The 70,708-nt window shown below is 36.4% G+C and overlaps 7 protein-coding genes and 1 long non-coding RNA gene across 9 annotated transcripts; 5 read left to right on the top strand and 3 right to left on the bottom strand.

Annotated features, from left to right (window-relative positions):
- Positions 1-11,853: 11,853 nt before the first annotated feature.
- On the bottom strand, positions 11,854-12,907 carry LOC139187800 (uncharacterized). The gene is made up of 2 exons (XM_070804396.1): positions 12,684-12,907; positions 11,854-12,547 (listed from the first exon to the last, which is right to left on the bottom strand). Exons 1-2 carry the CDS (start codon positions 12,905-12,907, stop codon positions 11,854-11,856), a joined length of 918 nt encoding a protein of 305 aa, XP_070660497.1.
- Positions 12,908-16,775: 3,868 nt separating this feature from the next.
- LOC114827004 (phospholipase D alpha 4-like) lies at positions 16,776-20,230 on the top strand. Its single transcript, XM_029108300.2, has 4 exons — positions 16,776-16,979; positions 17,294-17,854; positions 17,941-19,138; positions 19,497-20,230. Exons 1-4 carry the CDS (start codon positions 16,884-16,886, stop codon positions 19,940-19,942), a joined length of 2,301 nt encoding a protein of 766 aa, XP_028964133.2. The 5' UTR covers positions 16,776-16,883; the 3' UTR covers positions 19,943-20,230.
- A 4,173-nt stretch (positions 20,231-24,403) lies between these two features.
- On the top strand, positions 24,404-25,547 carry LOC139187799 (uncharacterized). The gene is made up of 2 exons (XM_070804395.1): positions 24,404-24,748; positions 25,044-25,547. Exons 1-2 carry the CDS (start codon positions 24,404-24,406, stop codon positions 25,545-25,547), a joined length of 849 nt encoding a protein of 282 aa, XP_070660496.1.
- Positions 25,548-39,872: 14,325 nt separating this feature from the next.
- Positions 39,873-42,439, top strand: LOC103453557 (calcineurin B-like protein 10). Of its 2 annotated transcripts, none has more exons than XM_017337138.3 (9): positions 39,873-40,000; positions 40,166-40,290; positions 40,457-40,535; positions 40,671-40,730; positions 41,094-41,202; positions 41,303-41,355; positions 41,485-41,565; positions 41,651-41,721; positions 41,869-42,439. In XM_017337138.3, the coding sequence occupies exons 1-9, from the start codon at positions 39,929-39,931 to the stop codon at positions 41,921-41,923; spliced, it is 705 nt and encodes a 234-aa protein (XP_017192627.1). In that variant the 5' UTR covers positions 39,873-39,928; the 3' UTR covers positions 41,924-42,439. The 2 variants fall into 2 exon arrangements, with proteins under 2 accessions (XP_017192627.1, XP_017192626.1); XM_017337137.3 differs by having other exon boundaries at positions 41,651-41,763.
- Positions 42,440-47,323: 4,884 nt separating this feature from the next.
- Positions 47,324-50,190, top strand: LOC114819150 (calcineurin B-like protein 10). The gene is made up of 10 exons (XM_008393096.4): positions 47,324-47,468; positions 47,587-47,758; positions 47,858-47,940; positions 48,265-48,324; positions 48,656-48,764; positions 48,853-48,905; positions 49,033-49,113; positions 49,199-49,311; positions 49,417-49,739; positions 49,861-50,190. The coding sequence occupies exons 1-9, from the start codon at positions 47,397-47,399 to the stop codon at positions 49,469-49,471; spliced, it is 798 nt and encodes a 265-aa protein (XP_008391318.1). The 5' UTR covers positions 47,324-47,396; the 3' UTR covers positions 49,472-49,739; positions 49,861-50,190.
- LOC103453556 (protein FLX-like 3) lies at positions 49,646-50,077 on the bottom strand. Its single transcript, XM_008393097.3, has one exon. It carries the CDS (start codon positions 50,075-50,077, stop codon positions 49,646-49,648), a length of 432 nt encoding a protein of 143 aa, XP_008391319.2.
- A 3,942-nt stretch (positions 50,191-54,132) lies between the features above and the next one.
- On the bottom strand, positions 54,133-62,383 carry LOC103453669 (3-epi-6-deoxocathasterone 23-monooxygenase CYP90D1). Its single transcript, XM_008393232.4, has 8 exons — positions 61,980-62,383; positions 61,268-61,592; positions 58,523-58,672; positions 58,062-58,316; positions 57,216-57,305; positions 56,931-57,116; positions 56,693-56,814; positions 54,133-54,493 (listed from the first exon to the last, which is right to left on the bottom strand). The coding sequence occupies exons 1-8, from the start codon at positions 62,267-62,269 to the stop codon at positions 54,394-54,396; spliced, it is 1,518 nt and encodes a 505-aa protein (XP_008391454.1). The 5' UTR covers positions 62,270-62,383; the 3' UTR covers positions 54,133-54,393.
- LOC139188117 (uncharacterized) lies at positions 59,516-60,275 on the top strand. Its single transcript, XR_011571296.1, has 2 exons — positions 59,516-59,773; positions 60,194-60,275. It is a non-coding gene; the product is annotated as an uncharacterized lncRNA (long non-coding RNA).
- Positions 62,384-70,708: the final 8,325 nt, after the last annotated feature.

The raw sequence follows: 70,708 nt of genomic DNA, 5'->3' as shown, positions 1-70,708 counted from the left end.
CCGGATTCTTCAAGCTTGCCTGAACGAGCAGCTTCATTCTTATCAGCAGACGAGTTGGTTGCAGAAGCGGAAGAAGCAGTTTTTGGCGCCACTTTAGCAGACAGGGGCACCTTATCACTCTTCATAGTAGCAAGCCTTTTCAAGGGTAAGCCAGGCTTAGCCTTAGACGGACGCTTCAGCACAAACTTCGGTACCAGAGGCACAGAGGAACTTTTACGCTGAGCAATTTTTTCAACAATCGAGCTAGCAGCCTTCAAAGCAATAGGTGTTACCGGCACAAATGTAGCAGTTCGTTCTTTCTCGCCCTTAGAGGAAGTCAAGTCAATCACAATCTTGGGAACAGCCGGAGAATCCCCACGAGCAGTCTTCGTTTTCTTTCCAGTGGGCATCTCTTGAGCAGGCGGGGAATGTTTCTTTTTCCCACCTTCATTGATAGTAGGCTCCATCACAGTGATAGGACGAGCCATCGCGTCTGCCTTGATCCGTTTTATTTCTTCTTTTGGAGGTAGCCTACCTTTTTCCCTACGAAGAGGACTAAGCAGCCAACGCCACTCACGATACTCGGAATGGATACCCAGAGCGACATGTACTTTTTTCATGTCCGGAGAAACCCTAGGAGTTGAGCCAAATTCCGAATCTAAAAAAAAAAACGACGGAAGACAATCAAAAAATTGAAGAATAATTTGGCACTAAAGCAAAGCAGTCGAAAAGACTAAGCAGTCTGCTTACCAGATATGAAGACCGTTGGTACACGCAGCTCGGGGGAAGAATCAGATTCCCATTCTCCACTTATCTCCAAAGTCTCTTTGGCCCAATCATGGTCTCCTTTGCTCGAATTATCAAAAATCTTATAACGAGTTCGCAGTTGCCCAACTCCATCAATGTGACCTATGTCAAAGAAATACCAAAATTCGTTGGTGGTTAGTCCCAAGTCAAAGAAGTGGTTCAAATTGTGGAACCCCACCATCACTCGGACCGCATTTGGGGAACATTGGGCAGGCGCACATTTCATGGAACAGAGCACTTCTTGGAAGAAACGCGGCATAGGGAAAGTAAACCCTTACACAAAATAATAAGGATGGAACTTGATAGCTCTCCGAGTTCCACTGCATGGTTCCCAGCTGCTACCATCCTTGACTCGCCTCACACACACTCCCGATGGAATGGCATGCCATACGCTTCAAGAAAATCTCTAAACAATTCAACAGAGCTAATCTTGAGGTGAGCAGCTTTGAAGTAAACAACCTTGCTCAAAGACCCGCCTTGACGATACAACGGGGGCACACCATCATCATTCTTGTGGCTCAAAGAAGACATGCTTGAAGATTCTACAAAAGTACAAGGAAGATTTGTTAGAGAGTGGTTTTCAAAAAAAAAAAAAAAAAAAAAAAACAAAGCCTAGCCGCAAAAACCCAAAAAGGGTATAAGACCCTTCATTTTTTTCCTAGGGCACGGGCCCAGTTCAGTTGACAAGGGGCAGGCGCCCCCACATTTTTTCCTTTCTCATAGCCCAGGCATGGCAACAGTGCCGCAACTTCCCTAGGTCCATTGTCAAATCTCCTCGACCCCCATCGAGCCAATTTCAAGTCCCAAGACTTCCAAGAAAATTATGAAGACAGAAAAATAAAATTTTTCTTACCTAGAAACAACGAGAAGACGAAGCACGCAACAAAAGACGATCTTTTACATAGGCAAGACGAAGCAGATTGCTAGAGGAGGGGGAACAAATATCCTCTAAGCTCTCTTTCTCTCTTGTAAGGTTGAATAAGTTTCTCTCTAAAAGTTGATTTAATAATCCACTTAAGGTGGACTTAAATAAACTTTGAGGAAATTTATTTCCTTTTCCTAGAAGAATTAAATTTCCTATTAAAAGAGAGAATCAACAACAAAATAGGAAGCAATTCAAAAGTTTCCTAAAGCGAAAAAATCTCTACACCTGTTGCCCTTTTCTGCAAGCAGCCCAACAGGTGTGGGGGCATTTGTGGAGCCAAAAATATTCACTAGGCGACACGTGGACTTTTGGACAAAAGAGGACAAAAATACCCTTGAGGCATACCAGGATTCCTACGCGCAAACAGCGGGCAATCATCTTTCAATCAAGTCAAAAGTGTCCAAAAAAGGTAACAATTAAAAACCTCTTTCATCAAATCCTTTCTATAAGGTATTTCCCAAAACCTAGTATTTTCTATTTCATTATTTAGCTAATCAATTAGCTAAATAATATATACATACCATATCTCCTAAAATCATCTTTAATAGTCAATAAAATCACATCGTCCAAGATCGAGGAGGAGAAAATTTGCATCCACAGCTACGACTCCCTAACACGAATATCGAAACGTCACGAACGATCGTCACCTAGAACAAATATTCAGTCACGTCTCAGAACTCTTATCAATAGAACACATAACTTACATAAAACACATCCCAAGGACATTCTAGAATGATTTGAGACCCATTGACCAACATCAACGGTCTGTCAAAGACCGACGGTATGGTCCACAACCCTACGTAACTCGATCCAGAAGATCCGCCCATTAGATTTCAGATTCGTAACTTCCTAAGGCCCTCATTATACTCATAGAACATCATACTAAAGTCTCACCACGATCCGACGGTCAGATCTTGGCCAATCACAATTTCCAGTGACGGTTAACGTTTTATTTTACAAACTTACAAATCCAATTTGGGAAGATCCGTACGTCGTATTCCCAATCCATAAGTTCCTATGACCCTAAAATATTACGTACTATAACATAATAAAGTTTGGTGACAATCCAAAGGTCGGATCGTCGATTCACTTAAGGTTCAAAGGGCGGTCTCTATCTAAACTATAGTCATACAATGAGATTCCGTCAATCGAACTTCAATTATGGAATCAGAGTATCTAAATTAGTCTAGAAAGGGCAGGTGGGGTCTCAGCCCACGCGCCGCCGCACATGGCGGTTGGCTGCCCCGACTCGCCTGAAAATTCAAGTATTTCCAAAAATTACCAAATTTTACATGAAAATAAATCTCAGTGAGTGGAGCAGGTTTCATACCTATGGCCAAGTCCAATTTGGCCAGGAAACACCTTAAATCGACCACGAACCGCCGGAACCCTAGAATTGGGTGTGCTCCGATTCGACCTCAAAATATGCTCCGACACCTCAACCACTTATTGGGCTTTGTTCCTGAGGTGGAGTGATATATTTTGGTGGTGATAATCGATGGAGTGAGCCTCGGAAATGGCAGATCACCGTCAAGACGCCATCGCACCCACCGATGCATTTCTTGCGAATCCAAGGCCAAATTACATGAATTTTGGGATGGAATTGGTAGATGGTAGGCTAGGAAGTTGTTTCCAAGTGGTGATTTGGCTCAATTTTCTGTGAAAAGCCATGAATGGCGTCAGGAAGCATGGCATGCCTCCAGTCAGGTCGAACCAAAATTGGTCGGGGATCCGATCCCGTGCATCCCCTCTCCCTCATTTCCCTATTTTCTTTCTTCCCTGATTCTCCTTCTTCCTCTCTCCTCCCCCGATTCGTCCTACCTCCCTCATTTCTCTCCCGGAACTCTTCTCTCCTCCTCTGATTGGGCAGCTCTGCCCAAACCTTCTCCTCTGTTTCTCCTCCTCCCCGATTCCATTATATTCCCCTCTCAGCCACACACATGTGGTATAATAATTTAGTAGTATAAAATAATATAATATAATTAAAATAGTGATTCCTTCAAAGTACTTTCGGGTTCGTAGCTTCGTGAAACTTTAACTGTAACTCCAAATTCGCTTCTGCTTGCGCTTACGCGTCTGTATTATCGAGTACTTTAGGAATACGCTAAAAGAATATTTCGCACATCTCACTACATGTTGGTCAATGAAAGTCAAAACCTTCACCTCTAGGGCATTTTTGTAAATTCACACTTTTAAAATTTATAAAATCATATAACTAGGGACGGGTTGTCACAAAAAGTATAAAATAGTTGCTAGTTTCGAGTAGAAAGAAATGCAGTTGTCTTTTTTGTTTTTTGTTCTTTTTGTGATAAAAAGATAGGTTTTTATCACAAATGGTCGTTGAGATTGATCAAACTCATCATTTTAGTCATTCACTTTCAAAATCAATCAGTGTCGTCCCTGACATACACTGCCACACATCAATTTGGTCATTCCGTTAAGAATCCGTCAACGTTACTGTTAGTTTGTATGTGGGACCTACAAATCTAATGAAATGGTGACACGTGGATTACACAAAATAAGACTTTTTATCGCAAATGGTCCTTGACATTGATCCAGCTCCTCATTTGGGTCCTCAGAAAAAAATTGATAAATTTGGTTCCTGACTTTCAATACCACATTTCAATTTAATTATTCTGTTAAAGTTTCGTCAATATTTTTTGTCCCAATAATCCAATCATATGACCCCACATGGATTAATTACAAGAAACTTTTTTTTTTTTTTAAGATTTAAAACTAAAAGTAAAATAATAAACTAGAAACCAAAATTAAAAGAAAAAAAGTCGTCATCGTCATCATCAGGGTATGCTTAAAAATAAAAGGAAGGCACCATGACACCACTAAAGTACTTGGCCTCCTAAACTCACTCATCATTCTCTTTAGTTGGTTATAATTCTGTCAAATTTGAATTGAATTTATATTGATTTTTTTCCCAATTGGGGTTGTGGGATGCGAGAAAAATGTCAACACGGGTTACTCATCTGATGGTTCACTCTTAAAAAAAAAGTTTCTTATAGTTAATCCACGTGGAGCCATATGATTGGATTAGTGGGACCACATCAACACACAAATGAAAAATATTAATGAAATTGTAGCGGAATGACTAAATTAATGTGCGGTAGTGAAAGTCAAGAACCAAATTTATCGATTTTTGAAACTCAGGGACCAAAATGAGGAGCTGGATCAATGTCAGGGCCATTCGCGATAAAAACTCTTACTTTGTGTAACCACGTGTCACTATTTCATTGGATTTGTGGGTCCCACATACCAACTAACGGAATAGGTGACGGAATCTTATCGGAATGACAAAATTGATGTGAGGTAGCGAATGTCAAGGATGACAATGATTGATTTTGAAAATGAGGAACCAAAATAATAAGTTTGATCTCTCAAGAATTATTTGTGATAATAACCCTATAAAAACTTAGCCACTTAATCCTACTGTCTATGGTTATGGTTTGCCGCACCAAAATGCCATACCTAATTGCTGAGTGGGCAACGTCTGGCCGATAAGGGAAATTTTTGGGTTTTGATTAGGTAGCTGCCCACCCTTGCCATATTGGCCCTGCTCCGGGGCTAATTGAGAAAGCCCCAAACTTCATGTGCAAAATTGATCATCTGCCCAATAAATAATGGATATATAATTGAAACAAAAATACGAAATGGAAAAAACAAAAGTATCAAAACACGGGATACTAAGATTTAACCGCATTTACTAATTAGGGTAAATCGCCAAAATGGTCCTTGAGATTTGCATAACTCATCACTTTGGTCCCTGAGATTCCAAATCGATAAAAGTGGTCCCTGAGGTTGTCCACCATCCATCATTTAGGTCCTTCCGTTAAAAACTCCGTTAAGTGTCCAGAGCTCTTGGCCGGAAGTTTGGGCAATTTTCAAAGCTTTGTAACTCAATCATTTCTTAACCAAATTCGACCCATAATATATCAAAATGAAGATAGGAAAGTGTAGAATAAGATTATACCTATTTCGAAGCCCAATGGTTGCCGGAAAATAGCCTCAAAGTTGACTGGTCCAAGTGAAAACTTGAAAACTCGCCAGAAACTGGGTAAAATTTAAACGTTCATAACTTCTTCAATACTTAACGAAATTAAGTGATTCAAAAATGAAAATCATACTTCTCAATGAGACAAAGAGAATGATACCTTTTTTCAGCGAAATCGCCGTGGTTTGGCCGGAAAACGACTCGAAAGTGGCTATCTTTGTCTCGAGTTAGCCACTTTCGAGCCGTTTTTCGGCCAAACCACGGTGAGTTAGCATCGATGTACCATTTTTCTTCGTCTAGTTGAGAAGAATGATTTTCATTTTTGAATCACTTAATTTCGTTGAGTATTGAAGAAATTATGAACGTTTAAAGTTTACCCAGTTTCCGACGAGTTTTCAAGTTTTCACTCGGACTAGTCAACTTTGAGGCTATTTTCCTGCCATCTCCAGCAACCATTGGGCTTTGAAATAGGTATAATCTTATTCTACACTTTCCTATCTTCATTTTGATATATTATGGGTCGAATTTAGTTAAGAAACGATTGTGTTACAAAACTTTGAAAATTGCCCAAACTTCCAGTCAAGAGCTCCGGGACACTTAATGGAGTTTTTAACGGAATGACCAAAATGATGGATGGTGGACAATCTTAAGGACCACTTTTATCGATTTGGAATCTCAGAGACCAAAGTGATGAGTTATGCAAATCTCAATGACCATTTTAGCGATTTACCTTACTAATTATATTATTGACCATGATAAACTCTTAAATAAATGAGATTTCATTTCAGTAGCCTTTCTTGATTTCTTCTTATTATTTGTTTGGATGTGATTTCATTACTTCTCGCTTTAGAGAGAGATGTTATCATCTATTTTTTTAATATACAATGATAATTTTACATTAAGGGGCATGGAATTGGACAAAGCCACACATGTGTGAGTCATAATAATAATTTGGTTTTGATTCGTCATCCACGTAAGTCGAACTTAAGACCTCTTATTTACAAATGAAAAAAAAAAATCCCGATACCATAGTGCTAAATGACACATATTAAACCATATTTCGATTGAATGAATTGCTTTATTGTTTGAAAAGAAAAGAAGTTTGGTGTTTCCATGTTCTACTATCTTTTTTTTTTTTTAGTACATCGATATTTTTACACTAAAAGAGGGGGAGTTTGACTAAGCCGCACAATGGGTAGCCTAATTTGGTATCGAATTCGGTATCCACGAGATTCGATCCTAAGATCTCCATATTTTTTAAATCACGTCTTTATCCCCCATTAACCGACATTTATGTTGCTTTTTATCCTCTTAAATCAAAGTGGTTATCATCTAGATGAAAATTAATAAAGAATCTAATTAATTTTCAGTAAAATTTTCTTTAATCAAATGGGATTTTGATTGATATTAAACAAATTTAATAAATTATAATCCGATCGTATTTAATTTAAACTTGATATAGTTTATAAGAATGCAAGCGTATGTTTGGGACTTTAAAAAGGTCTACAAAAGTGTATGGTGTATTAAAAAAAATTCATGGACTTGAAAAGAATACATGAGGTGTTAAGTGTATAAATACCCAAGAGCCATGACAAATACAACATCAAAATTATATTTAAATACTCAGCGTGCTTGTGAGTTGGAGGTAATTAATATTTACCACAGGCATATATAGAAATAGAGTAAATTGTATATATACACTTGTATTGTCTTTTCAAACTAGTCCTTGATGATATTTTTATGCGGGTGTTAGACTTTTTTCTAATTATTTATGGTGAACTTAGAGCTCGTTTAGAAGTGTTTTTTAAATGATTAAAAACGCTTGTGATGAAAATATTTTTTGAACCAATCCTTAATAAATATGCAAGTGAATCCTTAAAAAACACTTGAAGTGCTTCTTACAAGAAGATTGAAATCAAAAATATTTTTTTCTAAAAACTTCTTTAGTGTTATAAATAGGCAAAAGTAGAGAAATAACATTTGCTAAAAGTAAGGACGAAGTGGTGCAAAATATCACACTGACAAAAGTATTGCAGATATTAGAAAATGAGGGATACTGAGAGTATTATATTTCTTCATTTTCTCTTCTTGATGTTCTTCACACTTTGAACAACCGAAGTGCTCTATTTATAGAGTCACCTCAACGAAAACTTACAAAATTTACTATTAGCATGTGAAACTTTACTATACACATGTGGGCAAACATACCCACTTTTTACAACACTCTCCCTTGGATACCCACATATCAACATCAGTTGCCTCATTAAAATCTTGCTTGGAAAAACCCAGTGGGAAAAAAAACCATAGTGAAGGAAAAAGAGTACCACTTTACCCCGGATGGTGTTAAGCATGCTTTTGTTGCCTCGTTAAAACCTTGATAGGAAAAACCCAGTGGAAAAAATCCTAATCGAAGGAAAAAGAGTACAACATGCATGTATCATGGATGCTCCCCCTGAATTGTATCTCTCCCTAATTCCGCATTCTTCAAATTTGTAAGCTGACGTAATCTGATTCCCTGCACTAACTTCTGAAATGTGCACCTTGGTAGAGATTTGGTGAACAAGTCTGCTAAATTTTCATTGGAACGGATTTGTCTGACTTCAATAACTTTACCCTTCTGAAGCTCATGTGCACTGAAAAATCTTGGAGATATGTGTTTAGTCTTATCACCTTTCATGAATCCTTCCTTCATCTGGGTGACACAGGCTGCATTATCTTCATGGATGACAGTTGGAGTGTTTGTCTTTGAAGGTAGACCACATGAATTCCGGATGTGATGGATCATTGATCTTAACCAAGAACATTCACGACTTGCTTCATGTAAAGCAATTATTTCCGAGTGATTGGAAGATGTAGCAACTAGCGTTTGCTTAGTTGATCGCCATGAAATTGCAGTATCTCCATAAGTGAACACATATCCATTTTGTGAGCGAGCTTTATGCGGATCGGAGAGAAAACCAGCATTTGCGTATCCAACAAGGATCTGTTCATTTGTAGGCTTGTCTGAGTAGAAGAGACACATATCTGTTGTCCCACGAAGGTATCCTAAAACATCTTTGACTTCCTTTCAATGACGAATTGTTGGAGCAGAGCTGTACCTAGCTAACAAGTTAACTGAAAAAGCTATATCTGGTATAGTATATTATGCTAAATACAATAAAGCACCTCTTGCGTTCAAATATGGTACTTCTAGACCAAGGACCAGTTCATCATTGTCTTTTGGACGGAATTGATATTTCTTAATGTCTAAAGAACGAACGACCATTGGGGTGCTAACTGGATAAACCTTATTCATGCCAAATCACTTCAGTATTTTTTCCATGTAAGTTGATTGATGGACCAAAATTCCATTAACGCAATGCTCGATCTGCAGGCCGAGACAATATTTGGTTTTTCCAAGGTCTTTCATTTCAAATTCGCTTTTCAGATAGTCAGCAGTTTTGTTGAGCTATTCAGGGGTTCCAACTAGGTTCATATCATCAACGTATACTGCCACTATAGCAAATCTAGTATTTGATTTCTTAATGAACACACAAGGGCAGATGACATTGTTGGCATATCCTTCTTTAATCAAATATTCATTGAGACAATTATACCACATTCGCCCAGATTGTTTCAGCCCATATAGTGATCGCCTTAATTTGATTGAGAACATACCTTGTGGTTTGTTAGTTGCTTCAGGCAACTTAAGTCCTTTTAGGACTTTCATAAATATGTCTGTATCTAATTCTCCATATAGATACGCGGTGATGACATCCATAAGTCGCATGTCAAGTTTTTCTGAAATCACCAAACTTATTAAGTAATGGAACGTAATTGCGTCAATTACAGAAGAGTATGTCTCTTCGTAATCAATTCTAGGTCTTTGTGAAAAACCTTGTGCAACAAGTCGTGCTTTATATCTTGCAATCTCATTTTTCTCGTTACGTTTCCTTGTGAATACCCATTTATAACTTACGGGGTTCACACCAGGTGAGGTTTGGACTACTGGTCCAAAAACACTTCGTCTTTCCAAGGAATTTAATTCTGCCTGGATTGCATCTTTCCACTTAGGCCAATCTTGTCTCTGTTTGCATTCATCAACAGAGTGGGGCTCAATGTCATCACTTAAGATAATTTCAGTGGCTATTGCAAATGCAAACATGTCGTCGATGATTATTTCATTTCAATCCCACAATTCATTAGTACATGCATAATTTATGGATATTTCTTTGCTTTCATGTACTTCTGTCTCTTCAGAGACAGATGTCTCATCAAGGACATTTTCTTTTTCTAGAAGTACAGAATCATGAATTGGGGATTTATCATTCAATTTCTTTTCTTGAATGATATCATTTGGATTCAATTGTGCCATCATCTTTCTCTTTTGTGGGGCTGAATCTTTTGAACCTGGGGGTGTACCGCGCTTCAGGAGTGCACTGGATGAATCATTCGCTGCCACTTTATTTTGTCTAACAGGGACATCAATTCTTGCATGTGCGTTTGCAATTGGTATATGTGACTTTGTCACTTTCGAAGCATCATTAAATGCATATGGCATTTGATTAGAAATACCTTGAAGATGAACGATCATTTTCACTTCATTTTCACATTGAGTGCTTCGTGGATCAAAATGAGATAAGGTGGGAACAACCCATGTCAGCTCTTGTCGTTCTTCTAGAACGGTCTTTTCTCCCCCTAACGACGGGAAAACTGTCTCATCAAAATGACAATCAGCAAAATAAGTTGTAAACACATCACCAATGAAATGTTCTAAATATCTAATGATATATGGTGAATCAAAACCTACATAAATTCCTAGTCTACGCTGAGGTCCCATTTTAGTTCGTTGTGGCAGTGCAATAGGCACATAAATAGCACAACCAAAAACTCGTAAATGTGAAATATTTGGCTGATGTCCAAACACGAGTTGTATTAATGAGTATTGGTGGCCGCCTATGGGTCTTAGTCGAACCAATGATGCTGCATGTAAAATGGCATGTCCCCATGCAGAGACTGGCAATTTCGTTCTCATGAGTAGAGTGCGGGCTATTAATTGAAGCTGCTTGATAAATGTCTCTGCTAAACTATTTTGGGTATGGACATGAGGAACAGGATGTTCAACATCAATGCCCAGTCCCATGCAGTAATCATCAAAGGTTTGAGACGTAAATTCACCAGCGTTATCAAGTCAAATGGACTTAATGGGATGATCTGGGAACTGTGCTTGCAACTTAATTATCTGAGCAAGAAGTCTTGCAAAAGCTACATTTCGAGTAGACAATATGCAAACATGTGACCATCGGGTAGATGCATCAACCAAAACCATAAAATATCAAAATGGTCTGAATAGGTCCACAAATATCCCCTTGAATTCTTTGCAAAAATGATGGGGATTCATCATCAACCTTTAGTTGTGATGGTCTAATTACCAACTTCCCTTAGGAACAAGCCTTGCAAAGGTTATCATTTGAGATATCAATGTGTCTGCTCAATAATGGATGTCCATTAGAGTTGGTAATGATTCTACGCATCATGGTAAATCCTGGATGACCCAGACGATCATGCCAAAGCATGTAAACCTTTGAATCCATGAACTTATGGTTCATGACAGATGTGTCTCAACTGTCTTTATGTATGTATAATACAATCCACTCGATAAACCATGCAACTTCTCCAATATACGCTTCTGGGTATCATTAGAGGTAATGCATAAATATTCCACATTTTTTACACTTTTCATTTCAATGTGGTATCCATTTAGATGTATGTCTTTAAAACTCAACAAATTTCGAATGGATTGAGTAGCATATAATACATTCTGTATGGACAATATTATTCCATTTGGTAACATAATCTGGGCTTTTCCTGAGCCTTCAATTACATCTGATTGCCCTGATATTGTTGTTACCTTTACTTTTGCAAGTACGAAATTCGAGAAATACTTTGAAACTCGAAGTATTGAATGCGTGGTTGTGCTGTCTGCAAGACAAAAGTCTCCGCCATTGCTCTTATTTTGAGAATAACCATAATTTTTATCCTTGTTCTCTAAGTAAAGAAAAAGCAGTTTATTCATACTGGAATACTACTTTTATTGAATTGAAAATGCAAGCATTAAACCACAAGTACAAATGACAAGAGTACATTAAACATAAATAATTCAATGGGATCCATAAACTTCATTCCATCTTTCATTAATAAAGTCTGTAGTATCCAGGTGTGTTATGTTTAACTGTCCTGATAAATTGGTCACTGGATCAGGTGTTTCCATTGGTTGAGCCTGGTCGAAGAAATTGATCTCGATACCCTTCTCCTTGAAGGAGGCTTGACATAGATCCACCAGATGCTTTGAGGTGTTACAAGTACGCGCCCAATGTCTGTTGCCACCACACCTATGGCAAACTCCTTCAGGATTTCTAGGAGTGTTCATATGAGTTTTTTCTTTCTGGCGATTTGCATTTTTAAAGCTCGGGCCTGGATTATGCCTTGGAACCTGGTTGTGAAATTGGACACCATGGTTTTTGCCTTTCCCGTTCCACCGGCCTCGCTTGTGGCCACGTCCTCGTTTGTAATTACTGCCACGGAAGGATATGGTACTCATTTCAAGGGAAGCAGCATTCACTTCTTGGAACAGTGCTGATCCAGTAGATCGAAAATTATGGTTTTTCATCAAGAGCTCATTGTTCTGTTCAGTTACCAGGAGCACAGATATCAGCTGGTTGTATTCAATGAAGCCTCGCGCTCTATATTGCTGTTGTAGGAGCATGTTAGAGGCATGAAATGTGCTGAAAGTCTTTTCCGATAACATCTCCTCAGTAATAGTATCCCTACAGAGCTTCATCTGAGAGGTAATTCTAAATAACGCCAATTGTACTCAGCCACTGACTTGAAATCCTGGATCCTTAGGTGAGTCCAGTCATAACGAGTTCTTGGAAGAATCACTGCTGTCTGTGATTGTATCTGTTTCTCATGGCCTTCCAGATGGCTAACGGATCTTCAACCGTTAAGTACTCACTCTTTAGTGCCTCATCAAGATGGCGTCGAATAAAAATCATGGCCTTTGCCCGATCTTGAGAGGATGAGCTGCTCTCTTCCCTGATGGTATCTCCAAGATTCGCTGCTTCCAAATGGATCTTGGTATCCAGTACCCAGGTAAGGTAATTATTTCCAGTAAAGTCCAGGGCAGTAAAATCAAGTTTTACCAAGTTCGCCATTTTCTTTTCTGATAGAAAAATGAGGTGTGTAAAAACTTACAATAATATGTGTTCTGGAGGAATATATTGTTAGAACTTCTGGTTCTTACAAATTTTTTATCTTTAGACAAAAATGTTAAGTACTCGAAACTTCAGGCTTGAGATTTACATGATTAATGAGAAGTGCAATTGTACCGCACCATTCTCATCGAAACAAGTATAGGATGTGCGATTATTCCGCACCACTTTAAACAACAGGAAAATTTAAATATGTAGAGTTAGGTGGACGATTATACCGCATCACCTAAAATTGCGATAAAATTAAATATATAAAGCAGAGTGGACGACTATACCGCACCACCTAAAATTGCGATAAAATTTAAATATGCAGAGCAGAGTGAGTGATTATTCCATACCACCTAAAATTGGGATAAAATTCGATAAAATTTAAATATGCAGAGCATAGTGGGTATTATTCCACATCACCTAAAATTGCGATAAAATTTAAATATGCAGAGCATAGTGGGTGATTATTCCACACCACCTAAAATTGCGATAAAATTAAATAGCAAGTAAAGTTAAATATGCAGGATAGGGTGGGCGATTATACCGCTCCACTTAAAATCTGCAGTAAAATTAGATCTGCAGTCCAACATAGGCAATGATACCGCACCATCTTGGATTGCATAAATAAACACTGGGTTAGTAGTCAAGAGTTACACCAAACAAAAAAATCAAAGATATAAGTAACTGTTAGGTTGAGAACTAGAAGTAAACATGGTCCAAACAGTTCTTCGCGAGGGTATATCTAGCAATTGAAGCAGAGGAAGAAGAAGAACAGTAAAAACCTTAGAGGAAACATTTTTTTTTCTTCTTTCGATGAAGGGAAATGAGAAATGATCAGAGAGTCGTGCTGATAACGTGTTATAAATAGGCAAAAGTAGAGAAATAACCTTTGATAAGAGCGAGGACGAAGTGGTGCAAAATATCATACTAACAAAAGTATTGCAGATATTAGAAAATGAGGGATACTGAGAATATTATATTTCTTCATTTTCTCTTCTTGATGTTCTTCACACTTTGAACAACCGAAGTGCTCTATTTATAGAGCCACCTCAACAAAAACTTACAAAATATTAGCATGTGAAACTTTATTATACACATGTGGACAAACATACCCACTTTTTACTACATTTAGTGATTTCAAAAGCTGGTTTGTTATTTTCAGTTATTCGCATGGCATCACATGTTTTGTTGGATCGGTTGTGTTGGCCTTATCAATTATTGGTTCTTTCTCGTGTCCTTTCAAAGACTTGGTAAAATCATGCAGGACCGGTTGCCGGTTAGTACGAACCGAACATGCATGAAATGTTTAATATTCATGTTAGTCTCTGTAATTGGTGGGCAGCTGAGAAATAAATTGTTCTTTTTTAGTTTTTTTTTTTTTTCTTTTCCTTAAGACTCTTGATTATGCAATTTGGAGGCTTTGCTTAACTATGAACTTATGTTGTGAAATGAATTTTATTTTACCTTTATGTTGATGGTTTGGATAAATTAAGTTAATACCATTGACATGGATAACCTAAATGCCCCTAAACAGGCCAACGAGAATGAGTTACATATACTCATCAAGACAACATTATTATGTGTTAAATCAATAATATAGTGTCATATATTTCAGTTTTTCCACACACGACATTGTATTTAGATGACAGGTTGGTGTCTTAACCTTATGCCCTATTTCTAACAAAAAACAAAAAAAAAAAAAAAAAAAAATCAAACTCTGTAGAAGAAAGTTCATTAGATTTTCTTTTTGATATTTTCAAGTTAAACTAATATATAAATTGCAATGAGAGAATTCGCACCTAATTGCCTAAGAGGGAGTGCATCTGCTCCAACCAATGTGGTTACGCCCATGGTTGCGAAGTCCAACAAACTTTAGTAAACTCTTATTAATCTCATCGATTCCTTACAACTTAATTCCTTAAGCAATATTCTCTTCCAAATCTCTATTCATATTCTGTGTTTAAAATCAATATATCACATGAATTATCGTTTCCTAAGGACTTGTTTGGTATTTACGATTGAATTGGAATGAATAAGTCTTTAATTTCAAGGTATGTTAAGGCGAGGAATGAAAAATTATGACCAACTAGAGAGTAGAAAATGAATTACTCATGAAGAAGACTTATCCATTTCATCCTTAATCTTCTTCAAAATTGTAGAATTAGAAAGGATGAGTTATCTCCATATCTAATCTTCTTCTAATCCCCCAAATGAAAAATCAGTCAATTCTACATTCAATGTGCCTTAAAAGTAAGGAGTTATCCATTCTAATTCAATCTTGATTGCTATCTCCATCATCACCTATTTGTATTCCTCAGACTCCCAACCCAGCAGTTATTATATGAATTTTCATGTCCTTTCTCCTTTTGGGTTCTCCTTTCTAACGTTGACATCCGTACAACACATTAACGTGCCTTGAAGTCATTATCACTAATCTCAACTCACACTCATCATCCTTCCAACCAGTTTCTTGTACATAAAGTTACCCTTGACTCCTCTTAAAAAAAAATTCTTTCTATTTTTCAATTTTTAATTTTTAATTTTTTTGCTAAATCGGCTTCCTTGCCAGTTTTGCGGGGTTGGGGAACCCAGAAATGTTTAAAAAATTAATGACTTATAGTTTGGCAATTTTGTTTGGCAAGTCAAACTAAAATTAATGGATGTTAATCCTAACATTATACTCTTGCTTGTTGGGCTGTCTAGTTTATTTTGATCATGTCATCTAATTAATTTTTAATAATCCAATGGAAGACTAAACAAATGGGACACTTAAAATTTAGGGTAAATTACATAGTAGCCCCTCAGGTTTGAGGTCTATTGCAATCTTATATAACATCTTTAAAACATTTCACTTTCATACCTCAAGTACTATTTTATTTCAATTTCATACAACCGTTACATTTTCCATCCATGGATCTGTTAAATGCTGACGTGGCTGCCACATATATGCCACGTGGCTGCCAAATGTCTGCCACGTGGCAAATAAAATAATTTTTTTTTTTTTTTAAAACCTGTCTGCCATTTTTTTTTCCTTCTTCTTCTTCTTCTCCTTCTTCCTCCTCCTCCTCCTCCTCCTTCTCTTCTTCTTCTTTCTCCTTCTTCTTCTGGGTTGCAGGGGGTTCGATCATTCTTTTTTTTTTTTTCTTCTTCTTCTTCTTCCTCCTTCTGGTTCAGTCCCTTCTTTTTTTTCTTCTTCTTCTTCTTCTTCCTCCTCCTCCTCTTTCTTCTTCTCTTCCTCCTCTTTCTTCTTCTCTTCTAGGTTCGGTCCCTTTTTTTCTTCTTCTTCTTCCTCCTCCTCCTCCTCTTTCTTCTTCTCTTCTTCTTCTTCCTCCTTCTTCTTCTGGGTTGCAGGGGTTCGGTCCCTTTTTTTTTTCTTCCAATTTCAGGTTTTTAAAAAAAAAATTAAAAAAATTATTTTATTTGCCATGTGGCAGACGTTTGGCAGCCACATGGCATATATGTGGCAGCCACGTCAGCATTTAACAGATCCATTGATGGAAAATGTAACGGTTGTATGAAATTGAAATAAAATAGTACTTGAGGTATGAAAGTGAAATGTTTTAAAGATGTTGTATAAGATTGCAAATATACCTCAAACCTGAGGGGCTACTATGTAATTTACCCTAAAATTTAGGTTTTTGGGCAAACCAATGAAATTTGTTCTTTTGAGTTTAAGATACTTCAACTTGACGTAAAAACTTGTTTTGGAGTTGAGGGTTGCCTCTAAGACTGGATATTGAAAGTTTCACAAGTTTTTCCTACTCTTGTTGCTACCTCATTATTTGCACTTAAAAGTTTCCTTCCCATCGATCTTCTATATCTGCAAAACACATAAAACTTACTTGCAACCTTGTATATCAGAATCAGACAATGACTAATTGACAAGCTCTCTCTCTCTCTCTCTCTCCAGATTGTTTTGAAGGCTAAAGCAATGGAGGGAAAAGTATATAAGTTTCTCCATGGAACTATTGAAGCTACCATCTTCCATGCCACACCTTACTCACCACCACCAATATTCCCCTTCAATGTAAGAATTTTCACAAGCTAGCTATCGTTTTTTTTTTTTTTTTTTTTTTTTTTTTTTATGTTTACAATTTTATCAGCAACTGTAGTTCATGAGTGTTGAACTCAGCACGCACCTCCTCCAGTAAAGAGGGGTACCGATAGAGAAAACCGTCATGTTCTACATATAGTTGTTTACCGTCTAGTTATTGATTCTAATAAGTTTCCAATGCATTATACATGCAAGAGTTTAACCATTCCTCTACAATTTGTTGTGTCAATCTCAAAGAGTTGAATTTTTGCTTTAACGGAAAATTGTGTGGAAATCTTGTTTTACAGTGTATTTTTGCAAACGGAAAGCCTGCATATGTGACCATCAAAATAGACAACAATAAAGTGGCAAAGACGACCCACGAACGCGACCGTGTGTGGAACCAAACCTTTCAAATCCTCTGTGCTCATCCGCCTGATTCGACCATCACCATTACCATGAAAACAAAATGCTCCATCTTGGGAAAATTTCAAATTCAGGCACATGAGATACTGAACGAAGCAAGTTTTATCAACGGTTTTCTCCCTCTTGTACTCGAAAATGGGAAGCCAAATCCAGAACTCAAGCTCCGGTTTATGTTATGGTTTAAGCCCGTGAAGTTCGAACCAACTTGGGGGACAATAACTGTTAATGGTGGATTCAAGGGGTTGAGGAATGCATCATTTCCACAACGATCCAACAGCCATGTCACCCTTTATCAAGATGCTCACCACTGCTCAACTTTCAACCCTACGCCGGAGTTTTGTGGGAGTCCGAGAAGACTATGGGAAGATGTATACAAAGCCATTGAGGGGGCAACACATTTGATTTACATTGCGGGCTGGTCTTTCAATCCTAAGATGGTTCTGGTAAATAGAATCCCAACACAATTTTCCAAGCTATAAATTATTACTGTTTCTTTTGTTTCAGAGCCTTATATTGTGCTCTTAATCAGGTCAGGGATCCTCAAACAGACATCCCGCGTGCGCGAGGGGTGAAGCTCGGTGAATTACTAAAGCAGAAGGCCGAGGAAGGTGTGGCAGTGAGAATAATGCTTTGGGATGATCAAACTTCATTAAAAATTATCAAGAACAAAGGAATAATGGGAACACATGATGAAGATGCATTTTGTTACTTTGCACACACGAAAGTGATATGCAAATTGTGCCCTAGATTTCACCGCAAGTTCCCCACAATCTTCTCTCACCATCAGAAAACCATAACTGTAGACATCAAATCCCTCACCAGTGCAAGTGACAAAGAAATCATGAGCTTTGTTGGGGGTCTAGATCTTTGTGATGGGCGCTACGACACGGAGCAACATTCGTTGTTTCAAACACTCAATACAGAATCACATTGTGCTGATTTCTACCAGACCAACATTTCCGGGGCTAGCCTTCAGAGAGGAGGGCCAAGAACGCCGTGGCATGATGCTCACGCTTGTATAACCGGCGAGGCTGCTTGGGATGTTCTAACAAATTTCGAGCAACGATGGTCCAAGAAATGTGATCCCTCTTTATTGGTCCCTTCTATCACCTTAACAAGCCTCATTCAACAGACTTATGCAAGTAAACCCTCTGAGAGGGGCTGGAATGTTCAAGTTCTTAGGTCAATTGACAATGTTTCGGCAAGCCAATTGTTTCGAAACCTAACCGTGGAACATAGCATTCATGAAGCCTACGTTGAAGCAATTAGGCGCGCCGATAAGTTTCTATACATCGAGAACCAGTATTTCATGGGAGGGTGTTATCTGTGGGAGAACGATCAGCATAGTGGATGTAGAAACTTGATCCCCGTTGAAATTGCACTAAAAGTGGTCAATAAGATCAAAGAAAAGGAGAGGTTTGCAGTGTATATCGTGATTCCAATGTGGCCAGAAGGGTTACCTGAGAGTGAACCTGTGCAGGATATACTTCATTGGACTAGAAAGACAATGTCAATGATGTATAGATTGATTGGAGAAGCCATAAAAGAAAGTGGAGTTGAAGGGCATCACCCAAGAGACTATTTGAACTTCTATTGCCTTGCCAATAGAGAAGTTGAGACCCAAGGGGAGTTTGTTCCCCCTCATTCTCCTCATCATGCAACACAATATTGGAATGCACAAAAGCATAGGAGGTTCATGGTCTATGTTCACTCCAAGCTCATGATAGGTATGTAGATGAATTTCAATTTTTTTTATAAATAAAGTTATATGTATTGTATTTACTAATTGGTTATCTCCCGCAAAGGTGAAATCCTACTTTAATAGGTGGATTTCACATAGTTTACGCTTTTGTGAGAAACGCAATCAGTAATGTGATCACTGAATATCGTACATGCACTGTTACTTATTACTTATTAATTGATTCCATTTTCTACTTTCTCGTCAAATTAAAGTTGAGTAATCCTATGTATGGTCTGACTTCTATTAGAGATGTTCTCTATAATGTGGTACAATCAATAATGCGATATAAGAAAATTAAATTGTTAAACTAATTTATCTTTGTTGTGGTGCCTACTATGAACTAGTGGACGATGCATACCTTATCCTAGGATCTGCAAACATAAACCAAAGATCCATGGACGGACATCGAGACACTGAGATCGCCATTGGATGCTACCAGTCCGACAACGGTGACAACAAGATGATGGTGAGCTCGGGAGGCAACATTGGAGCATACCGAATGTCATTATGGTACGAACACACAGGTCGTGTTGAAGAACTGTTCAAGCAGCCCGAAAGCTTAGAATGCGTGCAGAAGATGCGTTTTATCGGAGACCGGATGTGGGAAATTTACAGTGGGGAAGAAGTGGTCGACATGGAAGGTGCTCATCTTGTGACATATCCCATGAGTGTTTCAGAGGAAGGATATGTTGAGGACCTTGTGAAAGGCAGTGATGGTCATTTTCCAGATACAAAGGCTATGGTGAAGGGCAAGAGATCAAAAGTGATACCATCAATATTTACTACATAGTCGATTAATTAGCTTTTTTTAAAAAATATATATATATATATATTTATATATACAAATCTTTTATTTTTAATTCTTTTAAGAGCAATTTAGCGAAGTCATTGTTTGCAGAAAATGTAAAACTATTCAAAATTTTCATTTGGTTGTGTCGCGTGAATGGGGAGAGTATTAATTTGATGTCACGATTGTAAAGACTTTTTATACATGTCAATAATTGCACAAGGACAAACTACTTGTGTGGTGATGCTTTGCTTACCCCAATAAACGAAATACTATGTTTTTATACCTGAAGTGTGTGTGTGTGTGTATGTGTATGTGTGTATCCTTCCTTTAAGCTGCTCTTCTTTTTTTTCGTGTGTGTAAAATAACATGACTCAAAAAGACTTCATTTTGGTTAGGTAATTTAAATAATAATAATAATAACAAGGGAACTCTTTTTTGAAGCATTTTATCAAACAGTTAGAGGGTATGAAGGCAAACTCCAACTTTCAAAGGGGCATCATCCAAATTATCTATGAAGATTCACCGGAGTTTGAAGAGTCAGCTGACCCCAGGGCCGGCCCTGAGAATTTGGGGGCCCTAGGCGAGCCTTCGAAGTGGTTCTTTGTATATTGATTTGTATAAAAAAAGAATTCATTAAATACATAAAAAATTCTATTTTCACATCAAATATCATTAAAAATTAATATCTAAATAAGATAAATATACAAACATTATTTAAACATTACACAATTCACATTTTTAGAAACAAATGTACTAAATGTTTGCAGTCAAGAGTTTAAAATTGAGAGTGAAGAATAATAAAACTTGATGATCAAGAGAGTAAATAACAATAAAACTTTATTGACGAGTATAATTAATTCAACGCCAATTGTTTCTCTTGTGTTTTTTTTTCTTCTAAAATCAACATCACACTAACGAATTGAATAGTAAAATAATCCATTGAATAAAAAGTTATTGAAAAGAAAAATATATAATTCAAAGTTTTGATGACCTTAAAGTACAATCTTTAAGACCATATAATAGTTGGTTTAAACATTCAATAGAAATGAAGAGAATGAGAAGTTGGTTTAAATTACAGGATATAAATTTTTTTAAGGGGCCCTAGGCGGGCGCCTACTTGGGCTACCCTTAAGGTCGGCCCTGGCTGACCCTCATTGCCCCTTAGTGCTTCCGCCCCAGCTAAGCATTAGAACAATAAATTTTATCAAATTGAAGAAATTGTTCAAAATTTCTTACTTATAATAACGAAAACTATAACTAAACTATATTTCTGAGTTATTTCAAATTTTAATACAAGATTTGTCTTTCTAGTATTTTCAGTAAACTGATATTTATATTATACTTAGGATAATACTAAGGAGATCAAATTTCTAAATCAACTTTTATAAACCAAATAATGTGGATGTCGATGATTTGATTATTACGTAACTTTAATTAACGTGCTTATTTCATATTGATGACTTATCATTTGGTTTATAATTTGATGAAAATTTTTTATTTCTCTAACATTATCCTTATATTTAAATATAAAAGAATACGAATATTTTCCTTTCCTTCTGCATTTACCGACAAACTCCCTCTCCATCTCTCTCTGCAAACGCTAATGGCAAACATTGAGGCCCTATTTGGCACACCCTATAAAGCACCAGATAGTACTAATAATACGATGTACAGTGTTTAGTGGCCGTTTGGATTAAATAGGCACCGGATTAAATAATTTGGGCCCACCTTTTTTACACGTCGTTCACCCGCTTGCTTATACAGCCCAAATTCACCATATAACTTAGTCGGCCTCACTTCCTCTCCGCTCGCTCTCGCCCTCGCTTCCTCTTTGCTCGCTCTCGCTTCCTCTCCATGCGCTCTCTCTTCCTCTCCAGACGCACTCTTCCGCTCATCCCAGGTTCGTCATCTCTTCTTCTTCGTTTGAATCACAGTTCCTCTTTTCAATTTTCTTCTTCTAGGATTCCGCCCCTCCCTCTATTCTTCCCCCTGCTCCTATTTTTCTTGCAATTTTCTTTCAATTGATTGAATCTAGTTATTATTTTCTCTCTAATTATGCAATTGATTATGTAATTTTGTGTTTTAATTAGAATTTTTGAATTTTAGGGTTTGCTATTGGGGTTGAATTTAGGGTTTATTGTGGTTAAATTTAGGGTTTATTGCACTCGCCTTAAAATTGGATGGGGACAATCTGCATGATCCTCAACCTCTCCTAAACATTGCATAAGTTCTTGTTAACTTTGCTTCCAGACTCGGTTTAAGCAAATAAACTTTCCAATTATATTGGATCCGAACATAACGAGAGCGTAAAAGACACTGATTTCACAGATTGAAAGCTTTAAGGGAATGGAGTTGATTGATTTTAAATACCATACCACAAAGCATGTAAAAACGAATTGTTTGTACACTTCCTTTCAATTGCTGAGACATCCCCAAGATTAAAAGCATGACATGTGACATATTATCCTAATCAGAAAAATAAAGGTAATAAAAACATATAGCATTTCTCTTGATCTTGTCTAGTATAAAAATAGGCTCGAGAACGATTGGCTAGCTTTCTGAGTACTCTACCTAGAGTAAAAGCAGCTTTCACATGAGGTTCCCTGTAGTAGTAAAGTTTTTCATATTGGTAGAGAATGTGTACATAAAGGTTTAAGAGAGGTTGAAGATACTGCATATTGTCCCCATCCAATTTGGTGTTTGAGACTACATATATTTTATAATTACTATGACATTTTTTGGTAGGACTTATTAACATGCTTCATTCCGTTTTCAGTGTTATATGCATTCATGCTCTAGTTAATTTTTTGCCACTATCTAATAATGCTATTTTATATTTTCACTAGACATGGATGAAAGAAAGATTGTGGCAAGCTTCATTGTTAAGGTGTGGTACTTGAATATTGTGACTTGGTTGATGATGTGATTCATGATGAAACGTAATTCAGCAAGAAGGCGGAATCGGCAACTTGCACTTAGAAATCGCACATTTGTTAGGAGAATGGTAGGGACAGCCTATTTAGACAGCATAATAGGATATGATGATGTTCAATGTGTGAACCAAATTAGAAGGGATAGAAGAACGTTCCATTATTTATGTCAAATGCTTCGTGACCATGGTAAAGTAAAATTGGATGGTGTAGTGACAATGGAAGAACAAGTTTGCATGTTTTTGCATATATTTGCACATCATGTAAAGAAGCATACAATTGGGAGTAGGTTTTGTCGATTGGGGAAGACCATAAGTAGGTATTTCAATTCCATTCTACATGGAGTGTTAAGGCTACAAGGTACACTTTTGAAAGTGCCAGAACCCATTCCTAATGCCTACCCAGATCCTAAATGGAGTTGGTTTGAGGTATTCTTCATATTTTATAAAAATTACTTATAAAATTAATGTAACTAAATATATTGAGCTTACTAATGTTAATGATTTTTTTTTAGAATTGCTTGGGGGCATTGGATGGGACTTACATTAACGTTCATGTCCCTGAGCGAGATAAACCAAGATACCGATCAAGGAAGGGAGAGATTGTGACCAATATGTTGGGAGTTTGTAATATGGACATGAATTTTATATTTGTGTACCCAAGTTGGGAAGGGTTGGCCTCTGATTCTAGAGTACTCCGAGATGCGATAAGTAGACCATTGGGATTAAAAGTTCCCACGGGTAACAATAGATTATTTGTTTATATTAGTAATTTTTTTGAAGAGAATTTATATTAGTAATTTGAATCCTCATTTTTCTTATATACAGTAATATACATTTTTTGGTGTGTTAGGGTGCTACTACCTTGTGGATGGTGGGTACACAAATGGTCCAGGATACCTTGCACCGTATAGGGGAGTGCGTTACCATCTCTCAGAGTGGAGAAATAAAAGACTCCCGATTAATCATGAGGAATATTTCAATATGAAACATGCTCAAGCTGGAAATGTCATTGAGAGATGTTTTGGACTACTTAAGATGCGTTGGAGCATCTTAAGAGGTCCATCATTTTTCCCAATTAGAACACAACTTAGGATTATGACAGCCTGCTGCCTATTACATAATCTTATTAGAATGCATATGTTAGCTGATCCAATAGAAAATGAAATCCTAAACTTGGACGAATCTGAAAGTAATGATGATGATGAAGATATGATTGAGACTGTTCAACCTACACAAGAATGGACTGCATGGAGAAACACTTTGGCTATGAATATGTACAACGAGTGGCGTGCACAAGCATAATTTGATTAATTTTCTTACATATCCATGTTGTATTTTGGTTATGGTTTGTTATTTGAACAAATAGTGATTTCTTATGTATTCAGTTATGATACTTTATTCGAACAAAGTGTGAACTGGTTATGTATTTATTTAAAAAGTGTGATGATTTGCTTATGGTTTTTATCACTTACTATTAATTGTATGCACTATTCATTATATGCTATCTTATTGTGCATGTAATTATAGGAATGGAAAGTGATCAAAGTAGTCAACCAAAAGGGAGTAGAAGGGTTTGGAAACAATATGAAGAAGATGCATTGTTGTCTATACTTGAGGAAGCAGTTGTTAAGAATTTGCGATGTGATAACGGTTGTTTCAAACCTGGAACAATGGCTCAGTTTGAAGCAGCTATTAATTTGAAATGTCCTAATGCAAATATAAAGGCAGTACCACATATTGAGTCCAAAATGAGGAGGTGGAAAAAAGATTATGCAATAGTTTATGACATGGTTAATAAAACTGGTTTTGCATGGAATGATGTACGAAAGTGTATTGAGGTTGATAGCACTGAAGTATGGCAATCTTATGTGAAGGTAATTCTCTAACATAATATTAGAATTTAACTTTACATATTTGATTACTTAACATGTTCCTTTCCATAGAATTTAATAGTATGATTGTGTCCACCAAACTGATTGGGTACACAACAGTCTTGTTGATTAAATTGATTGGGTACACAACAGTCTTGTTGATTAAATTTAATATGATTGGGTACACAACAGTTTTGCTGATTAAATTGATGGATGCTTGATTATATCAAGATAGGTTGAAGGGAACAAAATAAGATTATGTATTTTATGGATAGTGTGATTTGTTTTCGCATTGTAGGTTAACCAAGAAGCAAAGGGTTGGCTAGGAAAATCATTTCCATTGTATGACAGATTGAATGTTATTTTTGGGAAAGATCGAGCAATTGGAGTAGGAGCTGCAACTCCTATTGAGATGATGAATGAGCCTGAGCACATTAATGAAGATGAAGATGAAGATGAGGTGGAGACTATATCTCCCTCTGTTGCTCAATGGTCTGGCAGTTCAAGTACTCGAAAAAGGAAGATAGCTGCTAATGATAATGATCTTGCTGTGGCATTTAAAGAAATGATTTCTGAATCAGTTGATAAGTTGGGTGGAGTTTTACAAGCTACTTTTGGGAAAGGGCCACAACCTGAGATTGCTTCAGAATTGTCAAAAATGAATTTGTCTAATGAGGATCAAATCAAGGCACTAAATATCCTTTTTGAAAAGCCACAGAATGAGACGACATTCTTGACTTTGGATAGTCCAATGAAAAAAGACTTCTTACTCATGTTACTTGGACAAAGTAACCGCAATTGACATTGCAAACCAACAACAATATATTTTGTTAAAAGCAGCATGCATATCTTTTGTTAAAAGCTGCATCATGCGTATATTTTGTTAAAAGCAGCATGCAAATATTTTGGCTATCTAGACAAACTGTTTCTTACTGAAACCAACTTGCATTTGTATATTTTATGAACTTGGATATGTGGTTGGATCATATAACGTAACGATTGTAGTTGTTTTTTGTGAACCTTCGTTTATGTTATTGGAAAATATTTTGAATTTGATGTATGGAATTTACTATATTTCTTTTTTATTTGAAAATTTGTGTGGTTTTCAAAAGGTATAAATATGAGAAAAGTTCAACAAACTAACAAAGATTTGTCAATTTTTTTTTTCTCTTGTCCTATCATGTTCAGTACCAAACACAGTATAAATAATACGGTCATTAATCCGATACTGCACCAAGCGCCCGACTAATTTATTCAGTACTATCCAGTGGCTATTTATCTTATCCAACAAAAATAGTCAGTACTACCCGGGTTGCAAATCCATGACCTTATATTTCGTATAAATTATTCCGCCTACAGCTTTACGGTATTGTTCTCACCCTCTAACTTCCAACTTTCTTTCTTTGTTTCCACAGAAAATAAGAAGGAAAATTTCACTCAACACCAATCTATGCTACTTCTGTGAATAATTCAGACGAGTTCGAGCTCACTGAAGATCGGCGAGACGCTCTGTGCGTTTTGCTGACCACTGATTGGCCTCGTCAAGGCTTTCTTCTTCAGCTTAGCTGGTTGCTTCGATCACCACTGTCAACCTCACCGCCTTTCCTTCACCCATGATGACGTCGTTCGACTCGCCACCACTTCTCCATGTTTGTACATGAGCTTTTCTTTTAGTATATAATTTTTCAGAAATGATATTTTTTTTAAATAAATTTAATTATTAATAGATTGGATAATGTTTCTCGCTTTTTCTCTCTCCCAATTAGTAGGGCTGGAAAAAAATACCAAAAATCCCAAACCGAAAAAATACCAAACCAAAAATCCCGAAAATTGCGGTACCTAATATCGAACCAATCCCGAAATTTCGATACAGGAATCGGTCTCAAGTTTTTGGGATTTCGGTAATCCCGAACCGAACCGAAATAAAAAAAATAAAATTTTAAATATATATGCGGAATTGTAATAGCCGTCGGATTTGGTTAAGATTTAATCTCAACCGTTGAATATTATCAAACCTACTCAAAAGTCATAACAGAAGAACAGAACTCACTCACTCACTCACACAGTCATGACTCACAGTCTCACACTCACTCTCTCTCACCTTAGACTCAAACCTCGCTCACCCTCCTCGCCGATTTCTCTCTCTGTTTTCAAATCCAGCCACACAAGTGACTCACCTGAGTAATCTTTTTAGTCTACATGTTCAAAAAGGCACTTCTCCATCTAGGGTTTTTGATAGGATTAAAAGCACACCACAAAGTAGCACACAAATGTCCTATTGATTTTCCTTATTAACACTAAGATTTGTCAATTGTAGCATATGAAAATAAGGGTCTTTCCCGCAGAAGATTGTTTTATCTAACTACCTAAAATGTCACAAAAACTGGGTTGCCGTCCCTACTGACAAGCCACCGAAAAATAATTATTAGACTGACTTATACATATCTAAAGTCTACGAAATTTTATATGTAGATACTAGACACACAAATCTACACTCACACAAATTTTTGGGATTTTTGGAGTTGATTTGCTATTTAAATTAAATCGAACAAAAACAGGATAGAAACAAATTTTAAGTAGTTCACAAATTAAGAAAAATGAGTTAGGGGTATTGCTATCCACCACCAAATAATCATGCAAACATGTTATGTTTCATTCAAATTTCTTTTATTTCCGGATGAAGATGCTCAAGTTGGCTCAATGTTAGAACTCAACCTATTACTCTTTCTTACGTAGTATGTTAAGAGAATGGCGTTTTCACCTTAACTTAGTCCCTAGCATGCAATCTAGAATGGCGTGTTCATAGATTTAACAAGTAAAAATCATTAAGAACGAAAAGAGTTTGAGTCATCACAAGGCATCGTAAGTACTGGCGTTGTCTTACTTATCCTAGAAATTGGTTCACATGTTAATCGCAATTAACAAGTACTACTCTAGAACATATGTAGGTCCTCATTCAACAAGGGCAGGCACACACATATTCATAGTGTTAGAATCCTAGATATGCTTACTACGTATGCATCCATAGAAAACAAATAAAGAATTCATCAATGAGAGAAGTAGTAAACCAATTTTCATCCATTCATAAAAGTAATTCAACAAAATGTCATAACAAAATTGCAATCATATTCGGGGCTTCAAAACAGCCCCTAACTACTAAAAATTTAGTTACACACAATCCTTAAGTTAAAACAAAAGATAGACATGAGTTTGAGAAGATAGAACCGAAAGAAATCAACCGAGGCTTCCTCCCTTTTTCTTCCTTCCCCAATGCTGGTTTTAAACCCATTCTTGCTGCATCATTTTCTTCTCCTTAACTCACCCACTAATAGCCATTTAGTGATGACAATAAGTGAGAGGAAATGTGGTAAAACAATTGTAACACTTTAGGTAGCCTTTATGCCAATTACTCCCTCTTAATCCTCATTTTTAATTCCATTTCATCTGATATTTGAAGAGGTGTCAGCTGGCTTGTTCTTGGCTGCAAGTTTTATTGGATTTATTGCCTTCAATGCAGTTACAAACTGCACAGCGTCTTGGAAACCTTTCAGTGTTAAAACGGCCATAACGTCTTCTACAAAAATGCTATTAACAATCCGCAAAATGCTCCAGAAAATAGACATCCGTAGCTTTCTAAGCATATAAGGCTCATTCTCTAATTAATTCTGAGATGTTCGCAACTTGCTTCCAAAGTCAGCTGACCTGCACAGGCAGTTTTGACGAATTTGTCACCTAATATCCAACTTGTGCTATTTTTCTTTTCTTTGCTTGACAAATCCTACTAAACACAAAAACAAAGTAAATAGCTCAAAAATATAAGGAACTAACTAAGAAAAGACAAGTGAATTTGATGTAAAATATATATAAATATGAGCTTATCAGTTTTGCCTACGCTTTAATTCCAGCATCTGAAGAGTAAGGAGGGATTCAGAATTCCATTCGGCTGCTTAGGGATCCCAATTCTTCATCGTCAAGGTTTGTTTCGCTTTAATCTTTATTATTGTTATTCATCTTTCAAATTGCTCAACTTTAACAACCTAGTTGCTGCTCAAGTTTTAGGGTTTTAATTCAATTCAATTGTTGTAGGCGGTGTAAAGATTTGAGCTCTTGGAACTTACCCAATAATTAATTTCCCTAATTGTTTGACATTGTGGTTTATCAAATATGTTTGAGATGGTTATGAATATTTGTTGTATCTGTAATTCCACAACTTAAAAAATTCAGCTTTAGTGCTACCTTCGCAGTTAATTTGTAGTGGTTGCTTTGAAAATCTATGCCGATTGATTTGGGAACACTGCCCTACACTACATGATAAAATCTAATTATATATATGGTAAGTAGAACAAGGTAGAGAAAACACATGCATTTAATCTAGTTTTAATTTGTGGTGGTTGCATTGCATGTTGTTCAAGCGCAAGCAGTGTTTGGAACTTTGGATCAAAACATTCTTGACGTCCTTTATTTATTGGTTGATAGATATATTTCTTCAAGACTTGGTATCAATCAATTAGGTCTTGTTTGGTATCCTTCTTGGATCAAATTTTTAGTTTTTCTTTAAGCTAATGAGTGTTAAATGTTAAGTAATTTAGTTACATTCCACATTTTTAAAACAAAACTTTGGATCCAAGAAGGATGCCAAACAAACTCTTAGCTTCCTTGCTGAATTCCACCATTGTAATGCAAGGCTATAAATATTGTAGAACAATCTAATTATATATTGTAGAACAATCAAATCCCACCATCAAGTTCAAGATACATATATACATTTTTATGATTATTTTTCCCGAGCCTTGAGGCATATGTGAATATATTGTTTGTATCTCTCCTTTGCCCTTCTGTAATTCTTGTTGGGGCATTACTGTGAGATGTTGTATATGTTATTCTTGCTGGGGCATTACTGAAGAACTGTTATGTTATGCAAATTGGGCCGATTGGCTATTCTGCCTATTCTGCACACTGCACAGTGCAAAAACCCACTATATAGGCCAAAAGCTGAAAAGCCCAAATGCCCAAAAACCCAAAAGCCCAAAATTATTTTGGGATTCCCGATTTGTCCCAAAATCCCGAAACTATTTCGGGATTCCCGAAAATTGGGATTCCCAAAAATTTGGTTTGGGATCGGTCTTAAAATTGAGAATCTCAAAAATTTCGATTTGGGAATCGGGACTAGGGTTTCGGTTTGGTATCCCATACTGAACCACCCCTAGGTTTGGGTGCGACTGACTATTTTTGGCAATTATTTTGGGGAAAATTAACGGATTACGCTTTAGGGTTGTGTAATTGCATGCATTTTGAAGTTAATTTTGTTCATGGTTTATTTGATCTTCATTTGTGCATACTATGTACGTATTTTGTGCGTATGCTTTTGATATTGTTGAAAATTAATTGATTAGGTTGTACTTTGGTTATATGGTGTAGTTATCTTTGTACCCAATTTTACACAATTGGTCCGAGCAATTGAAACCGTTGATAGGAGCATATTTATGCGACTTAATTAGCTTGTTTCCTTGCATTTACATTGCTAGTACTTAGTAATTTTAGTATTTTAAGCTATTTTCGTGCAATTTCAGGTTTTAAGGACAAAGTATGCAAACATGTGCATTTTGGAGCCTTTTGGAGCAGTTTTAGGCATGGAATGGATAGCTTATGCTTGGAGCAAGGTGGATGGACGAAATTGAAGATCAAAGAAGGCTAGGAATGAATAATGAGATAAAAGAAATGAAGAAATGAAAATGAAGAACAAAGAGTTCAGAATTGGAAGCCAAAGTTTCTAAAGTTGGAAGTTTCTATTCTTGGAGGTTTCCATCTTTGGCTCCAAAGTTTCCTAATCCTTCCTCACCTATGTTCCAGCCACAAAAGGGTTTCAAAACATGTTAGGTGGCCTAATTACATATTTCCAGAAGTCCTAGAACCTACCCTAGATATTGCCGCACCACCCTAGGCTTTTTCCTTTCCTTGCCGCACAAGGGATCCTCTCCTTTCCTATTTTCTGATTTTAATTCACATTCCCCTTTACCTTTCTCTCCTTTCTTACCTATTTTCTGACCCAAAATTGCATTCCCTTTTGTTTCAATTCTTGCTGCACAAGGGGAGAGGATTCTTACCTATTTTGTGCCTCAAAACACATTCCTAAATCTGTCCTACACTCTCTTCCGAATTTCCTTTCCTATTCTCTTTAATTCCTGCACCTTTCTTGCCTATTTTCCATTGATTTCTGATTCCAAATTTAATAAATTCGTAGCCCTTCCTTTCCCTATAAATAAGACCTCTTTCTGACCATTCTAAGCACTTCACCCTTCACCATAACCAACCTATATCCATCCACCACCACAAATCACCACAAAAACCTTCAACCATCCCTTGTGCCGCAGCAAAGAAGAAGGAAGGAGACCCTTGGACGTGCTTGCCATTCAAGACGTTGGATTGTTGAAGCGTTTCTAGGTGTTTTCATTCTTTGTTTTCAATGTCTAAATTTATGTATCTTTGTTTTGCGTTTATGAGGAACTAAGCCCTTCTTGGCTAGGGGGCTATTCAATACCATGATTATACTTGCATTATGAATTGATTACCTTCAGTTGTTATTTCATAAATTGTGAATTCAATTTGCTTAACCGTTTGATTGATAACTTATTCTTGTATGTTTATTAAGAGTGCACACTTAGTTTTCATGCAAGGATTTGAAGCTAAAATATAAGGGAGTTTCACCTAATAGTTACAAACTTATATTTGCAAGTAGTGGAGGTCGCTTATAAACAATCGTGTTAAGTGAATTCTTAGCAAAAGTTTCATGTTTTTCTTATAGTTTTCATGAAACTTAATGATCTTTTATTGTACCTTTATTGTGCTTTTCACATAGGGGACTTTTAGAGAATGCTATGAATTGTTGTATGTGCTTTCCCATCCAATTCAATAACTTAAGGAGAACTTGAAGGTTAAAAACGTGTTGTCACAGTTAACCTGGAGTATTGAGTTTCCTGACTTATTGAGAGAAGCAATTGGAAATCAATTTGAATGCAAGTGTGTCATGTGTGGAGAAGAACTCCCTAGTTAACCCATCACCCATCAATTCACCTAAATTTGTCTAAGAATCTGTTTAAATTGTTTTTGTCTTGATTTACTTATTTTCGTCCAAAATCAACCCCACCTTATTTCTTTGAGTCATATTAGTTAGAGCTTGTTTTAGATTCTGTTTTTAAGTGTTTTGAGTCAAGATATAATCAATTTTCGTCCAAAACTTGTGTTAGTAGCAGAAAATGCCTTAGTGTTGTTTTTAGGCAGTTTTGAGTCTTTTAAGTTTGTTTTGAGTCTTGTGACTCTTGTTAAGTGTTTTTAAGTTTATTATTGTGTTTCTAAGTCAGTTTAGAGTAGATTAACAATCCCTCCTAATCCCCGGTCCAGAACGATCCCTACTTATCCATACTACAATTGTTAACAAGAGGGTTTAATTTGTGTGTTAAGTTAATTTTCGCATCAACCGTTGAATGAGCAGAGTTCTAGACCATTGGATGATAGAGTTGTTAAGGTAATTTCTTATCATTATTAAGGTTTCAATCATAATTATAATCTCTTAATAGTATAGTAAATTGTTTTAACTTAATATTATGGGTAAATTACATAGTAGCCCCTCAGGTTTGAGGTCTATTGCAATCTTATACAACATCTTTAAAACATTTCACTTTCATACCTCAAGTACTATTTTATTTCAATTTCATACAACTGTTACATTTTCCATCCATGGATCTATTAAATGCTGACGTGGCTGCCACATATATGTCATGTGGCTGTTAAATGTCTGCCACGTGGCAAATAAAATAATTTTTTTTTTTTTTTTTAAAAAACCTGTCTGCCACTTTTTTTTTTCTTTCTTTCTTTCTCTCTTTCTTCTTCTTCTCTTTCTTCTTCTTCTTCTTCTAGGTTCGGTCCCTTTTTTTTTCTTCTTCTTCTTCTTCTTCTTCTTCTTTTTTCTCCTTCTCCTCCTCCTTCTCTTCTTCTTCTTCCTCCTTCTTCTGGGTTGCAGGGGGTTCAATCATTTTTTTTTTCTTCTTCTTCTCTTCCTCCTTCTCCTCTTTCTTCTTCTCTTCTTCTTCTTCCTCCTTCTGGTTCGGTCCCTTTTTTTTTTTTTTCTTCTTCTTCTTCTTCATCCTCCTCCTCTTTCTTCTTCTCTTCTGGGTTCAGTCCCCTTCTTTTTTTTTCTTTTTTTTTTTCTTCTTCTTCTTCTTCTTCTTCTTCCTCCTCCTCATCTTTCTTCTTCTCTTCTGGGTTCGGTCCCTTTCTTTTTTTTCTTCTTCTTCTTCTTCTTCCTCCTCCTCCTCTTTCTTCTTCTCTTCCTCCTCTTTCTTCTTCTCTTCTGGGTTCGGTCCCTTTCTTTTTTTTTTCTTTTTTTTCTTCTTCTTCTTCTTCCTCCTCCTCCTCTTTCTTCTTCTCTTCTGGGTTCGGTCCCTTTCTTTTTTTTTTCTTTTTTTTCTTCTTCTTCTTCTTCCTCCTCCTCCTCTTTCTTCTTCTCTTCTTCTTCTTCCTCCTTCTTCTTCTGGGCTCGGTCCCTTTCTTTTTTTTTTTTTTCTTCTTCTTCTTCTTCCTCCTCCTCCTCTTTCTTCTTCTCTTCTTCTTCTTCCTCATTCTTCTTCTGGGTTGCAGGGGTTCGGTCCCTTTTTTTTTTTCTTCCAATTTCAGGTTTTTTTTTAAAAATTAAAAAATTATTTTATTTGCCACGTGGCAGACATTTGGCAGCCATATGGCATATATGTTGCAGCCACGTCAGCATTTAACAGATCCATGGATGGAAAATGTAACGGTTGTATGAAATTGAAATAAAATAGTACTTGAGGTATGAAAGTGAAATGTTTTAAAGATGTTGTATAAGATTGCAAATAGACCTCAAACCTGAGGGGCTACTATGTAATTTACCCTAATATTATCTAAGATCCTAGTTGGTTTGAACAAAGTGGAATAATGGGGATATGCCTTTGTCTTATTCATGTATTGCTTTGGCCACGTGGAGTAATGCATCATTAGGAGATTGATTTGATAGAATTTGGCAGTGCCATGTGGGATGATACGGTTGCAATTTTATAAGAGTAATGCTAGGGAAACTAAATTTGTAGACTAAATTAGCAAATTTAATGAGGTGTTACTAATAGAAAATGAGCACATTTATCAATAATTAAGTAATAATCCAATCACCAACTTTCATATCATTTAGTTTACAAAATTTAGTTTAGCATGCAAGATGGGGTAATTATCACTACCGAATATCCTAGCAAGATACAAGTATTTTAATTAACTGGGATAATGCAATTGCGTGCATTATCACATCTACGGAAAATAAGGATTGCATGCAAGACTTAGAACTAAAATGGGACTGTATCAGATTGCTACAAATGAACAGTGGGCTTTTTGAATGATGGTGCCAATAAGATGGCAACAATCAGATAATTAACCTTTGGTCTTTTATGCTTTTACACCGTGAGTCAACATGTAAACTTTATGAAGCCAGATTCACTCAGCATGAATATTGGGAACTCGTTCAACGAGGGTGGTTCGGTATGGGATACCGAATCAAAACCTTAGTCCTGATTCCCAAATTGAAATTTTTGGGATTCCCAATTTCAAGACCAGTCCCAAACCAAATTTTTGGGAATCCCAATTGTTGAGAATCCCGAAATAGTTTTGGTATTTTCAGGATGATGGGAATCCCGAAATATTTATAGGCTTTTCGGCCTTTCGACTTTTCAGCTATAATAACTTGGTTGTGGTTGTGCAGTGTGCAGAATAGCAAATCTGCACTACATATCTTGGCAGTGCATAGATCAAAATTTGGATGGGCTATAACTTGGCTGTGTCTGTGCAGTGTGCGGAATAGCAAATCTGCACTGCATATCTTGGCTATGCAGTGAAGTGATCATCAAAATAAATTAACAATTTGCTGCCTATTCTACTACAAATGCATGCAACAAAAATAAATTAACAAATCCAAAACCAGAGTTTACTAGGTTCATTCAGAATTTCTTCTACGACTAACATAATTTGAGTCAAAGAAGTGGGATATGAACTTATAGTTTACATGTGTGCAAGTGTTCCCGTGAGTGAGGATCTATGCATGTGTAAACAGTTTAAAAGTGATGATCGCATATTTTACTATTTATTTACTCCAAAAGTTACATTTTCTTGTGATAAGTTGGATGAAAATGAAAGGGATTTCAGAGATTTGTGCCTTTATGACTAGTTAATAATAAGGCAACATTCTTAAGATTTTTTGTCTAATTTCTAGTCAAAATGGAAGTTGCTGGAGCTGTTGCTCTTTTGGATTCATGTGTAGGCATTATTTAAAGTCATCTTACTTTCAAAATTTTTATGTAGGTTCTACATGGTCAAGCTGGCAATATTATGCTTCCACATGGACCATTTTATTTTGCTTCCACGTGGCCACTTCAATACTTAAAGGGCATCAAACTTTAGTTAATCTCTCTCAAAAGCTAATGGAAAGGCTTGCGATTTGTCCCAAGTTCCAGGAGCAAGCCAAGAGTTGCTTAAGCACTGTTCCCTTCTCATCCGCATCAAAATTCCCACTTCTAATTCAAAACCAACGGATCCGATCAACCTCTCCCTCCTCAAGAGAGTACTTCCTTCACCAAATTTTCAGTCGGTGGATCTTTGCAAGAAGATGAATCTGGAGCATTGGGTTGATTAATTTTCGAAAAATGGCAAATATGACCTGGAAGGTGAAATTCGAGCTGCACAGTTTGGGGGATAAGGAAAAGGAAGCAGAGGAATGTTATTCCCTCTTGCTCCTAACTTGTTTGATTTTCTTGTGGTTTGTTCTCTTATATTATGGGTTTTGGCGTGAAGGTATTAAAGAGAGAGAGTGGTTGTTGATGTTTTAAATGGATTTACTGAGTTATCCAAATCAAGGGGTAAATAACAGCAAGTAGACCAAAGGCACAAGGGAAGACGTTGGCAAATGGAGAAGGTGATCAAGGTGTGTGTATTGTACGAAGTGGCAAGGAGTTAAGGGTTTCTTCCGTTTCTTTTGTTCTAATGTTGTCAATAAATGGGTTACAATTCATTGTCGGTTACGAAAGAAGAAAATTAAAAACTGAAGAGGAAAAAGAAAATGGGGGACTGATCAATCAAAAAAAGAGAAAAAGAAGAGACACACGGAAGACCGATTTTTGGCAGGAAGAAAGGCTACGGCAGAGCAGAGGAGTTTACAGGGTTTTCTAAACTCAATTTTCTTTTAATTTTATTATGAATTCAATGATATTTCCAATTATGTTTCGGAACTAATTTTCCTTAGCTAGGGCTACGATGTAGCCATGACTATGAATGCTTAATTTCTGAAGTGAATTATTTCAAGTTTTCAATTTCATTGAGTATCGTTTGCTGTGTTTATATGCTTGGTTTTAGTCTTGGTGATTAGCTACCATCTTGACTTTTACTTGGTAAATTTGATGCAAGTTGTGCAGATGCCATGTTTTCAACTTGAGTGATAGCTTCTTGCAAATAGATACCATGAATTACCTAGTAGTAGATGCCATACTCTAGGATTTGTGTAGTCTTTATATAAATTTCCAGTGATCGTAATGAGTTTCATGATGTTAAACTATTCCAGATGCCATGGATGGTTGCAAATTGAGATATATGTAATAGTCTAGATGCCATAGATATTACATGTGTTAGGGAAATTTGACTATCAATGAGATTGAGTACTTGTTAATAATTTGTTGCAGGAAATAAGTAGGATTGGTTATGGTGAGTCGGACGCTCTAGCGTTTTGCTCGACTGAATTACAATTTGTGTTCTTGGCTGCCACTATTTGCATTGTGATCAAACTTTCTTGTTTTTATTTGTTTTTACTATTAGTTTCAATTCTCAAAAACATCTTTCATCAATCTTTGCTAGTTTCACTTCGTTGCAATTGGATTTAAGTTAGTTGATAAGAATTAAATCGTTTTCTAAGGGACGATATTAAGTGCTTGCTTTCTATACTATCAAACGATTCGTACGCTTGCGAGCATAAAATTTGGAACTAAGTTGGACTAATTTCGGTTAGTTTAAATTTCGCAACAAAAAGCACAGATAATGTCATGCTTTGATGACCATTCCAGCAGCATTACGTTATGAGCAAAATTTCTTTTACCTTGTAAACATAACGAACTGTTCAAATCAAGGTTTCTTTTCTTGTTCTAAATAGTAAAAGAAATCATGATTTCACACCAGGAAGGATACTGAGATGAGGTGAGGTTTGAGTCTGAGGTGAGGTGAATGTCAAGAGACTGAAAGAGAGAGAGTCAGACACTGGGTTTAATAACTTTGATTTATATGCAACGGTTAAGATTAAATCTCAACAAAATCCAACAGCTATTAAAATTCTAAATATATATATTTAAAAATTAAATAATATATATATATATATATATATATATTTCGGTTCGGTTTGGGATTACCGAAATCCCAAAAAATTGAGACCGATTCCAGTAGCGAAATTTTAGGATCGGTTCGGTATTGGGTATCGAAATTTTCGGGAATTTCAGTTTTGGATTTTTTCGGTTTGGTTTGGGATTTTTTTTCTAGCCCTACGTTCAACCATGCATGCCGTGAATTGTGTTGATAAGGATTGCTTAATATGATTATCAAACAGTGGTTGATTATCCATTAGTATCAAGATGTGTTCACGGCAAAGGCTCTTGCACTGGCTGTCTCACAGTTTAGTATTATAAATACAGGGGTATCTACAACATTGAGAGGCCTCCTCCAAAATCAACACACAATACACCTTCAGTTTGGATAAACAGCATTGTGGAGGCAACCGACAACATCTTCAGTTTGGATAAACAGCACTAGAGCCTTAGAATCAGCCGATCGATGAGCACCTTCAATTTGGATAAACAACACTGCTTCGAGACCGACTGGTTATTTATCCAAATCCCAGTCAACAAGGATTTCCGAGTCCTTGTTGGAAGAGGTCATCTCATTAGCCTTCTCGGCGAAGTGAGGTGTTACTAGGTTACTACATTCGACACATTGAAAGCCGAATTTGATATTGAACTTCAGAGAATTAGCAACCTTGTCTTCAGGCTCTTGAACCCGAAGGCCGAGACGTGTTTCTTCCTCGGTGACAATCGCGAGATCAAGAAGTCAGTAGCGCACCCAACGCCACATCAACATTCATTTACTCCCTGGCCGAGCTCGGCCAACGAGTTGGCACACCTCGCATTCGAGCGAATGACGTAGTTAGCTTATTAATTACTAGCCTATGCGGCGCATAGGCTAAGTAGTTTTTAAGGTCAACAAGATGTTAGGCATATTTGCTTGAATTTGGTTCGAAAATTGGTTGAAATTGTGCATAATATATACATATTTTGTGCATGTTCTTTTGATATTGCTGGAAATAATTGATTGAATTTGGTTCATGAATTGGTACATATTATGTGCATGTGTATATGTTGGGCATACTTGCTTGAATTTGGTTCATGAATTGGGTGGATTTAAGCATGCATATCCTGTGTGCATGTTTATGTTATTAAACACGTAGGCTAAGTAGATTTTAGGGTCAACAAGATGTTAGGCATACTTGCGAATTTGGTTCATAAATTGGTTGAATTTGTGCATAATATATACATATTTTGTGCATGTTCTTTTGATATTGCTGGAAATAATTGATTGAATTTGGTTCATGAATTGGTACATATTATGTGCATGTGTAGATGTTGGGCATATTTGCTTGAATTTAGTTCATGAATTGGGTGGATTTGAGCATATAATGTGCATATACTATGCATATCTTGTGTGCATGTTTATGTTATTAATTTGATGTGTGTATAAAACCTTATGTTTGTCATTGTTGGATTCAAAGGCTCTGTTGAAAATCTTGCAGGTCAAAAGTCAATCTTCTCCTTCATCAAAACTCGTGTGTCTGCTAGATGAGGTGTTTCCTACCACTATTTCCTGTCTATCATACACCTTGGGGTGTCTGTGTAATATAAGAGGCCGATTTTCAAAAGATCAGCTCAAGAAATTCGAGGATTCTTGCTTTAGTCATTTGGTTGACGTGGACCGCATTGATCAGTTTGGCCAGCTCAACCACTAGCTATCCTTAGGGCTATTAAGGATAAAGTGATCGACAATTCCATATCCTTCCTGTACGAAAAAAAATGTCGCTAATAAAATTTTTAAAGTGCCAATAATATTTTTTGTTTTTATTTTATTTACAAAAACTTCATATAGCGGTATATATAAGTTCCATATGTATTCTTCTTTTTAAAAAGACACATTTAGAAAATGAAAAGATGAACCCAATATCAAATCAATGCTTTTGATTCTTTGTTAATAATTATTACTTCATATTAGAGTGTGGGTCCTTAAGTTTTATCCAACTAAGTTTCGTGTAAAGCTTATTAACACTAACGTCCAATAACCATAAGATGACGTGTTACGATTAGGATGTGACAAAATGGAGAAATGTTAAAAACCCACGAATCCGGATCCTCTCCGATCTTCTTTGTAAAGATTTTAAAAAAGGAAAATTAATGAAAAGGGTTTGAAAACTTTGAGTTTTAATGATAAGGACAAAATAAAGGGTAAAGTGAATAGTATCAGGATTGACTTTTTAGTGTAAAAATGTGGTTTTTCGTTAAAGTGAACAGTATCAGGTGCTTTTCGTTAAAGTTCCCTTTTAAAAATTCATAAATTATGTCCGTTTATCATACATTATACAAGTATAAATTATTTTAAATATTTTATTTAAAATTAAATACAAAAAATACCTAATAAAAATTAATTACACAATTTACGATGCATAAACACAATTTACGAATCCGATTGGCAAACCCACATTCCATTTTTTTATCATTAAAAACTACAATAATAGCATACCACGTGTCTACTCTGTAGGGTTATAATAGTCAAATCAAAATCAAATAAATGAAGGATGAAAAATTAAATTAATTCAAAAGTCCTTTTTCATGATTTGTTTTTAAAATAATAATGTACTCATTAAGCAGTGGGATGATAAATTTATTTATTTACAAAATTCGAATTAATAACTAAATTTTTTGTCTTTCTAGCATTGAAATAAACCGAAAGTTATATTTAAATAAAACAAGATAATACGATTATTTTGCCTTCCTTCTGCATTTACCGGCAAACTCTCTCTCTCTCTCTCTCTCTCTCTCTCTGCAAACGCCGATGGCTGAGAGACGCAGATTGCAAATCCGTGACCTTCTATTTCGTATAGATTATTCCGCCTACAGCTTTACGGTACTATTCTCACTCTCTAACATCTGTCTCTTTTGTTTGTTTGTTTCCCGAGAAAATAATTAGAAAGGGAATTTCACTCAAACACCAATCTGTGCTGCTTCTGTGAATAATTCAGACGAGTTCGAGCTCGCTGAAGATCTGAGAGACGCTCTGTGCATTTTGCAGACCACTGATTGGCCTGGTCGACGCTTTCATCTTCAGCTTAGCTGGTTGCTTCGGTCGCCACCGTCAACCTCCCCGCCTTTCCTTCACCCACGACGACGTTGTTCGACTCGCCGCCACCTCTCCATGTTTGTACACGAGCTTTTCTTCAATATATAACTTTTAAGAAATGAAAATATGTTTTTAAATAAATAATTAATTAATTGGATAATGTTCTCTCTCTCTCTCTCTCTCTCTCTCTCTCTCTCTCTCTCTCTCTCTCTCTCTCTCTCTCTCTCTCTCTCACTCAGTTAGTGTGAATGAGGTGGAAGCATTGCGCGAACTGTTTAACAAGTTGAGTAGTTCCATTCTCGACGATGGATTACTTCACAAGGTTCATCAACTTATGCACGTCTTCTACAATTTTTAGTTTTAATTTCTTTGACATGGGTCGTGGAAATTATATCTTTTTCTTTGATTTTTTTTTCATTTATTAGTAGCTGAAATTTAATTAGTTGTTCATGTCCAGGAGGAGCTGAGGTTGGCGCTTTTCAAAACTCTAGCTGGTGAAAATCTTTTTCTTGATAGGGTAAGCTCACTTATGATATTCTAATTTAATCTAATCCTAACTGCGGGAAGGGAGATTGGATGTCGGATGCATAGGGAGAGCACATCCGCTCTAAGTTATCTTCCGGGTACATATATTAATTAGTTGCTGCTTTTTTTTTTTTTTCAAGCAAAATGGAAAGTGTGAAGATTTCATAATCTTTATTCTTTAGTGACATTCTTTAGCTTAATAGCCGCTTTTTCATCCTTCCATGTGAATGCAACATTTTTTTTCAACTAAGTAATGTGACTCTAAGCGATTTACGTTTCATCAATCTTGTCTGAACACTGAACCAACATATTTATTAATCTGTTTCCTTTCAATCTGTGATGAAATGGGATGTAGGTGTTTGATGTTTTTGACGAAAAGAAAGATGGAGTGATTGAATTTGAGGAGTTTGTCCACGCACTAAGTGTGTTTCATCCGTATGCTTCTCTTGAGGCCAAGATTGATTGTAAGTACTCAACAACCCAACGTCAGCTGCTTAACAATAAGTTTGGAGGCGTTTCGTGTTAAACGACATTGTCTTCTTCTTTCTCTTTGGTTGATTGCAGTCGCGTTTAGATTGTATGATTTGAGGCAAGCCGGATACATCGGGCGGGAAGAAGTAAGTATCTTGATGTGTTTGAGACTGTGAACAAGTTCTGTCGTTTCGGTTCATCATAGTTTTGTAAACAATTAATTCGTCTGTCGTATTACTTCTACGGTTCTACCTAACAGCTGCAGTTGCTTTCAGGTCAGGCAAATGGTAGTTGCTACTTTGTTGGAATCTGGCATTCAGATGCCGGATGAAACTCTTGAAGCTATCGTCGATAAGGCAAGAATTGTGGATGTTTTAAACTTGTGTTCCTTTACCTTTACTCTGAAGTTTTACACTCTCAAAGCTATGTTTTCTAGCTCAGACGTTTGAGGATGCCGACGTTGACAAGGATGAAAAAATTGGCAAAGACGAATGGAAAGCTTATGCTATTCGGTACCCAACACTCCTAAAGAACATGACCCTTCCATATTTAAAGTACCTTTCCCCTACTGTCATTCCTTTGCGTTCAATTCTTTTTACATTCTTCCCCAATCCATTTCTTCTCCTAAACATGTTCTAATTATGTTATTGACACGCCAGGGACATCACGACGGTTTTTCCGAGTTTTATTTTCAACACTGGAGTCGAAGACTGAAAATGTTGGTAAAATCAGAATCAGAAGATGTGCTGCGTTTTAGGATTGCTTTGACCAACAAAACGGAGCTGGGTTGATATGATTTTTACTCCTTGAAGGTTCCCCCTACTTCAACTGGCACAAGCATTTCTGGGATTGACCTAATAAAATCCAGCCACAACCTCATCCACAACTTTGTTAGCCAGTGGCAACATACTATGAGAAGATCATATCACCGCCGGTTCCAAGCCAGTGGCAACATACTATGAGAAGATCATATCACCGCCGGTTCCAGCGTGAGAAGATCATATCACCGGGTGCCCAGCAACAGCGCATATTCTCTTTTATACTTGTGGACATTGAAACTTCGGTAAAATAAATGTCACCAACAACTTAAATTTTGATTCGCTAAGACTATCTCCAAAGGAAATCTCAAATTATAAGTAGAATGTCATTTAATCAAATTTAAATGTAAGAATAAACTCCAACTAGTATGTCAATCCTATGTTAATTGATATATGAACGTTCATGAGAAAATGTGATGTCAATTTTTTTTTAGGTAAATTACATTTTCCCCCCTTAGATTTGGGTGCAATTACAACTTCTTACATCATCTTTAAAACATTTTAACCTCATACATTTAGTATTTATTTTATTTCAATTTCATACATCTGTCAAAAAAATCTATTAAATTAACCATTAAGTGATGATGCACAAATATGAAATCATCATTTATGCGTGGCTACAAACTTGTGTCATGTGGCTAAACAATTAATAAAAAACTTAAAATTTAATTAAAATATTAAAATAATAAATTTAAAAAAAATCCCAAATCTTCATCTTCTTCTTCCCTCGAGCCACCCCTTCTCCTACCACCACCCCCTTTCCCACCCGAGCCGCCCTTCTCCCATCACCATCCCCATCCCCATCACTTCCGCACCAACAAGCTTCTTCCTCCAGCACCACCACCATCAATTTTGGCCCACCTTCCTCATCTGCAAAGCCCAAAGCAACCCAGAAAACCCCAAGTCGTGCCCTACACCCCACCTCACCAGACGACTCGCCGCTCGCCACTCAGCTCCAAATGACTCGCTCAACTGGGACAAGTTTGGGGACTTCATCGCCACGCAATCCAATGAGGAACTCGACTCAGGATCATGGCACCCAATCTTCGAACTAGACCCCTTCAAGCCTGACCCAGCCATTCACCCTGACGTTGCGCTCATGGATGACGATGTTTTGGAGATCGAGGATGAGCTCGACTCGAGCTCTAGGCATCTCTGAAGACGACTAGGGCCTGGAGCTTTGAGACCCATCATTCAACTGAATTACTCGGATTTGGGATCTAGTGTTTCAATCGTAAATGTGGAATTCGGACAAAATTAGTTGCAAAAATGAGGAATTTGGGGTTTTTAGTTAGAGAAGGAGGTGCGGAAATGATGGGGGATGGGGGATGGGGGTGGTGATGGAAGAAGGGCGGCTCGGGTGGGGAAGGGGGTGGTGGTAGGAGAAGGGGGAGCTCAGAGGGAAAAAGAAGATGAAGATTTGGGATTTTTTTTATAAAAAAAATATATTATTTTAATATTCAAATTAAATTTTTTTATTTATTAATTGTTTAGCTGCATGGCACAAGTTTGCAACCACGTCAGCATAAATGACGACCTCATATTTGCCACATCATCACTTAACGGTTAATTTAACAAATTTTTTAACGGATATATGAAATTGAAATGAAATAAATATTAAATGAATGAGGTTGAAATGTTTTAAATATGATGTAAGAAGTTGTAATTGCACCTAAACCTGAGAGGGGAACTGTAATTTACCCTTTTTTTTTTTTTTTTGAAACGAATACGATATCATTAAACTGGGAAAGTTTACACTGGCTCTTGGATGAGAAGGTCTCGAATAACAGTTGGAGGCTTCTCAATCCAGATAGTTTTGAACCACTAGACAATGTTACCTTTGCCAAATGGTGGGCAAATCCATTATTATTCCTAGAAACAAAAATAAAATTTGAAGCATTAAATATACTTGCACTATGAAGTACATCCCCCCTAATAAAGCCATTGTGGAAGCACAATCCACACAAGTGTTGATGATGGATATGGCTTGGGAGGAGTCACTCTCAATTCGTACCTTTTGGAACCCCAAATGTGATACCAATTCCGCCCCATGAAGGATGGCGTGCATCTCTGCATGAAGTGGCGACGAGATTGCAAGCAAAAACCGACGAGATTGCAAGCAAAAACCATGCCCCCGTTACCACAAAATTCCCATGTGCATCCTGCAAGACAGCACCTACCCCACCTACCTTGCCTTACAAATTTGTCGCCCCGTCCACACTAAGCCATACCCAACCCTCTTCCAGCACCCATCCCTCCATCCCGTGGCTGCACTTTTGCGGATTGGGCAACCCCATTGTTGTGCAACAGACCCGAGAACCGCAACAGCTTGAAATTCCTGCCACCATGCCATAGTGCGTTACGCTACCACCTCTGGAGACCCATGCTTTCCGCTCCAAATCCGATCATTGCTTTCCTGCCAAAGATGCCACATCACCATACAAGTAAAGTCGAAAGCATGATTTCTGCGTTATAGTAAAGCTAAAAACTACTCTTTAACGGTATGGTCGGGGTATTGAATCAACCAAGAAAATGAATGGGACCGCAAACCATGTGGCTCTAGTGAAGTGACACTCTTTTAGAACATGTACCTTTGCCTCAGGACCCTCATTACAAAAGACAAAAATCATATCTATCGATACTTCTTTCCTTGATAAATTTGACTTTGTTGGGAGAATGTTCTAGCAAGTTCTCTGCACCAAGTTCCTTACTTTCAACAGGACTTTAGCCCTCCATATAGCTTTCCATAATGGAGAGAAAGGGCTACCACCAGTGTCAGAAGAAGAAGCACTCACTGATGGGTTGTAACACAATCCCATGCAACCCAATAGGCATTCTTCACTATGAGTATCACACAATCACTATAATGGCAAATTATTTTATTGTGTGCGTCACATTAATGCACCAATTATAAATCTCAAAATTTTATTTTTTTATTGGTGTTTTTTTTTCAATGGACCCTACAAATATAATTTACAAAAAAAAAATCATATAGGTTAGAGGAAGAAAAAAATTTACGTTGTCATGTCAGCCATCAAATTAACATTTGACATTTATCTTTGAAAAATTGACATTAATGGGCCATATTCTTAATTTTGGGACCAAAATAGGAGTTTTAGGATATGCATAGAACATGCACATGACATACATAAGAATGTGACAGAAATAAGATTTTCTTAAAACTTGAAATAATCAAATTGCCTCCCATATAAATGGTTATTTTGTCCAACCCAATCAACATTTACTCATTGACGAAAAATTCCTTGCTTGACCCCCAGCTCGAAGAACCCTAACCCCCAAATAGCGCGACCCAATTCCTCTCCAATTTTCCAACCGACGCCCAGATTCTAATCTTTTCTATAAGTTTCACGGCCAAGGCGAGCTTGGTATCCATCGATTCAAACAATTGTAATGGAAAAATAAAAAAAGAGGTATGTTTTGAATTGAATTTTCATTATTTGAACCTAGGTTTTCCCAATTTGGGAACTTAGGGTTTTGGGTGCAATTGACTGTTTTGTACAGTTAATTTGGGGAAAATTAACGGATTAGGCTTTATGGTTATGTAATTACATGAAAGTTATATATTTTCTATCTAGGTGAGTCGCAACCTAAGCAGGTGCCTAAACAGGTCTGGGTGGGCTAGACGGGTGCCTCATCAGGTCTAGGTGCCATTTCTTAATTTTCAAACGCTTAAGCATTAATCAGGGCAGTGGCCAGCCGCCCCGCCTAGGCTGCGCTAGGCGGGGATTTTTATAACAGTGGTGCATACTGTGTACGTATTTTGTGCATGTGCTTTTGATATTGCTGGAAATTAATTGATTAAGTTGTACTTTGGTTATACGGTGTAGATGGTGGGCATACTTGCTTGAATTCGGTTCATGAATTGGTTGAATTTGTGTATACCGTATACATATCTTGTGCATGTGCTTTTGATATTGCTAGAAATAATTGATTGTATTTGGTTCATAAATTGGTACATATTATGTGCATATGTACATGTTGGGCATACTTGCTTGAATTTGGTTTAGGAATTGGTTGAATTTGGTTCATAAATTGGTACATATTATGTGCATATGTACATGTTGGGCATACTTGCTTGAATTTGGTTCATGAATTGGTTGAATTTGAGCATATAATGTGCATATACTATGCATATCTTGAGTGCATGTTATATGTTATTAATTTGATGTGCATATAGAACCTTATGTTTGTCATTGTTGGATTCAAAGGCTCTGTTAAAAATCTTGCAGGTTGAAAGTCAAATCTTCTCCACCGTCAGAAGTCATGTGTCCACCCGATGAAGTGTTTCCTGCCACCATTTCCTATTTATCGTAAGAAGCAGATTTTCAAAACAGCTCAAGAAAATCAAGGATTCTTGTTTCAGTCATTTGGTTGACGTGGACTGCATTGATTGGTTTGGCCAATCACTACACTATCCTTAAGGCTATTAAGGATAGAGTGATTAACAATTCCATATCCTTCCTATTTGCGAAAGATGTCACTAATAAAAATTTTAAAGCACCAATAATAATTTTTTGTTTTTATTTTATTTTCTTGAAATGTCATAATATCGGTATATGTGTTCCATATAAATTCTCCAATGTCAAATTTTGATTCTTTGTTAATAATTGTAACTTCAGATTAGCGCGTGGATCCTTTTATTAAGTTTTAACCAACGAAGTTCCGTGTAAAGCAATTGTTTTTTTATTTTATTTTTTTTGAGAAAAGTTCCGTGTAAAGCTTATTAACACTAACTTACAATAATCATTTGGCGCCTAATCATTTTTACACTAACTTACAATAATCATAAGGTGACGTGTTAGGATGTGACAAATGGAGAAATGTCACAAACCCTCATTCCATTTTTCTGTCATTAAAAAACTACAATAATAGCATATCACGTGTCTACTCTGCAGGGTTATAATAGTTAAATCCAAATCAAATAAATGAAGGATAAAAAATTAAATTAATTCGAATAATAATACTACAATGTAATAATATTTTATTATTATTTATAAGTAAAAAATTTTATATTTAATTCTCGTCAAAGGCATATTTGAAGTGCATTATTGCTAACATGTAAGACTAAGTTGATCTCTAAATAATATTGTTTGTTAAAAAAATAATTTTTTTTTGGAGTCATGATTTGTTTTTTAAAATAATAATGTGCTCATTAAGCAGTGAGATGTAAATTTTATTATTTATGAAATTCGAATTAATAATTAAATTTTTTGTTTTCCTAGCATTTCAATAAACCAAAAGTTATATTTAAATAAAGCAAGATAATACGAATATTTTCCCCTTCCTTCTGCATTTACAGGCAAAGTCTCTCTCTCTCTCTCTCTCTCTCTCTCTCTCTGCAAACGCCGATGGCTGAGAGACCCAGATTGCAAATCCGTGACCTTCTATTTCGCATAGATTATTCCGCCTACAGCTTTACGGTATTACTCTCACTCTCTAACTTTTATCTTTCTTTGTTGTTTGTTTCCTGAGAAAATAATTAGAAAGAAAATTTCACTCAAACACCAATCTGTGCTGCTTCTGTGAATAATTCAAACGAGTACGAGCTCGCTGAAGATCGGCGAGACGCTCTGTGCGGTGTGCATACCACTGATTGGACTGGTCGAGGCTTTCATCTTCAGCTTAGCTGGTTGCTTCGATCGCCACCGTCAACCTCCCCGCCCTTCCTTCACCCACGACGATGTTGTTCGACTCGCCGCCACCTCTCCATGTTTGTACACGAGCTTTTCTTCAATTTATAATTTTTAAGAAATGAAAATATGTTTTTTTTTTAATAAATTAAATTATTAATAGATTGAATCTCTCTCAGTTAGTGTGAATGAGGTGGAGGCATTGCGCGAACTGTTTAACAAGTTGAGTAGTTCCGTGCTCGACGACGGATTAATTCACAAGGTTCATCAATTTATGCACGTCTTTTACAATTTTCAATTTCTTTGACGTCATGGACTTTATATCTTTTTCTTTGATTTTTTTCATTTATTAGTAGCTGAAATTGTAAGAGGTCGCACTTGGTTGCCATCTGCGATGGCAAGTGCCTTCGTCCATGAGCGGTAGGTCTCGGGTTCGAGACTTTGGGAGCAGCCTCTCCATAAATGGGGGTAAGGCTAGCCGACATTCACCTCTCCCCCAGACCCTGCGTAAAGCGGGAGCCTTGTGCACTAGGTACGACCTTTACGACCATTAGTAGCTGAAATTGTATTTGTTGTTCATGTCCAGGAGGAGCTGAGTTTGGCGCTTTTCAAGACTCCGGCTGGTGAAAATCTTTTTCTGGATAGAGTAGGCTCACTTACGATATTCTAATTAAACTAATCCTAACTGCGGGAAGGGAGATTGGATGTCGGATGCATAGGGAGAACACATCCGCTCTAATTTCTTTTCCGGGTACATATATTAGTTGCTGCTTCTGTTTTTCGAGGAGGAAACAGAGTGTGAAGCTTTCATGATCTTTATTCTGTAGTGATATTCTTTAGCGTATAATAGCAAATTTTTCATCATTCATGTCAATGCGACATTTTTCCAACTATGTAATGTGACTAAGCGATTTACGTTTCATCAATGTTGTCATATTGATCTGTTTCCTTTTAATCTGTGATGAAATGGGATGTAGGTGTTTGATGTTTTTGACGAAAAGAAAAATGGGGTGATTGAATTTGACGAGTTTGTCCACGCGCTAAGTGTATTTCATCCGTATGCTCCTCTTGAGGCCAAGATTGATTGTAAGTAGTCAACCAACTTCAGCTGCTTGACATTATGTTTGGAGGCCTTTTGTGTTAAATGTTTTCTTTCGTCTTTGGTTGCTTGCAGTCGCGTTTAGCTTGTATGATTTGAGACAAACAGGATATATCGAGCGGGAAGAAGTAAGTATCTTGATGTGTTTGAGACTGAACAAGTTCTGTCGTTTTGATTCATCATAATTCTGTCGACAATTAATTTGTCTGTTGTATTACTTCTACGGCTCTACCTAACAGCTGCAGTTGCTTTCAGGTCAGGCAAATGGTAGTTGCTACTTTGTCGGAATCCGGCATTCAGATGCCGGATGAAACTCTGGAAGCTATCGTCGATAAGGCAAGAATTTTGGATGTTTAAAACTTCTATTTCTTGACCTTTACTCTGAAGTTTTACACTCTCAAAGTTATGTTTTCTTGCTCAGACGTTTGAGGATGCCGACGCTGACAAGGATGAGAAAATTAGCAAAGACGAATGGAAAGCTTATGCTATTCGGTACCCAGCAGTCCTAAAGAACATGACACTTCCATATTTAAAGTACCTTTCTCTTACTGTCATTCCTTTGTGTTCAACTCGTTTTACATTCTTTTCCGATCCATTTCTTCCCCTAAACATGTCCTAATTATGTTATTGACACGCCAGGGACATCACGACGGTTTTTCCAAGTTTTATTTTCAACACTGGAGTCGAAGATTGAAAATGTTGATAATGCTCTGCTACCATAAGCCGGAAAATCAGAATTGCTATGACCAACAAAACGGAGCTGTGTTGATACAGCTCATCTTTTCATAATCGATCGGATGTCTACAAAACAAAACTTCTAAGTCAATCTAATACACTCTCGCTAAGATATGTACAATGAAAAGGAGCTCTAAGATAAGAAAATGAAAACAAATACAAGAGAAGCTGGTCCATTGTCGGACTGCAACCTCGCAAGGTCCTGCGTGAGGGTCTGAACTTTTGTGGTAAGTTCCTTCCTAACACTAGTCAGCTTCTGAACTTCATAGAGCTCCCTTGATTGCATTTCTTCTTCGGCACGAATATCTGAAAAGCCTACATTCATCCGATGAATTTCTTCCTTGGCAGCGCCAACCTCAAGCTGCAACATCATTCGGTATTCAACCAGTCTCCGGTTATCAGCCAAAAGTGTTCGAATTTCAGCACGCTGCATTTCAAGTTCTTCCTCCAACATTGCAGGATGGGGAAGCGGCCGCATAGGAGGGCCTCGGCCATTAGGTCCTTCAATAGGATAGCCACGCCGGTCCTTCATTGCTTCGCGCCGAACACGATGTCTCCCTGCCATTGTAAGTTATCCTGAAACCCACAAATTTGTAGGAAATATCACCCTAAAGAAGGGGAGGAAATCAACATGTCAGTGACTGCTAAATCATTCTACAAACTAACATTATCTCCAAAGTTCCAAACTAACATATCCTATGCGCGCGCGCGCACACATCATCATGTATATAATAGTAATCAAGGTTTAAAATGTCGATATTATCGGCGATATTTCACTGATAAAATTGTTTTTGTGAGAGATCGATATTTTGACACTTATCCACCTAATTATCGTCAAAATATCGTGATATTATCAATATTATCGATAATATTGTGATATTATCGATATTATTGCGATAATATCACTCCACCTTCCTAACAGGCCTAAGGTTCGAGGGTTATGGGAAACGGCCTGAAAGGCCTGCGCTCGTCAAGAACCAACAGGGAAGAACGCCGGAGCTTCTACAGCTCGGGCTGATTGCAAACTACCACCCTAGACCCCGATCTAGGTACCAAACGAAAGCACAAGGCGAGAGGAGTGCCTTATACCTTCCGTGAAACGACCTGTGGTGGTCGGAAAACCTCTCGACACCCACGGTCTCGCCGGAGATGGGTGTGCCTATTCTCGAGCCGATTTCGTCCCAAAAACCTAACCGGAGAAATTCAAGAAACTCATCGGAAGGTTCCTGCGTTCGCCGAGTTGCAGATACGAGAAGGAGAGGGAGAAATACAAGGTTGCTGATGACGATGGGTGTCTTCCTTGAGCAGGTGCGATGGTGTGCGTGTGTGTATGTGGGTCTCGCTGTAGAGAGAAATGAGAGAGATGAGAGTTTCGAGAGAGAGAAAGATAGAGAATGCAGAAAAGAAAGAAGAAGAAAGAAGGGGTTACAAAATAAGGATTGTTAGGTGCTGCCACGTGGTAGTTTGAGAGAGAAGAGAATCTTAAGTTTATGACTAACTATGCACATGGGTAAACTATCATTTAACCCCTAAACTATTGCTGATAACTAATTCATTATATATAAATTATTATGGTGTGTTTAAACATCTTTCATTAATTACTATATATTTTCTACACTAACAATGTTTGTCAGCTCGCTATATAATTAACTTAAATCAGTTAAATCCATCATGCAATGCATTTTCTTCTAATTTTTTGTGATAAACTAATAGATAATTGACTAAATAATCATCCTGCAAAGTTTCAATAAAAATTTCCAAGTTTTTCTTACAATTTCCGTGGTTTTTATTCAATTTTTATCGATATCCATAATATCTCGATATTTTCATCGAAATTTATATGTTTTTGAACTACCGATATTTCCGATATCATCAATATTTTATACATTGATCGTAATGCAACTTCTCACGGCAAAAAGAAACGTACTGGTATTTATGTACGTATGTATGCGTGCGCGCACACACACAGCATCCTGTATATAATCGTAAAGCAACTTCTCACAGCAAAAAGAAACATACCGGTTTCAATTCCCTTAATACACAATTAAAATAACTAAGAATCCAAATTTGATTTTGGGTTTTGCGTATCAATTCTACAATCTGGGCGGTAAATTCCGAGCGAGCAATTTCTCAAATTTGATTTTGCGTATCAGGCTATTGAATGCTGCTTCTAGCGACGTCGTTTTGTCCTATTGGGCCATCAGATTGTAGAAACTATGGACTGCACTTCTTTGGACTTTGGATGGATTTTAAAGTTTTTATAAATTTTGGGGTATTCCATTAAAATTTGAAGTGATTCTCTGAGAGTCTGCGCATTTAATTAGGACTTTGAGAGAGGTTTTTTATTTTTATTTTTGAAGGACAGCACGATATTTATTGAAAGAGAGAGAATATGTACATAAGAGAGGATAGTATGCATACATAGACCGTGATAAAAACTTTGCTGAGGATTTCCACCCGATCAAAGAACAAAAAAGTTTCATGCACAAACCACTTAGAAATCTGCTATCCTCAACGATACAATGAAGAAATAAAACAAACTAAAGTGAATTATCTTCCAACAAAACGTCAGAGATGAAGCAAGGTGGTTCCACAAATTTTCAATCTTGAGAGTTTACTAAAATCTAAAGAAATCTTGGTGTAAGAGTTTATAACCTTCTAGATGTATTCAATTAAGAATGGATTTTAAAGGATTTTAAAACGTTGAAGAAATTAAAGAGATTTTGTAGTGTATTTTAAGTACAAATAAAACCCACCTCTCCTATTGAGAATTTGAAAAAATTCACCCAAAATTTTACATGAAATCAGTTAAATTCGACCAAAATTCATGAAGTAGAGGCTCAGTAACGAATTAATTGGGCTTTTTCTGGCCTAAGATAGAAATTTTAAAATAAATGCTAACCGCACATCTGGATGATATATATATATTTGTGTTGAGGTTGATGTGTGATTCCATCTCCAATGACGATGTAATAAGTTCGTATTTACTCTTCCAGTTGTTTTTCCATCAGTCTCTACACCATCAAAATTATTGGTAATTAGGGAAACTTTGTCTATACAAGTATTAAGCAAACATAACATTGCAATCATGCTTAAGCAGTAGTTAGCTAAGTTTCTCTTTTTGTTCAAATTATTCTAGGAATTTGAATTTGAAACTTTTGACAATATTGGAAAGAAAATGATCACAAAAATTTGGTGTGCACGAATTACGATTTAGAAGTATTTAAAAAGACCTTTAACATTTTGGAATAGTCAAAATGCTGCTGCTCATGCTGTAGCTTCATATGTTACCTCGCATGGGGGTGTGTTCTGTTGAGATGCTCTGAGTGGAGTTTTTATTTAATATTCTTGCTGAAGATGTAAACGTTTCTATTAGAATTTAATAAAAGTTATCCTTTGATAGAAAAAAATTAGGATATTAATGGACATCAAACAAGCGTATATAAATCTAGTTGTAGTAAAAAATTATAGATTTGATAGGATTTCATAAAATTGTGAATTTTGGTGTATTCTAGGATACATATATGTCAAAGGATTTAAACAATCTCATCCTTCCTCCAAAGATTTCATTAAATTCTGCTCCCCTCCCTACCCAACCTTACCAGCGGGTATCCATGTTGGCCAACCATTACCAGACTCACACCCACTACTCACCCCTCCTCCGAGGACCACCACCACCTCTTTCCAGTCTCCCTTCAAAATTTTGTAATTGGTTTTTTAAAATTTGATGGTTATTCATTTATATATCTAACGTACCATTATATTATAAGGGATTGGAAAGTGCTACATTAATTTAAGGCAAGTGAAAGTTTCGAACCCGACACTGGTGATGGGCATCAATGCTTGGGGAAGGAATGTGGGTAAGTGACGGGGATTGGTGATGGCATGCGAGTAAAGAGGTTGGGAAGGAATTAATTCATAGGAACTTTAACAAAAAGTTTCAGTACTGTTCACTTTAACAAAAAATCATATTTTTATACTAAAAAATCAATTCTAGTACTATTCATTTTCCCCTTTATTTTGTCTTTATAGTTAAAACTTAAAGTTTTCAAGTCATTTTCATTAATTTTCTTTTAATTCATTGGTCTTTATGAAGTTAGGATCTTGAAGGACTTTGAAGGATGTCCATGATTCATGTGGTAGGGGTTGAAGTTGATGTACAGGATACGAGTTTGTTATCTGGTTCGCAGGGATGGTGGCAGCTGCTGTTAGAGCTGGAATTTGTCTCGAAATCTCAGAAAAACCAAAACTATAAACTGATGAACTGTTCCGTAGTCGATACCAAAAAAAATACCGATTATTCAGTACGCGAATCGTAAGCTCCAAGCAATGTCCATCGCATACTATTTTTATAATAAAGATAAGATTTGCATGTTCTATCTCTATAAAAATAATAATATAAATAATAATACAAATAAATAATAAATATAATACTAATCGTTATAAATAGATAATAAATATAACATTACTTAAAATAGAAGTTTTAATTAAGAACCCCCAGAGACTATATATTTGTGTTGTCTTCTGTCTATATGTGCAAATAAAGGCTATCAAACAGGACAAAAAGAGTGAGCTTTGTGATATTTGCCGACTCGAACCACACGTGTGCAACAGGAGACCTAACCCAACGAGAAATTTTTAATTGTGACGAGAATATGAATAGTACACCATGTGTTTTTATGTAAATGGTGTAAAATTTTAATTTTTAAGTTATTAACCTTTTAACCCACATATCCTATTATTTATATAAAAACACGGAGTATATCACTTGGTGTGACGGTCATTTACAAAAATTTCTCCAACCCGACACACTCGTTTTCTTTTCCTCGTCTTTTCATGTCTGGCTGTTTTGTATCATTGCTTGTGTACAAAATTGTAAGTCTAGTGGGTCCCACCAACTCTCCTTTTGACCCTTATCGGCATCCTCCGCTTCATTCTTACAGTGGGGAAGTTCACAACTGTGTCCTCCTCGGCCGCCCACCTGCATTTGTTCATTTCAAACCAATTTGTAATTTTCAAAAAAACGTTATGTGTAATTAAATTATTAAATTATTTATTAGTTATACAAAAATAAAATAAAAAAATTAGATCCTAAAACGACATCACAACAGAGAACAGACCTTCATATTAAAAAGGTGTTGTCAAATATTTGTGTGGGAAGAAGAAAAAGAATTAGTCAAAGTTAGACCAAGAGATCAAATGGTATTTTTTTTAATTTTTTCCACTTTCTATTATTTAATATTTGATGGTAATATGCAGCAACTCTATCGCGAGGCTAAGAAAACCTCCTTGATTCTGAGTGGTTTTGTATTAAAAGAAGATCAAGAAAACCTTGATTTGTCTCTCTACTGTGTAGCCTCCATATTTATCCATTTGTTTATTGTCCACTTTCATGATTGTTGACATTTAGTCCTCCCACAGTACTGAGCTAGTGGCTACTGTACTTATTATTACCACCTACTTTGACTGCTTTTGGGAGTGCTTTCCTAAGAAATTTGCCCAAGGACTTTTAGCATAGGAGGCAGATTCCCATTACCATTACCATGTTCTTTTCATTTTCTTTTATATTGTGCTGTCATGGTTAAGTTATTTTAACATTTTATATTAATTTTTTTATAGAGATAATAAGACATGTTAACGTGGCTTAACCGTGACCGTACAAATAGAAGAGGATGTGAAGGATATGGTAAAAGGAGGGCACGTATAAACTTAAGCGCTTTCTTGAAGAAAAAAAAAAAGCACTTTAAACTAGTGATGAGCACTAGATACATGCTGTAGAAAATTGTCAATGAAGGTGTTGATAAAAAACTAGACAAATTCCATGCAAGCATGAGCTCAAGGCACTAACATGCATACATAACATTGGTTTATAACTATACTATTATTGCAATTTGTCTTCAATAATTTAGGACTAGTCCAGAAAATGAATGGCTTGACTCTAAAATTGAATCTTAAAGATCGAACAGTAAAAATTATTTAAAAGATCGGATTATATTAAACTGGACTACCAAAGACAAACCATATTATTAATGAAGTAATAAGTTATATGCATGAAAAGTTGAGTCATTCAAGATCAATCCAGTCTGGTGAATCACATGTGGACAAATGGTTGAGTTAGGTCCAGGGAAGAGAACATCGTCTGTTCCCCTCAAGAGCTCGGGTATCTGCCAGTCTATCTGTTATGATGTTACTATATTACCAAATCATGTGTATTATGGGCTTCTGATGGAGTCTTTAGATTTTTTTTTTTGGTCTTAACTTTCCTCACACATGGAAACCCATGTGGGTATATTGGTGGTTGATAGCAAAGGATGGTTGGAACGTTCTCAAGTGACTAATTATCTGTATATAGCACGTGACTTAAATGTTATGTAGTACTGAGTGTGCGATGCTACGAGGGTTTGGTTTTTTTTTTTAATTCAAACTTAGGTACATAAAACGTAAAACACTATGCTCAAGCCCATTTAACTAAACTCAGGTTTTCATATATATAGCAATTTACCCTAATAGTAAAAGAGCATGGTTGAAAGCAAATATGAAAAGGTGCATGTCATAGACAAGCTACTGATAGTGGAAGTGCCAGAAAGTTTGATGTATGCAATATTGTCTTTTGCTCAAATGGTAATAAATGTGGAAGAAATGCAGGACAACTCTGTTCAATCTCTCCCCAAAAGCATAAAGTTTGCATCTGGTTGAAGAAATCCCAAAAAGTATAAATGCCATGTATATTCTTTCATTTTCCCTCGACTTTTTGTGTTTGACAAAACAATATACCATACTACTCTAATCTACGGGACGTAATATTCAGGTATAAAATCACCAACATAGTATTCTGACCAACTGACATAACTCACATCTTTTCATTTTCTTTCATAGTTTTGAAAAACGCACAATATTATGCAATATAGCGTTCTATATCGCTTCGCGGAAGAATAAGCTATGCAAGTCTTGAATAGCTTACGCAAAACTGCTACATAACACGACATTGCATAGCAAAACCTCCCACGCAATGTGATTTCAAACTATGCTTTTCACTTAAGTTAATCCCTTAATATTATCTATTCAGTGAACTTAGACTTCATTTTCCACCAAACTCTCCCCACATAGACCTATAAATTAATTAACAAAAGCCTATAATTAAGGAAGAGGGATGCTCATTCTGTCATTCATATCTAATTACCTGAATTGAGTGACAAAGTGGTGTAAGAAAATGGAGGCTTCAAGCCTTGCTAAGTCAAGTCCAGGACACAGCCTTTGTCCTCCTCCAAAAGGAGTGAAGTTGCAGCTGCTCATATCTTTGTCCTGCAGAGATTATACAGCTCCAATCCGTTACTTGAAAACAAAAAGAGTCCAAATTAACGTACTAACTGGTTAGCGTTTTAACGCTACTGCATGCGTATATATGTAGTCATTCTTACTTGCCACCTCCATGGATTGAAGTGATAAGGCCAATCATAGTTATTCTGATCAAGATGAACTGATCTGAAATATGTGAAGACACACCATCCCTTTGGTATTAAATACCCTTTTATCTCCACATCTTTCATGGCCTTCCTCATCACCCCAGTTATGATGTTTCCCATCCTTAGGGTTTCTGTGATCACCTGTATAATTACAATAATTAAATTAAAAAGTTTAAAAAATGCAGAGTGTTCTGGTGAGTTACTGCTGTGAACTTTTAAATTACTGTGGTATTCACTTACATTTTGTGTAAATGGTAAGGACAAGTAATCACTCCAACACGGTGGCTCTCCAAGCTCATCTTTCAGTGCTTTTAACTTCATGTTCTCCTCCTGAGTTCATCATCAAGAATTCAATTTTAAAAGAACAAAACAACAATGGATTTTTTTTTTGTAAACTTCCTATTCCTTCACAGACAATAACAGATATTTTGTTTCTTTGGGAAATTTGCATACAGTACTACTGGTAAGAGAGATTTTATATTCGAATAATTTTGACGGGTTCGCAACTAATTTATTCATTTATCTCTCAATGTAAATGTATCATTATATTAAGAAAATATAATAGACTGTTCTTGTAATACGTGCTCCCGAATACCATGTTTATATGTCTTAGAATTCCACTTGCCCCATTAACTGTATTGCTTAGACAGCCACACGTGAAAAGAGCAAAATCACCAAAACGACAAGGAAAATGAAAAATGGCACATATAAAGTAGTCAAAGAGTTGGACTTGAGTGTCACAAAGTTCCAAAAAAAAAGATCAATCTTAGAAAAAAGATAGTGTGATGTTTATTATAACCGTGCGAGTAACGATAGAATCTTACATGCAAACAAAATATATATTTTGTTTCACTATTCATCAGCAAAGGTGGGATTGTGTAATTAATAGTATCCGTGCAGCAAGCAACAAGAAAGTCTTGCATACAGCTAGAAATATATTCCTTCTTCCTATCTTCATCACGCTCAATAAGTTAGCATGACGAGGGCAATGAAAAATGGATGTATTACCAGGATGAATCATTGCAGTAAAGAGAATTTGCTATTTACCAAAATGAAAGCAAAAAAATGAAGGAGATTTTTGCATACAGTTAATTGTTGGAGAGCAGTGGGGGAGTCTGAGAGGTATTTGATTGCAAGAGTCATGAGAAGTGGCACTGAATCCTCCCCTGGTATCATCATATCAATCATGTTATCTGCTATCAGATCTCCTGTTAACTGCTCACTTGTGTCTCTCAGCAGAACATCTACCACATCTTTGGGAACCTTGTTGGAGATTATATCACTCTCTTTTTTTTTAGCTTGTATGATTTCCTGTACTAGCTTGACCATTTTCTTCTTTGCCTGAAATTAATTAGGACTCAAAATATCATTACGAGAATATGATTAAAAAACCTACGGTAAACTGCTTATATTATCAGATTATGAATTCAGATCACATATTAAGACAAACCCAACTTAACCTAAGTTTTAAAATCACGGTCCAGCAACATAAGACTGTCTGACAAATGAACTTTTCATTATAAAGTAAAAATTGATAATTAACTTGCCTGTAATGATCTGTAAAGTCTACTTCCAGGAATGTTTATGGGTATAGACATGAGGCCTGCAATGAATTCTTGGAACTGTTTCTTTAGGAACTCCATGTCCTCACCAGGATCCAAACTAATCAATGCCTTGACAAGTACTTGGAAAGCAATCTGCAGACAAAAAGGACAATTTCTTGGTAACTTTTAATAAGGACTGTAAAGAGACTTAATAATTATGAATCTATTTCCACAGACAATATCATTCATGCAGAATTATTATGAATCCCATTTGGCAAAGGAGTAGGATTCTCTTCTTTCTAAATTCCCTCTATTTTCCTCTTCTTCTCTCACATTTTATTCTTTTCTCTCTCTATAAAAACTCAACATAAGATATTAACGCGATTTAATCATAACTGTTCAAATAAAATAAGAGAGAAATAGAGAAATTTAGAAGAAAGATAATGCTACTCTACTGGAAAATGCTTTTTCGCACTCCATTTTATCCTCTTGCACTTCCCCTCTTGTTTCTAGTCATATAATTAAAAGGATTAATCGCTGTTTACTACTCTTATGTTTCGTGATTTTCAACATTTAGTACATCAAGTTTTTTTCGTCCCAGAATCATACCTAAAGTGTTAACTTTGGGACAGTCTCATACATCCGTTAGTCAAACTGTTAAGTCTGCCGTTAACTGATGACGTGGAACCTATGTGGATAATGAATGGACGCTACGTGTCAATAAAGATCCACGTGGAATATTAAAAAAAAATTAAATTAAATTTAAAATTTAAAATTAAAAAAATTAAAAAACCAAACCTAAACCTAAAAAACCAATATGGGTTCATCTCTCTTTCCTCTTCCCCACCCAATCCAGCGACCAACCCCTCTTTTTTTTTTTTTTTTCAATTCTAAAAGTCGGAAAATACCCGTAGATCTCTCTCACACTTGTCTCTGTCTCTCAGTCTAACCTGTTCAAATCCGAAGTTTGTTTTTCCAATTTGGATCAGTTTCTCTTCTTCGTCGCTTCCGTCATTGTTGATGGAGTTGCAGAGGCGCCAAGACCAGAGACAGGGTGGAAGAGGCAGAAACGGAAGCTAGAGGAGGAAACCGGCGACGAGCAGGAGATCTCGGTGAAGTCCGGCGAAGCCAGAAAGGCGTTGCTGAGCGAGGTCAGCGAGCAGGTGAAGGTCCTTAACTCCACCTTCTCTTGAAGCGAACCCTATCGAGCTTCTGCTAAGCACACCACGCACGTCCTCGAGCTCGCCAAGAACGGTTGGTTGAAGCGAAATCCCTAAATCACCCTCTGATCTCGCCTCAATTTTCTTTATTTTTTTTCCTTCATTTCTTATCAGTTGTGAAGCTTTCGAGGTTCTTGAATTGTTCGGGATTAACGAAATCCCTAAACCAACCCCTTTTCTCTCTGCAACGGAACCCAGACCCAAAGGCCGAACCCCATATTTCTGCTGCTCACGATTTAATTTTTGTTCAGAATTCATTTAATTTTTGTTTCTTCTGGGACTGGGAACTGATTTAATTTAGTCTTGCTCATCGTGTTTAATCTTTTGTTTCAGTTTTGATTTTAATTAAATGTTAAGGCTTTTTTTAAGTTGAAGTTTGTATCTTTGTTCTCTAATGGAGATTATTGTGATGAGCTCGGACTGGGCTTTCTTTGTGGGTGTTTGGAGCTTCTAGTTCTTCGCCAGTGAAAGACGAAGGAGCTTGATCGAAGACGGAAGTGAAGAAGAAAAGGAGCGAAAGAGACGGAGGCGGAGGCGGAGAGGAGAGAGAGAAAGAAGTGGTTCTTGGAGGAATGGGAGAGAATCTTAAGAGGAAGGCTAGGGTTTCTGGAAGATCTGCGAGTCGGATTCCAGGTGGGAAAGAAGCCTGGGATTGGATTGGGGAAGACTGAATGGGTTCTATTTTTTTTTTTTTAATTATATATTTTTTATTTAATTAATTATTTTAATATTTTAAATTTTTTTTTAATTTTAATTTCCACGTGGACCCCTTAATGACACGTAACGTCTAGTCATTATTCACATAGGCTCTACGTCATCAGTTAACGGCATACTTAACGGTTTGACTAACCAATGTATGAGATTATCCCAAAATTAACATTTTAAGTATATGGACGAAAAAAACTTAATGCGTTGAAAATCACGAAACATGAGAGTAATAAACAGAGATTAACTCTGATTAAAAAGACGGAAACAAGCATCCGAGTGTAGGACACCACAAAAGTATAAAAATCATTTCCCTTTACAACTAGGTTCATTCTTTATAGAAGATCATAAATTCTGCCACTTAACCTAAAGTAGAAGCCACATATAAAAATTCAAATATCAATGATTTATTATTTGGTCACGAGAGAGAGATTTATTTATCCCAAGTGCTTAATGGAGCACTTATTGAAGAAAGATGAGGTTTTACTGAACAACCAATTGAGATTATAAACATATGCAAGGTTTCTTATCATGAACAACGTTGAGTTTTTATCGTAAAATTAATTGTCAATATAGAAAAGAATCCAATTACGTATAAACATATGCAAAATCTTTTCTCAATGTGAGATTCATAATCTCAATACTTATTTTATTATAAAACCATTTTAACAGAAGAGAAAAATCCACCAGTAAATCTAGAGAGAGATGGCATCTTTTGTTTTGTCTTCTGTCCATTGGAACTCTTCTCGAAGACCAAACAATCACAAACTTCAAACTTAGAGAGAGAGAGAGAGAGAGAGAGAGAGAGAGAGAGAGAGCTAACATGTTTGGTTTCATCTTGTATGTAAATGGGATGGTCGTCTGTCCAATTTGCCATGGATTGTTGGACATAGTTTTGCATGTCTGTGGTGATTTGAGCTTTGAGGTGTGGGGACTTTAAAAAGGCTCCAATGAGTCCATGGATTCTTCTCTGCAGGGCTCCGTTGATGAGCAAAATAGAGGACTTCCCCATCAATTCAGTGAGAGATTTTGGGTAAGATGGCACAAAAGATTTTGCATCACTCTGCAGAACAATTTTACTCACTTCTGCATCTGTTGATACAATTGTTGGACTTCCAAATATGTGTGACCTGAACACCTTCCCATACCTACAAATTAAACACCCCCAAAGATTCAAATACGTATGGGATTTTCAAGTTTTCGACTTTCGAAAATAATGAAGTAAATCAGCTGAATCATTAGAACTGAAAAGTTCTTATTGGGAATTTCAAGTTTTCAACTTTGGAAATTATCAGTAAAGTTAAATCAGCTGAAACAAGAAGCTGAATCATCAGAACTGAAAAGTGCTTATTGGGTTTTGTATCTGTAATGCAAAACACAAACCCAATGAAGCATATTCATTAACACAAGCTAATCAAAATTTAAGCATGGCAAATTATTAAATACAAAAAAAAAGCGTTTAATATGAAAGTAATACAAGTTATTTGGGTACTAATTAATTTCTGCTTTTACTAATTACGTTTTAATGTACTTACAAGTGGCGGCGCTTGTCCATGAAGCTCTCAGGGCAGTCGGAGTAAGCACAAGTCACAAACTCAATGGTTTCACCAAGAAAAGGAAGCCCAAGAGTTCCCAAAGGAAGTTGGGTTCTTCTGTGTTTTGATCCGATGAGTGAAGTATTAGCAGAAGCAGTAAAAAAGCTCAGAAAGTTGGAGTTGGTCGTGTTGTTTCTGTAGAGGAATATTATGGACAAGATCGACACGGTTGCTGTTGCTGCTGCTACTGCTGCTGCTGCTGATATTAGTACAATCAGTGAATTTTCCATTTTTTTAAAAGTTGCCGCACGAACGAATGCAGTACGCTCCTCTAAAAATAAGCGTATGCTTTGCCTTCAGCTTTACCTCTCTGCTCCCTCTTAAATAATAATATTATCAATCATGGTTGCAATGAGGACATTTTTGTGAAAAATAAATGTGCATGTGTGCAGTGCACGCGTGTGGGAAGAGAGAGAGAATGTTTATTTTGGTCAAAGAGAGAGAGAGAATGTTTAATTAAGGGAATATATTTGTATTGGGAGATGGATGAGATTTTTTTTTTGGCAGATGAAGAAGGTTAGTGTGGTGCCTTGAGATTTATAGCCAAGCATGAGCTAGTTTTGGCTTTTAGCTAAAATAGTTTTTGAGATTTATATAACTCCTAACTTTAGTTTTTAGGATTTAAAATCGATAAAATTGGTTCCTGAGATTGTCCACCATCAATCATTTTGATCATTCCGTGAAAAATCTTCATTAAACAAAAATAAAATGACAAAAATACCTTCAATTTTTATCAAATCATTTTGGCATACTATTTATTAAATTGAGGGTATTTTTATCATTTAGATCCTTATTTAACATAATATTTCACGGAATGGCCAAAATGATTGATGGTAAACAATCTCAGGGACCACTTCTATTGATTTGAAATCTCAGAGACCAAAGTGACGAGTTATGCAAATCTCATGGACCATTTTGGCTAAAAAGCCGCTAGTTTTTGGAGTTTTTTTTTTTTTGTTAATATTCATTTTATACGAGCGATATCGTGAAAAGAAGAAATTGAACCATGATCTCGTATACAGAAGTATATAATGCTATGGATAAGTCTAGCAATAAACTCTCTTGATTATGCATTGACAATGAAATATACGATCACAAATTCATCGATTTAAAATTTAGTGATTAACAAAAAAATGTGGAAGATCCCAGGTTTGATGCTCCGAGCTGATGAGCCTGCTTGACTGTGACTACGGGCAGAGTTCCCCATACCCTTTTTGGGTTCCGAATGAGTGGATAACTACAGCTTATCACTAGTTGTCCACCTTTTTATTTAAAAAAAAAAAGGAATAAAAAACAAGGAACATCAATCAAGCATTTGATACATTGTATTTCATGAGAAGCCAACTTTATGAGTTGGATTGACTAATGAGCTCAGCACTAGGGCTATTAAGCACAAAGGTAATCTGTTTATAGCACAAGTTATATGTTCATAGCTTTAGTGGAATGACTAATTAGACAAGTGTTCGAGAAAGTAAATCAAACTGACAAATTTAATAACATAAAACGTCGGAAGATATATGCGTAATACAACATGCATATGTTTATAGCACAAGGTATGTGTTTATGGCTTTGGTGAATTGACTAAGTAAATAAGTGTTTAAGTAAGTAAATTAAATCGACAAATCTAATAACATAACATGTCCGATAATCTATTCGTAACACGACATATATATGACATGGGAATATGATAAGAAACAACTTTCTCTTTTGCTCTTTTTCTTTTGATGCAAAAGTAGCAGAAAGAACTTAAAATTCTTTCATGATTAAGTTGGTTGGGATATAATACAGATATATCTATAAATTGAGAGACAAGTCCCACAAGTTGATGATTGATCATCTTGCGTGTAACGTGTACTGAGGCGGCCCCCATTGGCAGAGGCTCAGCTGCGCGGCCTCGTGCATTCATGTGAGACCTTGATTTATCCAACCACACTCCATCATCATTCCGTTACCCTTACCCTTACCCCCTTTTCTAGGAGAAATTTTTAATTTGCCGGAAAACACGGTTCAGTATATCCTCGTGTCATAATATTGGTTGGAGATTTTTTTTTTTCAAATTTTCAACCAATTGTATTATTACATTTAATGTATCAGCATGTGTTTCCTGTCATTTGGTACTACGATCAATGGCAGATCCATAGAGGGACTTGGGAGGTCCTATGACCCCTCGAAGACCCCTAAATCGTTGCTTGAAATTTTTCGGGGACCCCTCGTACTCGAATGAAGGTTGTGCAATTGCAACAATGGCATCCTCACGTGGAAGACGAACACGCGAAGGAAGAAAGAAAATTTTGCCTTTTACAACCTTGGCTCAAAATGCACGTTTTAGCCAACTAATTAAAACCTTTTAAAAAAAAATTAGACTATGGCATAACGCTGGCGTTTGCTTCCTTTTTGTTTTAAGTTCCCAAGACCCCGTCACTCTTCCCGAATCTCCATCCATTCCCCCATCCAAAACCTGAAACCCCCCATTTTCACATATCCAATCCTCAATTTCCCAATTCTCAGAACCCTAAAATCCTAAAATCCCACCCAAACTCATATTTGAATTTTACTCGAATATCATATCTCAATTTGTTTCAAATATCTACACCACCACCATTTGGTTCAAGATTCAAATAAGATTTTTTTGGTATTCTAATCTAATCTTAATCTAATCTCAACTAAATTATATTATTTATTGATGGAGATTTATAATCTATTATTGATATGATTATAAATGTGTTTTATGTTTGTATACTCATTTAATTATCGGAATTTTGTTTATTGATTAATTGGTATATGTTTTTTTGTGTTTTTTTTGTTAATGTGTAGTGTGGAGATAAGAAATATGGAAATGTTTTTCAAGCCAAAGAGCATATTTGCAAATAAAACATTTTCAAACTATGAACATTGTCGTAGACGCTTGAATTAGAATTTTATAGTTTGTAATGTTGTTTGCGTATGATTCATGAATAAAATGTATTATAATTTAACTTTTAAATGTTATTTTTATCTATATATATTTTTTACCTTTATTATTGGGATCCTCCGAGTTTAAAATTCTAGATCCGCCATTGACTACGGTTTAGTGGTATATTCCTTTTCACTTGTAAGTGAAAGGTCTTAGGTTCGATTCTTGCCAAAAGTAAATTTGAACCACATTATGTTAGCTCATTGTGAGGTTTAGCCCACTCACTCCCCTTAGTGTAGATAAATATCATTTGTTCAAAAAAATCAGGTTGTATTCCCAACACACTGAAATATCTCTCCTCCCTCTCCCTCAACTTTTGTCCTCTCTCTCTCTAAATCTCTGTCTTTCTCTCCTCAACATCTACAAGCTTAGGCCAATAATTGCCAGGCAATTGGGCAATAAGCAATTATTGCCTTAGTGAAAGTAATTACCCGAGTGCATATGCACCACGTAAATGAATAGCCCAGGCAATTAGCTTTAAAAATTTATTTTAAAAAATAACAAAAGATAATAATATGTTTGTGCAGCAAAAAATAATCTCAAAATTTAAAAGATGACACATGGATTTTTTTTCGAAGAAGACGAGATTGCCCTCATTAATTGGGCAAGGCAAACAAATGTTCCCACGCGAAGTTCAACACTAAAGGCTCGAGCAGCTGCCTACGACATCACCAAACTCCCTACTCGTGGCATGGAAAAGTTAAAGGCATTAAAGATAAGATTAATCACCAAATCCTATCGTTAATACATTCCTGATTAAAGATCAACTCAAACAAGTAAGGAATATTCATCATAATCAATCAAGGATGCCTATTAATCTCAAATATTCTCTCCTAATTAATAGCTTGGGATAATTCTTTCCTCATTCATCCTACGAATAACACAACCTGACCAATTGGAAGACGAAATGTGTTCGGCAAAACCCTAACACCGTGGCTGGCCATCTTCCTATAAATACTTCATCTACATCATTTTCTAATAAGTTTGTAATGCCCCGCCAATTTATTTCGGAATTTACATTTAGTGGTAGGCCAACAAATGTCCTAGTTACCTTTTATGTTAATAACCATTCTAACATTTCTTTCTTTGACGATTTCCCACTAAAATTTAATCTCGTTTATTTTATGACTGCATCTAACTTCTAGTTAGACTGCCTACGTACCCTTTGGAGGGATCAAGCTAATCGTAGTTCACAATTCATTTTTAATCCATTTCCGAAAATATTCAATACTATATTTAGCAATTGAAACACATCAAATGGATACCAAAAAAAATTCAGAATATCGAAATCTTCATGAAGAGGCAGCATCAGCCTACTAGCCACGCGCCGCCGCAGGTGGTAGTTTCAAGTGAACGGAAACTTAGTTTTTCGACAAACTCCAAAAATTACCAAATTTTCCAGGAAAGTAGAGTTCAATGAGAGAAACAACTTTCATAAATGGGCCGAAGTCCAATTCAGTCGGAAAACACCTAAAATCGCCCTTGATCCTACTGGAACCCTAGGAATAGGTACTCCTTGATTCACCCTCATTCAAACCCCGACGCCTCAACCATTGCTTGAGCCTTATTCCTAGGGTTGAGAGAAGTCTATTGGCGGTGGGAATCGACTGTAATCATTGTCGGAATCACCGAAAAAGGGAGAAAATCGTCGGAACAACCATGGGTTTGTGGCTTCGATTTGCAAAATTGGATAAGAAGTTTAGAAATCCAACACCATAGGGATGTTGGGCTCGCCAAGAGCTTTCCATAGACACTGAAATAACCTCCAACGGAAATCGAACGGAGGAGATAGAACCGGGTCGAGTGGAGAAACCAAGTTGGTCGGTTCTCTCCTTCTCATTTCCCTCATTTCCCCTCATTTCCTTTTCTCTTCTTTCAATCTCAGCCACACACGTGGCACCATATCCACTCTCCAAAAAATTTGGAGTCTTCCAGATTAATAATTAGATTACCATTTTACCCTTAACTTCGTTCGTTAATGACACACCCCGATCGATGAAGGTCGAAACATGCTGGCCGTCATCGTGAGGTGATGTAACCATAAGCGTAAGTGATGTGAAAATGTGAATAAATTAAAACTAAACTAGAACTAATTTAAATTAAATAGTGAAAGAGTGCGCAGTCGTGGGAAGAACCCACTACAATTATTCAAAGCATAATAGACAGTACGACTACAATAAGGTAGTTAAAGTAGCTAAAGTACACTTATTACACAACATTGGATAAGTTCATACTTCTAAATACAGATAATGTCAGAACTATCAAGGGTCCCTCGAATGCCACGAAGAGTGTGGCTATCTAGGTCCTGGAAGGGCGAAAAACAAAGTTGAGTGGGTCAGCAAAACAACGTTTGTAAGAAAACCTTTATTTTTGAATATAATAACCCCTTGTTGTAAAACAAGTATAGTTTCCTTAAAACATACTACGTAAGTATGTAAACAACAGTACAACAACAATATAACCAGAAATATGGCAAGTCATGATATATCAAATACCGCAGTAATATAATCATGCGATAATCAAGTATAACTAAGTGTTCATCCATCTAAGCTGACACACCAGTAGACCTGGCATTCGTGTCGTGTTTTTCGTGTTCGTGTCCTACCCAATATCTTAACGGATCATGTCGTGTAACACCTGTTAAAATAAACGAGTAAAATGACCTGACCCAAAATCGACCCAATAATATTAACAGGTAATATGATTTGACTCGTTACCCGTTAAGGAAAATATATTTTAAACCAATAAATAATCAAATGAAAAACATAATACTAAATAAGTATATGCATACCATATTGCCACATCCAAAAAATAAAAACGTATTTAAGTAAAGTCTTTAATAGTTTTTTAATTAATGTAGAAGTGTAAAAAATATAAAAATATATATATAAACGCTTGTAATGACAAGCTTTACAACTTTCATAAAGAGCTTAACTTCGAAATTCGCCACTATAATTATATAAATCATAGATCAAAATTTAACCGCTGATTGTTGTTTACATTTACGCTCATCAAATTTTGTTTTTTCAGATTTTCTTTTTTGAAAACATGATCTATTAGAGGATGCAGGAAGATGAACGGTTTGGATCGTTGATATTATATTCAAAGTTTTACGGTTAGTGAAAATATTGCTTGATGTTTATAAAGTTTCTACAAACTATATGACATCCACTCATATTTCATTTAATCATAAATATCGAAACGTGATATCAAAGATCTGAACCGTTCATATTCTTACATCCACCAGATGATGATGTTTTCAAAAAAGAAAATTTTAAAAATTAAATTTAGTAAGAAGAATAAAGCGTAAATGACAATCGACGGTTAAATATAAATTTAAGGTTTATGGATTATAGTGTTGGATTTCGAAGCTGACCCCTTCATGAAAGTTGTAAAGCTTGTCACTATGAGTGATTGTATATTTAATTTTTTTTTTTACATTTTTTACACTTCTACAATCATTATTATTAATTTTATTAATTTTGCCCTTAAATAAAAAACATTATTCATGAGGGTTTGGAGGATTTTAAAAATCTAAACAATAATATAAGTGTAAGCACTATCTACTCGTGGAGGAATAACGATGAATCACAAGTGTTTATATATTCTTTCATATTTTTCATACTTGTATGTATGTCTTATTAGTTCTTACCTATACAAATACTATACCAGTTTATTTTAATTTTGGACAACAACATGTTAAGTAAAATTTATTCTAGTAATGATAACAAGGAACTCTCATAATAAAAATAAATAATGACTAAAACTTTTTTTTTTAACTTATATAGAATAATAATACAAAACGATATATTTAATATAGAATATATTGTATATATTAATTTGGCTATTGTATTTTATAATAAATCTTTTAGTAATTAAACTTTAAAATTATTAAAATAATTTTTTTCTTAACGAGTCGAAACAGGTTACCCACATGTTACCCGCGTGTATACCTGTTAAGAACCCGTTATTAACGAGTTCATAACGGGTCACCCGATAATGACCCGATTAGTTATCGTGTTAACCCGAAACCCGTCATTTTCGTGTCTTGTCACCGTGTTGTATAAAAAACTGCCGGGTTTACACACCAGTTCGTACAGATAATTTCTGACATGAACAAGACTGGTTGTAATCAATACGTTGTAGTACTACGATCACGTGAAGGCTAGTGCCGAAGCACGATCACATACGATTCGAAATTGCCTAATGCAATATGTACGACAGGACTGGCACCTAACTTGGATCCAAGGCGAGCGAACGGTGCGAATGTGAACATACACGTGAAGGACTGGCCTTGGCCTTTGGGCGAGTACTAACACCGGGGTGCAGCAATGATGAGCATGTACAAATATGTATGAATGTTATGACAATAATATTCCAACCATATAGCAGCATTTATCACATTTAATATCATAATAACGATACTTGGCGATATAAGCGTAAAAATGAAGTAAATATGTATTCATGGAAACTATAATTATATATAGGTATAAAAACAAACTGCCCACTCACAAATACGTCGTCGGATCGTAACCCATGAGCCTTGCCTGACCCCTCAAGTTCTTGGGATATGTTTCCCCTATAGGTGAAATAACTATTTTTAAATTAATTAAAACACATATACGGAAACTTAAATAAAACCCCATAGTTTGCTCAAACCTAGGGTTTAAATATATGAAATTGATCTACTCGACGTCACAAACCTACACAAATTTACAAAAAGCAAATCGGAGGCCGAACGTGCCCTCACGTGCCGCCTAGGGCACAGCCATACGCACCACCATGCGCAGGCAGAGGCTGACGGAGGCCTAACGGCCGTTAGGAATATTCCGTTAAATCCTTAACAGAAGTTAACAGTGTTACTTGACATCGTTAGAATATTTCATCATAGTTGACCGAATATTTCAACGTCTTCTCTGGTGGTCCTCGCTAGTCGCTGCCGTCTAAACTTGCCGAAAACTGAAAAATTTCGCCAGTTTCTAGGAAAAATTTCAAACCTTCATATCTTCATCATTTCTCAACCATTTTTCACAAAATTTATATGGAAATGAAGCTTATGAAGTGTAGAATCAGTTTATACCTTTTGGAAGTCCAAAAATGGACGAGAAAAGGCCTGAAATTGGCTCCTCAAAACTCGTCAATTTCGACGTCAACTCTTCCTCAAACCTTTACTAAAGACCTCAAGGAGTAGAGTGGAGGCCTTTGGACTTCCTAAAAACCTGTAACTCGATCACAACTCATCGGGGAAAGGTTGAGCCAAGTTGGACCTTCCGAGTTGGTGAGTCAAAACTTAACCAAATCGCGATCTGGTTACATGGTTGTGTTCGTGGAATTTAGGGGAGTTCAATGGTGTAGGTTGCAGGTCACATTTGAGTGTTTTGAGGGTCTTTTGAGGGAGTTACGGAGTGAGAGAGGTGTCGACTTTGAGAAAGAGAATGAGAAGAGAAAAAAAGAAAGGGTGCTCTCTGATTGGGTGAAGAGTTTAATGGTGATGATATGATTGGTTGCTTTCAAATGAGGGAAAGCAATTGATTGGGTGGAAATGAGGGATTCAAGGAAAAAGCAAGAGTTTGATTGGTGGATGACAAAGGAAGGCACGGGTTGCGTTAAAAAGAAATTAGGGATAGGGTTTTTCAAATTTCCTATAGTAAAATGAATCATAAAATTTATCCATCACAGTGTTTCTAACATTGATAATTTAATACGCACGCATGTA

Source organism: Malus domestica, chromosome 09 (genome assembly GCF_042453785.1).
Source record: "Malus domestica chromosome 09, GDT2T_hap1".
Classification (NCBI taxonomy): domain Eukaryota; kingdom Viridiplantae; phylum Streptophyta; class Magnoliopsida; order Rosales; family Rosaceae; genus Malus; species Malus domestica.
The sequence above is the reverse complement of the archived record's forward strand: the minus strand, read 5'-3'. Positions and strand labels throughout refer to the sequence as shown.

What these genes read in the sequence shown, in the direction of transcription:
- LOC103453669 (XM_008393232.4), bottom strand. Translation starts at nt 62,269, where the DNA reads ATGGAAAATTCACTGATTGTACTAATATCAGCAGCAGCAGCAGTAGCA. An exon ending in TCAATCCATGGAGGTGGCAA is followed by an intron (nt 56,815 to 56,930) that starts GTAAGAATGACT and finishes TAATCTCTGCAG; the next exon opens with GACAAAGATATGAGCAGCTG. An exon ending in CACTTTGTCACTCAATTCAG is followed by an intron (nt 54,494 to 56,692) that starts GTAATTAGATAT and finishes GAACAAATGCAG; the next exon opens with GTGGGCGGCCGAGGAGGACA.
- LOC103453557 (XM_017337137.3), top strand. Translation starts at nt 39,929, where the DNA reads ATGGCTGAGAGACGCAGATTGCAAATCCGTGACCTTCTATTTCGTATA. An exon ending in TTGAAGCTATCGTCGATAAG is followed by an intron (nt 41,566 to 41,650) that starts GCAAGAATTGTG and finishes TTTCTAGCTCAG; the next exon opens with ACGTTTGAGGATGCCGACGT. An exon ending in ATGACCCTTCCATATTTAAA is followed by an intron (nt 41,764 to 41,868) that starts GTACCTTTCCCC and finishes TTGACACGCCAG; the next exon opens with GGACATCACGACGGTTTTTC.
- LOC114819150 (XM_008393096.4), top strand. Translation starts at nt 47,397, where the DNA reads ATGGCTGAGAGACCCAGATTGCAAATCCGTGACCTTCTATTTCGCATA. An exon ending in TGGAAGCTATCGTCGATAAG is followed by an intron (nt 49,114 to 49,198) that starts GCAAGAATTTTG and finishes TTTCTTGCTCAG; the next exon opens with ACGTTTGAGGATGCCGACGC. An exon ending in ATGACACTTCCATATTTAAA is followed by an intron (nt 49,312 to 49,416) that starts GTACCTTTCTCT and finishes TTGACACGCCAG; the next exon opens with GGACATCACGACGGTTTTTC.
- LOC114827004 (XM_029108300.2), top strand. Translation starts at nt 16,884, where the DNA reads ATGGAGGGAAAAGTATATAAGTTTCTCCATGGAACTATTGAAGCTACC. An exon ending in TCAATCCTAAGATGGTTCTG is followed by an intron (nt 17,855 to 17,940) that starts GTAAATAGAATC and finishes GCTCTTAATCAG; the next exon opens with GTCAGGGATCCTCAAACAGA. An exon ending in TCACTCCAAGCTCATGATAG is followed by an intron (nt 19,139 to 19,496) that starts GTATGTAGATGA and finishes ACTATGAACTAG; the next exon opens with TGGACGATGCATACCTTATC.
- LOC139187800 (XM_070804396.1), bottom strand. Translation starts at nt 12,907, where the DNA reads ATGGCGAACTTGGTAAAACTTGATTTTACTGCCCTGGACTTTACTGGA. An exon ending in TACTTAACGGTTGAAGATCC is followed by an intron (nt 12,548 to 12,683) that starts GTTAGCCATCTG and finishes GGCGTTATTTAG; the next exon opens with AATTACCTCTCAGATGAAGC.
- LOC103453556 (XM_008393097.3), bottom strand. Translation starts at nt 50,077, where the DNA reads ATGGCAGGGAGACATCGTGTTCGGCGCGAAGCAATGAAGGACCGGCGT.
- LOC139187799 (XM_070804395.1), top strand. Translation starts at nt 24,404, where the DNA reads ATGGAAAGTGATCAAAGTAGTCAACCAAAAGGGAGTAGAAGGGTTTGG. An exon ending in TATGGCAATCTTATGTGAAG is followed by an intron (nt 24,749 to 25,043) that starts GTAATTCTCTAA and finishes TTCGCATTGTAG; the next exon opens with GTTAACCAAGAAGCAAAGGG.